The sequence below is a fragment of the Ceratotherium simum genome, chromosome X (assembly GCF_057802395.1).
Source record: "Ceratotherium simum simum isolate JZ-2026a chromosome X, ASM5780239v1, whole genome shotgun sequence".
NCBI classification, from domain to species: Eukaryota; Metazoa; Chordata; class Mammalia; order Perissodactyla; family Rhinocerotidae; genus Ceratotherium; species Ceratotherium simum.
In genome coordinates, this window is record NC_141940.1 from 70435262 (window position 1) to 70503279 (window position 68018).

At 37.6% G+C, this 68018-nt stretch overlaps 1 protein-coding gene and 1 pseudogene across 4 annotated transcripts; both read left to right on the forward strand.

Annotated features, from left to right (window-relative positions):
- The first annotated feature begins 12979 nt into the window (after positions 1 to 12979).
- On the forward strand, positions 12980 to 14416 carry LOC101396863 (protein disulfide-isomerase A6 pseudogene; annotated as a pseudogene).
- An 11955-nt stretch (positions 14417 to 26371) lies between these two features.
- On the forward strand, positions 26372 to 51197 carry RLIM (ring finger protein, LIM domain interacting). 4 transcript variants are annotated; one of them, XM_087427157.1, is made up of 6 exons: positions 26372 to 26559; positions 28375 to 28438; positions 40763 to 40870; positions 41424 to 41616; positions 42830 to 42913; positions 44214 to 51197. In XM_087427157.1, the coding sequence occupies exons 4-6, from the start codon at positions 41448 to 41450 to the stop codon at positions 45824 to 45826; spliced, it is 1866 nt and encodes a 621-aa protein (XP_087283283.1). In that variant the 5' UTR covers positions 26372 to 26559; positions 28375 to 28438; positions 40763 to 40870; positions 41424 to 41447; the 3' UTR covers positions 45827 to 51197. The 4 variants fall into 4 exon arrangements, with proteins under 4 accessions (XP_087283283.1, XP_014652061.1, XP_087283284.1 ...); XM_014796575.2 differs by lacking the exon at positions 40763 to 40870; XM_087427158.1 differs by lacking the exon at positions 28375 to 28438.
- The last annotated feature ends 16821 nt before the right edge of the window (positions 51198 to 68018 follow it).

Here is a 68018-nt window from a genome sequence, read left to right on the forward strand (position 1 = left end):
CAAAACACTCATAACTGGTGAAAATTATTTTTCAAAAACAACCATTTAAAGTCTCTGGAAATTGTCCTAAGGGTATAGAACAAATGAAGAGATATTTGTTCAAGAAAATCTACTAAGTCTTTGTACAATCAGTGAGAATATCAAGCTCAGTGACAGAAACTCCAGGCAGGTACATCCAAGAAGTTGTGGTTTCTCCGCAGGAGGGGAAGGTAAACAGCATTTCTCATTGTCCCCAGACCCATGTTGCAGCTCTATTCCAAGCAAGCATGGCTGACAGGACTGGGGGTCCCTTCCCCTAGCCAGCCTTAACTCACAGTATGGAAGCTCTAACCTAGGCATGGCAGGCCAAAAACACCTGTCCCCAGTCACCCTCACCCTAGCTGACTTTAGGATAATTTTCACACCAAGAGAGGCAAGACATACTGCTTGTAATGTATGTGTGTCACTCTGATACAGGCCACTGATCCCAACCCCAGGTCTACAGCAGTAACACAGAGGTTTTGCCTAGGGACAGAGGTAAGCCACAAGAACAGAAAACTCTGAAGATCTCCCCAAGGGAACTGATTTTATTTGGAACACATTGTGGGGAAGTTCAAGCCAAAGGGTGCTCTTGAAACACTGGAGATTTTGGTGGTAAGCAATTAAGAAGAGGCTAATAGCTTCATGAGAACAAGCTAAACTAAGTAAAGGCCAATTTACTAGAGAGAATGAGGAAAAGAGACAGCTAAGAAAAGCTATCCTAGAGTCAGAATAAAACTCAAAGGCTGGCCTCAAAAACTGTCTCTGTAAAGGGACCCAAGTTTAATTGGATCAGACTGAGGAGCCATTTATGCCACAGGGCATTATTGAAAACAGTAGAACAATTAGTGGGCAATTAGTGGTGCCTAACAGCTCTGTGTGTTACCAACAGAGGCAGACAGCTTAACAGAAAGATCAGGGAAAGAGACAAAAAGAACGCTGGTAAAACCACTGTTGTCTCAGGGTGACTGCATGCACCCCAAAGATGTGCCTTCTGAAGAATGACATTAGGGTCTGCACATTGCAGAGGAAATAGACTTAACTAAAATAGTCCATCCATATCACTAAACAAACAAACAAGCAAACAAAAACAACAACAATACACCCTGAGTGAGGGAGTGTTAGTACCCAGAGTTGCTACAATATATTGTCTAAAATATCCAGCTGAAATATACATAAATTAACATAGATTTATATATCAATAAATGATAATAATTAATAAATAACAATTAATAAATAATAAATTAATCTATAATGATAAATTAATTAATAATTGATAAATAATAATAAATTAAATATATATTTATGTATTATATGTATTAGACATGCAAAAAACAGGAAAATATGACCCATACACATGGAAAAAAGCAGAAACTGAAACTGCCAGTGAGAGGGCCTAGATGTCAGATTTAAGATACAAAGATTTCAGAGTTGCTAGTATAATAAATACGTTCAAAAACTAGAGGAAACCTTACTTAATGAATTAAAGGAAGGTATGAGGATATCTCAACAAGAAGAAAATATCAATAAAAAGATATAATTTTTTTTTTAAAAAATCAAAATTGTTTAAAAGTATGATAATGTAAATGAAAAATTCACTAGAGGGGCTCTAGTAGATTTGAAAGAGTGGATTTGAACTGGTATAAGAAAGAATTAGTGAATTTGAAGATAGATCAATAGAGATTATGCAATCTTAAGCAAAGAGAGAAAAAAGAATGAAGAAATATGAACAGAGCCTCAGAGATGTGTACAACGACATTATGTGCACCAACATATGCATAAAGGGAGTACCAGAAGGAGAGGAGAGAGAAAAGGAGCAGAAAAAATTCAAATAATGGCTGATAATTTCTGAGATTTGATAAAAAATATTAATCTACACATCTAAGAAGCTCAAAGAACTGCAAGTAGGATAAATGCAGAGATCCACACCAAGACATATCATAGTAAAAATATTAAAAGACAAAGAAAAAACCTTGAGAGCAGCAAGAAAAAAAATGACTCATTGCATGCAGGGAACTCCAGTAAGACTAACAGCTGATTTCTAATCAGAAACTGTGGAGAGAAGAAAGATGATATATTCAAAGTGCTGAAAGAAAAAAACCCATCAATCAATAATCATATATCCAGCAAAGCTATCTTATAAGAATGAAGGCAAAATAAAGACATTCCAAAATAAGCAAAAACTGAGAGAATTCATTTCTAGCAGACCTGCTTTACAAGAAATATTAAAGGGAGTTCTTCAGGCTGGAAGCAAGTGACCCCAGACAAAATTAACTGGTCCAAATATCTCTTGTGAATATAGATACAAAAATTCTCAAAAAAAAAAACTAGCAACCTGAATCCAGCAATATAAAGAATTATATACCACAACCAAGTGGGACTTAGCCCAAGAATGCAAGCTTGTTTTAAATATGAAAATCAATCAATGTAACACACCATACTAATAGAATAAAGGACAAAAACTACATGATCCTTTCAAGAGATGTGGAAAAGCATTTGACAAAATCCAATACGTTTTCATGATAAAAGCCCTCAACTAATTAGAAATGGAAGAGAAATTCCTCAATCTGATGGAGAATATTTACAAAAACCCCATATGTACCATCATATGTAACAATGAAAGACTGAATGATATTCCCCTAAGGTCAGGAACAAGCAAGGATGTCCCTCTCATCACTCTTTGCAACATTTTATTGGAAGTTCTAGCCAGGGCAATTAGGCAAGAAAATGAAATAAAAAACATAAAAATTGAAAAGGAAGAAGTAAAACTAACTCTATTTGCAGATGACACAATCTTGTATATAGAAAATACTAAAGACTCTAAAAAAAAAATCTACTGGAGCTAATAAATGAGTTTACCAATGTTGCAGGATACAAGAGCAATATACAAAAATCATTGAATTTTTCTACACTAGCAATGAACAATCTGAAAATGAAATTAAAAGAAAACAATTCCTGTTACAATAGCATCAAAATTAATAAAATACTTAGGAGTAAATTTAAAGAAAAAAGTGCAAGACCTGTACAATAAAAACTATAAAATGTTTTTGAAAGAAATTAAAGATCTAAATATAGAAAGACATTCAATGTTCCTGGATCAAAAGACTTAAATATTAAGATGGCAATGCTCCCTAAATTGAACTACATATTCAAAACAATCCCCATCAAAATCCCAACTTTCTTCTTTGTAGAAATTGACCAAGTTGGTCCTAAAATGCATATGACTATTGAAATGATTCAGAATAGCCAAAATAAACTTGAAAAACAAGAACAAAGTTGGAAGACTCATACTTCCTAATTTCAAAACTTACTACAAAGCTACAGTAGAGTAATCAAGACAGTGTGGTACTAGCATAAGGGTAAACATACAGATCAATGGAATAAAATTGAATGCTCAGAAATAAACTCTCAAATTTATGGTCAGTTGATTTTTGACAAGAGGGCCAAGACAATTCATTGGGGGAAAACATGTCTTTTCAACAAATAAACTGGGATTACTAGATATCCACATGCAAAAGAATGAAGTTGGACCTTTTCCTCACATCATACACAAAAATTAACTCAAAATGGATGAAAGACCTTGATGTAAGAACTAAAACTATGAAGCCCTTAGAAGAAAACATAGGAGTAAATCTTTGTCACCTTGAGTTTGACAATGGTTTCTTAGATATGACACCAAGAGCACAGGCAACAAAAGAAAAAATAGGTAAGTTGCACTTCATCAAAATTAAAAACTTTTGTGCTTTAAAGGATACCATTTAGGGCTGGCCCGGTGGCTTAGCGGTTAAGTGCACGCGCTCCGCTACTGGCGGCCCAGGTTCGGATCCCAGGCAGCAACGACGCACCGCTTCTCTGGCCATGGTGAGGCCGCGTCCCACATACAGCAACTAGCAGGATGTGAAACTATGACATACAACTATCTACTGGGACTTTGGGGGGAAAAAAAGAAGGGAGGAGGATTGGCAATAGATGTTAGCTCAGAGCCGGTCTTCCTCAGCAAAAACAGGAGGATTAGCACGGATGTTAGCTCCGGGCTGATCTTCCTCACAAAAAATAAAATAAAATAAAAAATAAAGGACACCATTTAGAAAATGAAAAAAACAACCGAGATAATTATATAAAATATTTGCAAATCATGTATCTGATAAGGAACTGTATCCAGAATATATAAAGGAATTCTTATAACTCAACAATAAAAAGACAAATAACCCAGTTAAAAAACAGGCAAATAATCTGAATAGATATTTCTCCAAAGAAGATATACAAATGGCCAATAAGTACATGAAAAGATGCTCAACATTTTTAGTTTTCAGGGAAATGCTGATCAAAACCACAATGAGATACCACTTCTCACCCACTAGGATGGCTATAATAAAAAAGATAGACAATTACAAGTGTTGGTGAGCATGTGTAGAAATATGAACCTTCATATATTGCTATTGGGAAATGTAAAATGACATGGCCACTTGGGAAAACAATTTGGCACTTCCTCAAAAAGTACAACATAGAAGTACCATATGACCCAGCAATTCCATGAGAAATTAAATTCCAAGAGAAGGTAAAACATATGCCCACACAAAATTTTGTACATAATGTTCATAGCAGCACTATTCATTTTAGCAAAAAAAGTGAAAATAACTAAATTGTCCATTGACTGACAAATGGATACACAACATGCATATATCTATAGAATAGAATGTTGTTCAGCCATAAAAATGAATGAAATGCTGATACATGCTACAAAATGGATGGACCTTGAAAACATTACGCTGAGTGAAAGACTCTAGTTACAAAAGACCACATATTGTATGATTCCATTTATATTAAATGAGTAAGCAAATCCATGAAGACAGAAAATAGATTAATGGTTGCCTAGGGTTGGAGAAAGGAAGGGCGGAATAAATATGAGAGAACATGATAATTAGTATGAAGTTTCTTATTGGGGTGATGAAAATGTTCTGGAATTAGTGGTGATGGTTGCATAACTTTGTGAATATACTAAAAACTACTGAATATTTTAAAAAGGTGAATTTCATAGTATGTGAATTATATCTCAAGCTGTTAAAAACACGCACACAGTGAGTTACCAATTGTGGTAGGCTAAATAATGCTCCCCCTCCCCTAAGATGCCCAAGTCCTAACCCTTGAAACCTGTATACATGTTACCTTACATTGTAAAAGGGGATTTCCAGAAGTGATCAAGTTAAGGATCTTGAGCTGGGGAGATTATTTTGGATTATCTGTACGGGCCCAATATAATCACTAGGGTCATTTTAAGAGAGAGAAGCTAGAGTATCAGAGTTGAAAGAAAGAGATGTGACAACAGAAGCAAAGGTTGGAGTGATGTACTTTGAAGATGGAGGAAGAGACCATGCATGACTCAAGGAATGTAAGTGACCTCTAGAAGATGGAAAACGCAAGGGAATGGAGTTTCCCCCACAGCCTCCAGGAGTACAGTCCTGCTGACACCTTGATTTTAGTCCCATAAGATTCATTTCAAACTTCTGACTTCCAGAACTGTGAGATAATAAATTTGTGTTGTTTTAAGCCATTAAGTTCATGGTAATTTATACAGCAGCAATAGGAAACTAATACACCGTTTCACATCCAATAGATAAATAAATGGCTAAAAGAAAAAATGTTAACCATACTAAATGTTGGTGAGGATGTGGAACAACTAGAACTCTCATATGCTGCTGATGGAAATGTAAACTGGTATAATCACTTTGGAAAACAGTTTGGTAATTTCTTACAAAGCTAAACCATGTGTACAGCCATTTCACTCCTAGATATTTACCTAAGAGAACTGAAAGCATAAGTCCACACAAAGACATATACACAAATGTTCATAGCAGCATTATTAATAACAGCCAAAAAGTAAAGACAACCCAAATGTCCATTAACAGATGCTTGGATAAACAAAACGTGCTGTATCTATACAATGGAACACTACTTAGGAATAAAAAGGAACAAACTTGTGTGGTGGAGTGGTTAAGTTCATGCGCTCCACTTCGGCAGCCCAGAGTTCACTGGTTCAGATCCTGGGCGCAGACCTACATACCGCTCATCAAGCCAAGTTGTGGCAGGTGTCCCACATAGAAGAACTAGAAGGACCTACAACTAGAATATACAACTATGTACTGGGGCTTTGGGGCGAAAAAAGAAAAAGAGGAAGATTGGCAACAGTTGTTAGCTCAGGGACAATCTTCCTCAAAAAAACAAACAAACAAACAAAAAAGGAACAAACTACTTATACACACCACAACATGGATGAATCTCAAAATAATTCTGCTCAGGGAAACAAGCCAGGAAAAAAGTACTTGCTTTGATTCCATTTATATAAAACTCTCAAAAACGTAAAATAATCTAAAATTGTGACAGTGATTGTCTACAGACAGGGGATGGGAGTGGGGGGTGGGAAGTGCTGAGGGTTGAGAGAGAGGGATTAAAATATGGAATGAGGAAACTTTGGGGGGATGTATATATTCATTACCTTCATTTTCGGGCTTCATGGTGATATACCTATGTCAAAACTTATCAAAATTTATATATATGTACTAATCATTGTGTCAATAATTTCTCAACAAACTATTTTTTAAAAAAATAAAATGAATTACAATGACAAATATAACATAGCTTTGCCTCTGGACAATTCTCAGGATTGTGAGAATGACCTGATTGCTTTTTATCTTGCACCCAATGAACAGTAGACTTATCAGGGTAACTGCCTCTGCGTGTGTTACCGCTTTCTCCTACTCTTAGTATCTAGTTCTCTTTTAAGTTCAGCCTTAAGTTTCTTATGATGGACTCTGGATTCCCTAAGAAGAATTCTTTGTTTCTCTGAATTTAGAATGGAAATAAGTCTTGTGAAAAGCTACTCAGTAACACTCTGTTGACTTACAAGTCATTCTTTTAATGGCCTATTTTTCCTTCTTTCTTTCTTTTTTTTTTTTTTTTTTGCTTAGGAAGATTCGCCCTGAGCTAACATCTGCTGCCAATCTTCCTCTTTTTGTATATGAGCCACCGCCACAGCATGGCTACTGACAGACAAATGGTGTAGGTCTGTGCCCAGGAACCAAACCTAGGCCGCCACAGTAGAGTGCGCTGAACTTAACCACTGGGCCACCAGGGCTGGCCCTGGCCTTTTTTTTCCTTTTTTCCTTTTTTGTTTTAAATATTAAATTTTGGTAAAAACACACAACAAAATTTACCATTTTAACCATTTTTTAAGTGTACAGTTCAGTGACATTAAGTACATTTACAATGTTGTTCAACCACCACCACCGTATCCAGAGCTTTTTCATCTTGTCAAACTGAAACTCTATACCCATTGAACAGCAACTCCTCATTCCCCCCTCCTAGCCCCTGTAAACCACCATTCTATTTTGTTTCTGTGAGTTTGACTACTCCAGATATTTCATATAAGTGGAATCATACAGTATTTGCTTTTTGTGACTGGCTTATTTCACTTAGCATAATGTCATAAAAGTTATTCTATGTTGTAGCGTGTGTCAGAATTTCTTTCCTTTTTAAAGCTGAATAACATTCCACTGTATGTATATAACACATTTTGTAGTGGCACTTTTAAAATTCCAATCATTGCAAATAATGGAGCTATGAATCTTCAGATCTTTTGACCCTGGACACCAACACGATGTCAAAAAAATAAAGTAATTCTATCTCACTTAGAGATGGTTGAAATTGAGCCCCAGGTTAGGAAAGATGACCAAAATATTGTCCTAAACTTCAGATTAGAGAAGGAAAAGATGAGGTTTCCAAATTGATCTAGAAATCTCCCATTTTTCCTAAAAATTAAGGGAGAATAGTATTTGATGAGACTAACTTGCTACTTGAACAGAAAGTACATAGTTAGTCAGGCTTCTTCTTGGTTAAAAATGATACCAATAGCTGACTGGGAAGTGTGTCCTCCTTGACAGTGCACACAGCTCAGGAAAGGATGCCCAAGGATGAAATACCTGCTAAGTCAGCTAGATCAGCCAACTCAATCCTGATGAGGAATGGAGTGACTGACCATACAGCAAGATCATCCTCACAGTCTTTTTGGTTCCAATCATAGTTGCACCTGTAGCATGGACCATGCCCTCCCAAAGCTCATGCCCATTGCTACTGGCATCTCTAACTTGGCAGTTGCAGCCAGGAAACCATGGCAGGAGTGGTAGGAGCCATAATGGCAGAGATTAGAGGATATAGAGGACATGGGTGCCAGAGTTGAATGCAAGAGAAGCTGAGATCTCTTTAGTTCATGCAGAGTCCTACCTCTTCTACTTCTGCTCGGAAAAATTGTACTTTTAGGAGAAGCCTAAAATTCTGAATGCCATTAGTACCTGGGTTGAAGGCCTAGTCCTATCATGACTTAAGATTCACTGAACAAATACTTTTCCTTTTTCCTCATAGTTGCCCTTGTCCCCAGGACCTGCCTTTGATGGATATACAGCAGCCTAATGAATGCTTACAAAATCATTTTGCACCATATGAAGAAAAATAAATGAAATCCCTAAATAACATTATATAAAAAGGTAGACGACAGGAGGCTGGCCTGGTGGCTCAAGTGGTTAAGTGCAGGCACTCTGCTTCGGCTGCCCGGGGTTCACGGTTGCAGGTTCGGATCCCGGCGCGCACCGACGCACCGCTTGTCACACCATGCTGTGGCGGCATCCCATATAAAGTAGAGGAAGATGGGCACAGATGTTAGCTCAGGGCCAATCTTCCTCAGCAAAAAAAGAGGAGGATTGGCATCGGATGTTAGCTCAGGGCTGATCTTCCTCACACAAAAACATAAATAAATAAAAATAAAATAAAAATAAGTGGACGACAGATGGATTAGGGAACTTAAAATGAAAGGTAACACTGTAACTTTAATAGAAGAAAATGTAAAAAAAATAGATTTGTGACCTGGAGGTAGAGGATGGATTGGGGGAAGAACTTGTAAACAAAACCCTAAAAGTCAAACCATAAGGCAAATCTTTGATAAATTTGAATGTGTTAAGATTAAGTATTGCTATACACCATGGATAAAACTAATAAAAAGATGATAAAATTAGAGAAAATATTTTCAATGTCTGAAACCAACAAAGAATACCTAAAGTATACAAGAACTCTGGCAAGTCCACAACAAAAAATCAGCAACTCCAGTAGAAAAATAGGCAAATGATATTTACAGGCAATTTATGTAAGAGCAAGCCCAAAAGACTAATAAGCATGTGTAGAGATGTTCATACTCATTCATAATCAGAGAAATATAAATTTTAAAGAAACAATGAAATATTATTTTGTACCTATTAAACTGATAAAAATTAGAAAGCAGGGTCATGCCAAGTGCTGGTGGATACTGGGGCTGTAGGAACTCTCAAGCAGGTAGGAATGTAGATTTGTACCATCATTCTGAAGAACTAACTGGAAACAGTTAAATTTAATGCACGTCCCATGCTCCAGCAATTCTCTTCCTGAGTCAGTATCCCAAAGAAATTCTTACATGGGTTCAGGCAGGGCTATGTTCATTGCAGCACGATTTGTAGTGGGGGGGAGTTGGAGATGCTGGGAGAGTGGATGCAGCAGAAAGAAGCAGTGGGCTAGATGTGCACATAGCAACAAGCACAGAGCTTTTAAATACAGTGCTGAGGGGAAAATGAGAGATATAACATAATTTAATTTACATACAATTGAAAAAATATGCACATAAGATAATACACATTTTGCAAGAGTACCTATAAATTAAAAGACACACACTAAACGTGTTAGAATAATGGCATATGGAAAGTGGGGAAGCGTAATGGGAGTCCTATATGGGGATGAAAAGGAATAAATAAACAAGGAACAGGTATTGCCCAGACCAAAGATAATATGAAAATAAAATACCAGAATATAAAATCATTCAGCCAGGAGGCAATAAAAGCAGCTAGTGTGCAGATTTCAAGAACTACAAAGGCCAGATTTCTGACTCTTCAAAAATCTGTGGGATAAGAAACAAAAAGAGGTGAAGTGAGTGGCTCAGCCTAGAAGCTGAGCTGCTAAAGAAAAATATCTAGAACTACCATATGATCCAGCTATTCCACTGCTGGGTATTTATCCAAAGAACTTGAAAACACCAATGCGTAAAGATACATGCATCCCTGTGTTCATTGCAGCGTTATTCACAATAGCCAAGACTTGGAAGTAACCTAAATGCCCATCAAGGGACGAATGGATAAAGAAGATGTGGTATATATACACAATGGAATACTACTCAGCCATAAGAAACGATGAAATCCAGCCATTTGTGACAACATGGATGGACATTGAGGGTACAATGCAAAGTGAAATAAGTCAGAGGGAGAAGGTCAAATACCGCATGATTTCGTTCATTAAGTAGTAGATAATAACAACAATAAACAAACACATAGGGACAGAGATTGGATTGGTGGTTACCAGAGGGGAAGGGGGGAGGGAGGAGGGTGAAAGGGATAATTCGGCACATGTGTGTGGTGATGGGTTGTAATTAGTATTTGGGTGGTGAACATGATGTAATCTATGCAGAAATAGTAGTATAATGATGTACACCTGAAATCTATACAATGTTATAAACCAATGTTACTGCAATAAACAAAAAATTTTTAAAAAAAAGAAAAATATCTAGAACTGATGCTCAGATGCTCAGTGATCACTTTTAGACAACCTATTTTTTCCAAAAGTCCACTCTCTACAGTTGGCCACACATTTTAAGATAGACTATATCTTGAAAGCTCACTTACACTCAATTTAAGACTAGCACACACTGAAAAGTACCATCTCCCTGGATTCATTTATTCATTCATCTAACAAATATTTATTTAGTGCCTAGGATGCAAGGGTGAGACTGAAGGTGTAGTCACTAGATTAGAGGCTATGAGTATATTCTATAAGGGTACAGACTTTGCCAGTGGTATAGAAAGTTCACAGCACAAGTGAGTCAGTGGGGCCACAGGCTTCTGAACTAGGAAACTTAGTTTTTAGTAAATGTATTGCTTAGAAATCCTAAAATTCTCACTGACTCCTGCGCCAGTTCCCATGTTTTCTTCATCACAAGGGTACCCTCTGCGTCTTCCCACAAAATGCAAAGTATAGGATTTTTAGCAGATATCACTCCCAATGTAAGATCTAATGTGGTTGAGGGGCCTCCAAGTGGGTTAGAGTTTTAATTATTTACAAATAGCACTCTCTGGTTAATTGGAAAAAGGAGTAAAGCTAAGTCACATGAGACCTCACCAGTGCTGTCTGCTATTAAATCTTTGCTAAAAGTAGGGGTCCTGCTGCCAGGATTTTGGTGTGGGAGACTTATAGGGCTTGCTATATGAGCAGAGGGAATATTAAGCCAAGGTCTGCTGCACGGCACTTTGGATTTTAATAGTGACGTTTTATACCTTGACAACCCAATAAATATGTAAGAAGACAGTGGCATTAGTGTGTCACCGACATAACCTCTGATGGGTTAACATAATGAGGCAGTATAAATTCACAGTTGGTCAGTCTGCTCAGATTTCTAAACTCTCACCTCTTCAGGTCCCACTTTACTGTATAAAAACATCCTATAGGAAATTTCAGGATCAATAATTCTCTATCAGAGGCTTTGAGGAAGCAGAAGAAGCCCTACCCAGTTACCTGCTGTGTCTGTGAGGGAAGGCCCTAGTCATGATTAGGCCCCAACCCATGTCCTCAGCTCAGCTGCAGCTATAATTAAGGATAAGCCATGATCTGCCTTGAAAATGTCCTCCACTTTCCATGTCTTCCTTGCAGAGCCACAACTATTTAAAAAAAAATCAAATCATCAAGGGCTCAAAATGGGTCTTTATCCTGTCTTCCTATTTCTGATATCAAATGTATAAATCCTTGAGCTCTGCTGTTGGATTCTGAAGAGCTTGTTAGAAGCCTTTTTAATAATTTAGTGGTTTGAAGGGTTTTAACACTCATTCCCTCTTGGGCACCTGCTGATATCTTGAAGTAAAACTTTGTACTCTTAGCTCAGTTTTGATGTGGAGTATGGAGTTCTGGAGACAAATGAAATGCGACTAAAGACTTGCAAACCCGACCTGGTTGCCAGCCTCCCAACAGGACAAGGCCCTTGTCACTTCAACTGATTTAACACCGGCTTGTAACTAGGAGCCCAGAATTGGTACAGACAGCCTATTTACCAGTTGCAGTAGTACGTGGCTTTTTATTTAAATATTTCAAGTCAAGTGCCCAGACAAACTAATTTGTAGAACTATAGAAGATTTGGACTAGACCCAAAATCACCCAAACAGAGAAAATATAAGAATACAACTGCTTAGGCTAAAATTGACAAACTTGACTATTATGACCCTCAAATCTTCAATGGTCACTTTGTACTCCTAGCCTTGGCAAGCACTTTCCTTTCCCAACATATGGCAAAAGGCCTGTAGACCTATAGCTCTTTTCAAAAACCTCCCTTTCACTTTTTTTCTCATTACTGATGAGGCAGAGGTTGGCATATTTAAATATGCATGCCCACATAGATACATAGGCTTATATGTATGCACATGCACGAATGTAGTTAGTCAACATTTATTGAATGCAGAACACTATGTGGCAGGAAGTACCAGGGGAAATTAAAAAAAAAAAACACCTAATCTCTGCCCACATGATAGTTACAGTCTAATGGACAATTTGTGATGCACAGGAAGATGAGTAAAAATTGATTACTCTAGAGATAATAACCTTTTTCTTCTCTGTAACATTTACTTCTTTTTTCTTCTGAGTACAAAAGTAACATGTTTCTTGCAAAAACTTTGGGAATTAATCACCTGTAATGCCAGTACCCAGAAATATATATATATTAATATTTAAATATACATCTTTGCAGACTTGTTTTTCCTATGCTTATAAAATATGCCTTTAAAACAAAATTAGAATCATACTATGCAGGGACTGGGGCGGCGGGGGCGCGGCGCGGCGGAGCTGAGCGGCGGCGGAGTGCGCGGCGGGGCGGGAGCTCAGCATGGCTGGCCTGGTGCCGGGTCTGATGAGCTGTACCTTCTTTCTAGCAGCGAATGGTCTATATTCCTCTAGTGATGATGTAATTGAATTAACTCCATCAAATTTCAACCGAGAAGTTATTCAAAGTGATAGTTTGTGGCTTTTAGAATTCTATGCTCCGTGGTGTGGCCACTGCCAAAGGTTAGCACCAGAATGGAAGAAAGTAGCCACTGCATTAAAAGATGTTGTAAAAGTTGGTGCATTTGATGCAGATAAACATCAGTCCCTTGGAGGTCAATATGGTGTTCAGGGTTTCCCTACCATTAAGATTTTTGGATCCAACAAAAATAGACCAGAAGATTATCAGGGTGGCAGAACTGGTGAAGCCATCGTAGACGCTGCTCTCAGTGCCGTGCGCCAGCTCGTAAAGGATCGCCTTGGGGGAAGGAGTGGTGGATATAGTTCTGGGAAACAAGGTAGAAGCGAAAGCTCAAGTAAGAAAGATGTGATTGAGCTGACGGACGACAGCTTTGATAAGAACGTCCTTGACAGTGAAGACGTTTGGATGGTTGAGTTTTATGCTCCTTGGTGTGGACACTGCAAAAACCTGGAGCCAGAATGGGCAGCTGCAGCTACAGAGGTCAAAGAGCAAACGAAAGGAAAAGTGAAACTCGCAGCTGTAGATGCTACCGTTAACCAGGAGCTGGCCAGCCGGTACGGGATTAGGGGATTTCCTACAATCAAGATTTTTTTTTTTTTTTTCAGAAAGGCGAGTCTCCTGTGGATTATGACGGAGGGCGGACAAGATCTGACATCGTTTCACGGGCCCTCGATTTGTTTTCTGATAATGCCCCACCTCCTGAGCTGCTTGAGATCATCAGCGAGGACATCGCCAAGAGGACGTGTGAGGAGCATCAGCTCTGCGTCGTGGCTGTGCTGCCCCATATCCTGGATACTGGAGCTGCAGGCAGAAATTCTTATTTGGAAGTTCTTCTGAAGTTGGCAGACAAATAGAAAAAGAAAATGTGGGGGTGGCTGTGGACAGAAGCTGGAGCCCAGTCTGAACTTGAGACAGCGTTGGGGATCGGAGGGTTTGGATACCCCGCCATGGCAGCCATTAATGCACGCAAGATGAAGTTTGCTCTTCTGAAAGGATCTTTCAGTGAGCAAGGCATTAATGAGTTTTTCAGGGAGCTCTCCTTCCGGCGCGGATCCACAGCACCTGTAGGAGGCGGAGCTTTCCCTGCCATCAGCACCAGAGATCCTTGGGAGGGCAAGGATGGCGAGCTTCCGGTGGAAGACGACATCGACCTCAGTGATGTGGAGCTGGATGACTTGGAGAAGGATGAGTTGTGAGGGGCTCAGCACTGACTTCAGTTGTCTTTTCTTGGGAGCGGATTTTTCCAGCAGTGAAGGAACGTTCTTTACAATCAGATGGATCTACCAGTGGCCTTTGTAACCAAGAAGTAGCACTTGATTGGTTATTTGAAACACTGCAACAGTGAACTTGTGCATCTCAAGAAAACAATGAAAAATTCTATGAATTGTTGTAGCCAGAGAATTCGGTTGTATTCTGTTACGTAATATTTTGAAGAAAACTGATGGGCTGTTGAAAGGTTTTTCCCTCCCTCTGACTGCTGCTTGAATGTTCTTGAAGGCTGTTTCTTATTGTAAGTTTTTTAATGTGATTCTTTCATTTGAATATTAATGGATTTTTCCATTAAAGAATAAAATAATATTTTGGACAATACCAATCAATGTATGTAGTGTCCACATCACAAATTCAGAGTCGGATGTTTAGCCAGGAAATTAATATTACGAAGGGATGACCCTGATGTCTTTCCTCTCTATAAACTTGTGATTTAGATGACACCCTCTGGACACCTGTCACCACACTGATTTTACATGGGACCCACAAGGCCAGGTTCCATCTGTAAATGCGAACTGTAAATCTAGTTTATACAGAAGGATGAAAAACGATGGGTTGCCAATTGAGAACTGCATTTTGTGCCCAATATTTTGTCTTTGGGCCATCACCAGTGACTAAGAGAATATAGCTGGTCATGCAGTTAGCTCAAGGTTTTTAATGTTATTACTAAGCCCTCATAAAATGTCCATTGAGATCTGAAATAAAGCAGCAGGTTACCAATTTATAGGCAGCCTCCATTTATGTAAAACAATCAAAAAATTGAAGTTTTGAATTATGTTAGAATATGAGTGAAGAGACAAAAAGACTGAGCATTTCTTTATTGTAGCTTAAAAAATAAATACAACTCTAACTAAAAAAAAAAGAATCATACTATGCATATCATGTTATAAACTGATTTTTCTCACTTGACAATATGTCACAAAAATTTTCCATGTCATTAAACTAAAATAAACCATTTAATGGTGCTATAATATTCCATCATAAAGTATTCCATAATTTATTTAACAAATACCCTAATTCACAACAATGTGAGTATTCTTAACGCTACTGAACTGTATACTTAAAAATGGGTAAGATGGTTTTTAAAACTTGAAAAAGCAAACTAAAAAATACCCTAATTATTGAAGAGAGGGTGTTTTAATTTTTTGCTATTATATATAATTCCATAATGAACAGCCTTTGAGTGTTATTTTTGTGCATGTGCGTATCTCTGATTCTTTAGGAAAATTTCTTAGAATTGGAACTGCTAAGTTAAAGAGTATGAGCAAAAATAGAAATATCTTTATTGTTTTTCCTTATTTTAAAAACAATTCATGCTTGTAAATCTTTTCAGAAAATGTCAAAAAATATAAAAAAGAAAATAAAAGTTACCTTTAACTCCAACCAGAGATAAACACTATTAATATTTTGCTGACTGTCTATCCACATTTTTTTTCTTTGTATATATTATTATACACATTTTAAAAGGAGCATACTATATTTGGTAACCTGCATTTTAATATTATAACATATCATAAATATCTTCCCATACCAATAAACATAGGCAGACATAGTCATATTTCATTTCTGAAATACATTTCACTGTACAAGTGTACCATAAGTTATGCAACCAATACTGTATTTCTGAATATTTTGATTGGTTCTAGTTTGGCATTATTATTAACAACAATGTTTTGATGAGCAATCTTATATATATAGCTTTGTGCACTTATGCGATTATTTCCTCAAAATAAATTCCTAATTCAGAATTGCTAAGTAAAAGGGCATGCACATTTTTAAGCCTTTTGGGATATAATGCCAAATTTTCCTACAAAAACGTACAATTTTCCTGACCAACGTACACTTCCACCAATTGCATGAGTTTCTTTTTTTAATATATAAAATGGTTTTATCCATATGGATGTTATTTTTGTACTTTTTTGTTCAAAGTTAACTAATTGTCTCAACATCACTGATTAAAAAGTAATCTATCATTCAATTGATTTGAAATACCACCTTTATCAAATATTTATTTGGAATATTTGCATATGATTTGGGCTTTCTATTGCCCCACACAGAATCTATCCATTCGTGTATCTGGCACTACTTCTTTGAAATTCTCTTAAAATAATAGTAGTATACCTCATTTGTTCCCACTTAACTTCTTTAGGTACTCAAGTTTACAGAATTAACCTTGCATCTAGTAACTGCCTACAATGTGATTTGACAAATGCCATCAAGCACTTACACCTAAAAATATCTTTCCCACCAATCTACTATGGCTCCCCCAAAAGACCTCTCTTTTGGTTATACCAAAGTTCCCAAACAGGTTGCACATTCAAATTACTTGGGGATGTTTGTTTGTTTGTTTGTTTGTTTTTAAATACAGATATCTTGACCCCACCTCAGTCTGACTGAATCAGACTTGCCAGGGTAGGCTCTCGCACCAGTAATTTTGAGGTTTGGAGATCATTGGTTTCAGGAAAAAAAGGCAGCAATTATCTTAAGAAGGCAAGAGTTAAAACCCATATGTATTATCTGGAGAGAATCTCTTCCAATCCTTTATCCTAAGCTGGAAATTGGTTTATTCAATTTGAGCTAATTATCACTTTGGTATAGGCCATCAAGGAGGCTTGAGCCCTAAGAGGGAAAAACTGTAGAACTGGCTTAATTTGGAAGGGAATGAAAGAACATAATGCAGTAACCTCTGAACACCATTGGTTTCCAGGCCAGGAAGACCAATTCATAAACAAGGTTTCCCTTGCTTATGTTAGTCAGCATGGTAAGTGTAGTCAACATGATCTTAGGTGATATTCAGATGAACATTCTGTATTTTACTAATTATGTATTGATTTTTCTGATTACCCTCCATTTATGGCAAAGTGATACTGGCTTTCAATTTATAATAGTGATGCAAAATATCCTTTTAAATGAATATATTTACGTTTTAAAAGGTGAATCAATTTAAAGGAAAAATTACTGACAGCAAGGGGATATAACAAAACTTTTGAATATGGTTAAGAATAACTAAAGTTGGCTAAACACTCACAATGAGATTCCCGGAGAAGATGCTTGGAAGTCTAGCTGGGGGAGGAATGCTGAAGAGACAACCAAAATAAGCTTTGTCTATATGGAAGCTTTGCTCAGAGTCAGAGCTAATTCCAACTACTACTTTGGTGTCTCTTAGGTTCTTCACCTCATCTTGTGTTGGCCTTTACGGCATTTATTCAACTGGCAGCATGAGTCAGTCAAACTATACAATTTCAACTTGACACTAATGGAAAGTGACCAGTCCAGCTACACTGCTGCCTAAGTCTGATGTTCTATTTATGACTTTAGGATTCTTGTTGAACCAAGTTCTGATCCAAAGAAAAGGGTAGGAAATCTAGTTATGTGTCTCAGTATGACAATATTTGTGTTACCGTGTATCTCTTTGTAGAAGATTTTCTTTAAAAAATGAAACAGTAACCCAAGACTCCAGCATCCAGAATCAGAGAAATAAAGATTCCTTACTCTTTGCTCTTCAATAAATAGGCTCACCTCTGTCAAGAAGGAGGGTTTGTAGGCATTCATAATCAGGCAGGTTCAAGCAATAATCCTTCCTTCAAAAGTGTAAGTATGCCTTCCAGTATGGGAGTAACTGAGAGACCATGATGGAGAAGATAGTGCACTGAGTGAAAAGGAGCACGAGGTATTTACTCTTCTCTACTCAGTGCTCAAACTAGTGCAGGTCAGCTACTACTCAACATGAAATGGCTATAAGAGGGGTGGACACTTCACATTTGAGAAATGGATGCATCTGCTGGCAGTGCTCCATGGAGAAAACAAAAGCATCCAAAATAAAAATACTCTCTTCCACTCCCTATATCTGAATCACGTGGGTATATCTCTTTAATAAACCATCTGCAGTTTGTCTTCTGTCTAAAGGATGCTGTTTTTCTGAAAGGTTGGTTTGTGGAGTTTTGATAGAGGGATTAAGCATCTGACCTGAACTCCAAAGTCACACAGACTTGGTTGTATCCCTGGCTCCTCCACTTACTAGCTGTATTGCTTGATAGAGTTACTTTAAACTTTAACTTTCCCAGCTTCAATAAGGTATAATAATACCTATGTCACAGGTTTATTGTGAGCCTTAAATAAGAGGACTGCTTAGAGTTAGTACAGAGCCTGGCACATTTTAAGTGCACAATATATATTACTTTTATTATCTACTTACATATGTAGGTAGTAAGGCATATTTTTAAACAGCATTCTATTTCTTCTTGAAATATAGAGCTATGGAAGATTGATAGCCATTTTGTCACAACTGGATTATCCCGAGTGCTTAGAAACAGGTGAGCACTGTCCAGGTTTTCCTGAAGTCAGAGACTCATCTTTTTTCTAGGTATTTCTAAGTGCTTTTGTTTTGCCAAAAAGAAAAAAAAAAGAATTAACCTAGCCAAGGAAATGTGACTTTAGCTGATTTCTGCAATAAAGAGAGAGGAAGGAGGGGTAGAAAAGAAGAGGGAGAGAGATCTTATATTTGAAAAGACCATGCCCATTCAAGATCTTTAGTATTGTAAAATGCATAGAACTTCTGAGAAATAAAATTGCCTGCAGAGCCAGGTTTTCTATCTTTTCAATCATTTTTAAGACAATATTTTTTAAAATGTATTATTCACTTAATCCCTGGTTTAGGAGCCAGAAGATCTGGGTTGTTAGAAGCAGCATGCACTTAGAGTGCAAACTGATCTCCATTATTTTTTGTGTGTGTGAGGAAGATCAGCCCTGAGCTAACATCTGCCATTCTTCTTCTTTTTGCTGAGGAAGACTGCCCCTGAGCTAACATCCGGGCCGATCTTCCTCCACTTTATGCGGGCCCCCTCCACAGCATGGCCTGACAAGCGGTGCCTCGGTGCGTGCCCGGGAACTGAACCCGGGCGGGCAGCAGCAGAACGCGCGCACTTAACCGCTACGCCATGGGGCTGGCCCCTGATCTCCATTATTTACTAGTTGTGTGATCTCGTGCAAATTTGGTTTTGCTGCTTTGAGCTTCATTTTCTCAACTATAAAATGCTCTTAACATCTTTCAAGGTTTCTTTTGGCGAGCGTTAAATGAGATAACGTGCTTAATATTCTTGGCACATAGTAGGGACAAAATGGAGGGTAAAGGTTGTTTTACCTAAAGTCAATCTTCCAAACACTTCTCTGCTGATAATCTGCATCTGAATCTTCTGAAGAGTCTATTTAACATGAAGATTCCTGAGTTCTACCCTAAAATGGCTGAATCAGAATCCTAGGGTGACGGGGCCGGCGCCATGGCTTAGCGGTTAACTGCGTGCGCTCTGCTGCTGGCTCCCGGGGTTTGGATCCTGGGCGCGCACCGACACGCTGCTTCTCCGGCCATGCTGAGGCCGCGACCCACATACAGCAAGGATGTGCAGCTGTGACACACAACTATCTGCTGGGGCTTTGGGGGGGAAATAAATAAATAAAATCTTAAAAAAAAAAAAAAAGAATCCTAGGGTGAAGCCTAGGAATCTGTATTTTAATTAAGTGCCCTTCCCATCTCTCCTGCTGGGTTTGAGATATGAAGGCTTTCAAGGAAATCAAGTCCGCACTTGGTTTTTTTCTCAGTGAGTCTTGGGGGAGGGGAGGTCTTTTGGAAGCTGGCACTTTTCAGCCAAAGTCCTAAGGAGAGAACTTTCCACAAACAGACTAAGAAAGCAGGGGAGGAAGTTAGTATGGAATGCATGGTCCCAGAGGGCTCAATGCAAAGTGTTGAGAGGGTGAAAAACAGTGCTGGTGGAGATGGAAGTGGATTTATAGCTGACCGCTATGATGATGAGAGTTTAGGTGGGTGCGGGACCAGATGGGCTTTAGGCTTTTATGGTGACTGAGGAAGATGGAGATAAGAAGCAGGGAAAAAGTCATCCCATCTCCAAAGAGAAACTTGATATAAAGTTGTTTGGTGCCAGAGACAGTGCATAGTCAACCTAGTCTACTTTTTCTTTTAATTTTTATTTTATTGTGGACACATTGGTTTATAACATTATATAAATTTCAGGTTTACATCATTATACTTCTATTTCTGCATAGATTACATCATGTTCACCACCCAAATACCAATTACAATCCATCACCACACACACGTGCCTAATCATCCCTTTCACCCTCCTCCCTCCCCCCTTCCCCTCTGGTAACCACCAATCCAATCTCTGTCTCTATGTGTTTGTTTGTTGTTGTTTTTATCTTCTACTTATGAGTGAGATCATACGGTATTTGATCTTCTCCCTCTCACTTATTTTGCTTAGCATAATACTCTCAATGTCCATCCATGTTGTCACAAATGGCTGGATTTCATCGTTTCTTATGGCGGAATCCTGTATATATACCACATCTTCTTTATTCATTTGTCCCTTGATAGGCACTTACAACCTAGTCTACTTTAAACATTTTATTCTTTACAGTTTAAATAACTAAATGACAAAGAACCTATTTATTAAAATAGATTACTAATTAGAGATAAGATGGGTATTTCTTCTCTAAATCAAGCCTTTTATCTTCTCCCTGCTATATTGCACTTAATTTGTTATAGGAAGATCACTTTCTGATTGTTTTGGCATGAGTTGGAAAACTGCCCTATGCTTTCTAAACCAGAGCATCAGAAACTTTCATGTTTGGATACATAAGGTGCTTGATATTGCTTCATCAGGCAGGTTATTTTTATATTCCCAGAAAGCATAGAATGTAAAGAAAGACCTTTCATTGCTGCTGTAATAGCTGGAAAAAAGGCATGACAGTAAATCTACTGAATTCCCCTACTATTAATGTAATTAAACAGGCATCAGTACATATTTTATTTCTACTATGTTTGAATATTTGCGATAATGCTTCCTAGTTCTAGAGTATATTTTACTAAAAAGCAACCTCAGTTAATTAACTTACAGGGCATTTGTGGGAGGAACAATTGCATCACTACGTACCTTTTCCAAAGAGATAAACTGAGTTCTAGAGCAACTAGGTTTTCAATGACAATGCTAGTATAAGCATGGCATTGTGCTGCTAGGAATGAAAGCAATTGCAATCTTCTCTACTAGTCTAAGGCAAATAGGATGCAATTCTTAAGGCTTTTGGGTTAAAAATACCTTCTACAGATGGTAAGGAATAAAAGGGCTTTACTTTTACTTTTTGTGTGCTTCACCCCTTAATCTTTCATTTATTTTTAAGACCTCTGAAATTCTATAAATACATACTCGTGGGTAACCTCCTAAAAAGTGTTGCCTGGGCCCCAGCAATGGAACAAACACATCATCTTTAGCTTCTGCATATCTTTACAAAATGACTGTAGATGAAACTACATCCTCCCAGGATGCCTCTCTTCTGGATTGTGAACTTCCTCCGGACAGAGACCATATCTTTTACATCTATAGCCCCAAGGCCTAGCACAGTGCCATGGCACACAATAAATATTGTTGAATGAATGACTTAACTGAATGAATAAATGAATGAATTGCTGATTACCTTTCACTTGTCTCTTCCCATCCTGCTATCCCCTTCCTCAGGGCAAACTGGAGAAAACATTTAGAATTCATTCATATCCTGAATATCATTGTGAACTCCTAAAGGAGCAAACTGAGGCAAAATGGAAGTGCTAAGAGGCAGACGTTGGTTTTCTGGTTAAACTGACTTTGGCCAGTGATTCTTATTCAAAAAATTTAAAAACCTCCTTAGACATTAGAGGCAGTATCTAAACTGAATAAATAGAAATTTTCTGGTTGTCGTTTTGTGAAGCAAAACCAGTCGAGTTTCTTAAAGAAGTTTGGAATCTTAAAATAGTAAGTATATCTACTATAAAGAAAATGCAGTCTCCAGCACATAGCAGCCATAAAGATTTTAAAAGGAAAAAACCCTTCATCAGATTTTTTTTTTTTTTATGCTGGGAAAGGTTCGCCCCGAGCTAACATCTGTTGCCAATCTTCCTCTCTCTCTTTTTTTTTTCCTCCTTAAAGCCCCAGTACATAGTTGTATATTCTAGTTGTAAGTCCTTCTAGTTCTTCTATGTGAGCTACCACCACAGCATGGCTACTGACAGACAAGTGGTGTGGTTCCATGTCTGGAAAGTGAACCTCGGCCACCGAAGCAGAGCGCGTGGAACTTTAACCACTAGGCCATCAAGGCTGGCTCCAGATCATTTTTAAATGATCTCTTTTTAAAACTCTTCAACAACTTCCCATTGTTCTTAGGATAAGATCCAAAATCTCTATGAACTACAGGCTAGTTCGTTGATTCATTCAAGAAATATAGATTGAGTATCTATTAGGTATTTTAGGCTTGGAAAATACAGGGGCAAAGCCTCAGTTCTCATGGACCTTAACATGGGGGGGGGGTACAGGCCAGTGGGAAGACTGACAGACTGTAACATAGAAATACAATGAATAAACATCATAAACCATAAGACAAGATAAATTCTGATGTGATGAGTGCTATAAAGAAAATAGAATGATTTTCTAGAGAAAATGAGCTATTCTTTCAGTTTCCCAGGCTTCATTTTCTCTCCCCAGGGAATTTGTACAGGTTATTCCCCTTCCCAGGGCTCTTCCCTCATCTTCCTCCCCTCCCTAACCATTATTCTTTCACCTCAGGTCTCAGTTAAAAATAGCAACTTCTCTAGGTTAAATGTTCCTGTTATATACCCCTCCCATTGTACCTACATGTCTCCTTTGTAATGTTTATTACATTTATAAGTATTTGTTCAATGTCTGTCTTGCCACAAAGGCAGAGTCTTCTTGTCTGTGGTCTACTGATCTAGTCCCAGCGACCAGCATATAGTAGATGACCAATACATTTTGTTGAATAAATGAAAAGAAGGAAGATTGGGAAATTCTTTTATGTTTTTCCTGTTAAGGTACATTTCACCAGGAAGGGGCAAAATCATTTGAATGTCACATGTACGTAAAAAGTGCATGGGAAAGAAATGCAATTAGGCTGAATGGAAACTGAATGAGAATTATTCAGTGGTTGCTTCCTTGGGTTCTAGGGTGGCACTGAATGCCATCATGGGATAAACTGTTTTGAGAAGAAGTCCTAGATATTGGAAGTAAGCAGCTCCTTGCTTATACAAGAGCATGGTAGAATACATGGAAGAGAAAATGAAAGAAGGAAGGGAAGGAAGGAAGGAAGAAAGAAAGGGTATACTTGAATGAAGCATGGAAGGAATAAGTGAATGGGGAGATACTCTTTCTTTACATGCACATTGTAAAATATTCCAGACAATACAGAAAGAGTTAAAAAAGAAATTAAAATGACTAATAATCCATTCACATTTTATTTGCATGTATACTCATCAAGACTTTTTTCTATGCATTATTTACACATATAGTTTTAGTATAAAAATAGAATCATATATAAATTATAAAATATATAAATATATTGTAAATTATATATAAAATATTGTAAATTGCTTTTTATCATTAAAAATGAAACCTGAACATATTTCCAGATCTAGCTACTCATTTTTAATGGCTATCTAGGAGTTCATTATGTAGATGTACTGTAAAGTATTTAACTAATTATTGTTGAATAGTTATTTTTTCTGATTTTTCAGTATTTCAATATTATAAACGTCACTATAATTAACATCTTTGTACATTCATTACATACATCTTTGCAAACGTGTCAATTTCTTAAAATAAATTTCTCTATGTGGACTTGGTCAAACAGTATGGATATATTGAGGCTTTTGATATGCATTGCCAAATTGCCTAAAAAATGTTATATCAATTTGTACCAGTAGCATACAAACGTGCCTATTTCATAGGATCTTCATCAACACTTAATATTATCAAATTTTTAGTCTTTGACATTCTGAGAGGCAAAAAAGAGAAATCACTTTTTATTTTCATTTCTGATTACTAGTGAGGTTGAGTATATTATCATATGCTTATCAGCCAAATGTTTCCTCCTTTTTTGAACTGCCTACTCATGTCCTTTGCACATTTTTAAATTGGGGTCTTGATCTTTTTAAGATCAACTTATAACAGCTCTTTATAGACTAGTGATATTAGCTATATATGTTTGTCATATATGTAGCATTTTTGCCGATTTGTCATTTGTCTTTTAATTTTATTATAAACTAGCATTACCCCTTAGCTGTCATATGTCAGGTTGAAATTATTTTTTTTCAGTTTGTCATTTGTCTTTTAATATTGCTAATCTTGTGTTTTGACATTCAGAAGCTTTACTTTTATTTATGAAGTTGTATTTAATAGTAATTCCTTTTACAGTACATGTTTAGAAAGTCCTTCCAAATCCCCAGAGCTATAAATATATTCACTTACATTTTCTTCTAACTTCTTTTATGATTTTATATTTTATGTTAAGCTACGTTTGCCTCAAGAATATGTCCATGAGTGGCTAATACTGCCATAAGCTCAATATCAGGCTTGATAGCAGTTGCAGGCCACTGAAGAATTCATTTTACACATTCTAGGTAAAAGTTCTAGTACATGATTATGTAATATAAGAAAAATTGAGTAGAGACACAGCACCTAAATCATATACACATACTGTCAAAAACGACAATATCAAACCTGTTGGGAAGTTGACCAGGGAAGTATGAGGGATATCATTGTTACTGCCTGGAGTGAAATACTCATATTCCAGGCTGATGAAACGGCCATAATGCTGAGGGGGACAGTCCATCAAAAAATATTTGAGGGCCTACTGTGAGCTTGCTGGGGATATAACAGTGAACAAAGCAAAGAGGTTTACTGCTCTTAAGGAGTAGGGTAAACAAATAAATAATATACTTTCTGATTAAGCGCTTTAAAGAAAAGTAAGCAAGTAAGGGGATGGGGAAGATATTGTAGATAGGGTGGTTAGGGAAGTCTTCTCTGGGGAGATGACAATTGAGAAGAGGCTTGGATGATGAGAGCAAAGTTATGGAGTGAAAATATTCCAGTCTATGTAAAGTTGTAGAGGTGGGAACAAGTTTGGTTTGTTGGAAGAATAGTAAGAAATCCAGTGTAGCTGGAGTGTTACCTGAAAACACGGAAAACAGAAAAATGGAAAAAGAAACACGGAAACACCCTAAAAACTTGTGTAAGCTTGTTTTTCTTTAACCGTGAAAATGGGAGTTGGATGCTGTGTGGCTCATTACCTAGCTTCCTTCAGGCATTATTATCCAAAAAAGGCCTTCCTTAACCGCCCTTTTACAAATTCCAACGTTATCAGATTTTCCCACAGTCACCGCCCCTTTGCAAGTATTTCAGAGTTACCATCTCAGAGAGGCCATCTCTGACCACTCTTTAAAATTGCAATTTCCATTTGCCCCTACTGGGCACTCTCCCACCGCCCCTTTCCCCGCTTTTCTCCCTAGTATTTATTGCGAATTATATATATATACACACATATATATATACATGTATATGTCTATATATAGTAATTACATGTATAGTAAATATTGTCCCTCCACCAAGTAGAATACAAAAATCCATGAGAACTGGGATTTTGGTCTGTTTTAATTTCCTCTGTGTCCCTAACATCTACAAGAGTGCTTGACATACAGTTGGCGCTCAATAAATATATGTTGAATAAAAGGTAGGATGCCGTACGAACTGGTCTGGATTAATTGTATGAATAGACGTCAGTTTAGACTAATATCGCATTTCTGACTCTCTGAAAAAACCTTCAAGCAGCCAGATGATGACGTCCTTCAGTTTCAACACGGGAAAGCAAAGGTTCCCATAATTCTCAGAACGCGAATTTCTCGCCACAATTCAAAATGGCGAAGGAGGGTGGGGCCTGTCACATGGTGGGCGTCCCAGCAGCTTTCCTTTTCCAGACAGCGGGCCGCCTTGCCGCGTCGTCGGCTGTCCCCCTCCTCCTCCCGCAGAGCCTTTTCGAGGAATCGCCTGGGATTGGCTAATAGGCTGGGAGTGGGGCTGTGGGGCCGGGAGGCGGCATCATCACTTCCTGTTGTGGGCAGTCGTTTCCTGTCGCTGCTTGGTAACAATGGGGAAGATAATGGCTGCCTGAGCAACGTCTCCGAGCAGGCGCTGGGCTAGAGGCGGGTCTCAACCAGCGACTCATCGGAGGCGGGCTTGAGAGCGGCGGCAGGGGAGGCGCGCAGGAGCCTTGGCGGCGGCGGCCGAACCGACCGAGTCGGATCCCGACATTAAAACCGAGTAAGTGAAGCCTTGGGAATCCTCTGAGAAATGGATGGAGAGCGAGAGGAAGACAGCGGAGCCACGGCTACCGCCTTCTCTCAAAATGGCCTGAGTGGCGCGTCGTGGCGGAGGCTCAGCGCCGCCTCCGGACCCCAGGCGCCGGTTGCTGCGGGGGACTCCGTGGCGTAGTCGCCGCTGCCATTTTAGTTGGGTGTATAGTCGACAGGCTCTTTGAAGAAGGGGAGAGAGGTGGGTAGTACTTCCTCTCCGTGGCCGCGCGAGCCGCAGCTGGGGCCCTCCAGAGCCTTAAGAATTTGGGGGAGGCGATTTTTGAGTGTTGGCCTCAGGCGTGAGAATCTTTGATTGTCTCAGGTTTTTCTCCCGGTTCTCTGGAGGCTTCCCTCGCCCCCTCTCCCTTTTACATGGCGGGATTGGGTTTGGGAAAGAGGGAAAAAAATCAGTCTGCTCTAAGTTAGATGCTAGGAACTCTTGGGCCTTTAGATTTCCCAGAATTTGCAAAATCCCATTTTGAGCTCTGCAGGGCACTATCAATTAGGCGCCCCCTGGGGCCACGATGACATCTTCCCTGAGGATCTGAGGCAAATGTGGTTTACTCCCTTACTTGAATAACCCTGGCGTATCCTTTGCCAGATATCACTGCAAGGATCCCCTCCAAAAGGGAGGGAAAAGCCGTTGCGTGTTTGTTGTTTTTCCCTGGGTAAGGGTGGGAATTGGGCCAAATGATTTTCAAGTTAATTTCCGTTCAATCCGCCAACAACCCAACCCCCCCCCCCCCTCAGAGAAAAAGCCTAAGGGTCTCGGCTTCTGCGGGCGGTACCTGCCACGTACGCCATAGCTTTAGTAACTAGTATTAACCGGTTGGGCTTCTGCTTCCTGGATACTCAGTCCCTTTTTCCCTTATGCTGATTAATTTCAAGATGGAGGAGACAGCCACGTTCCTTCCCTAGACAGTTTCACCATACTTATTCCACAGGTTAGTCCAGGAATCTGAAGCCTAGTAGCCTTGTTATTTAGGTCATTCTTTGGTTTTGGGGCAAGAGGAAGCATTTATATAAGATTGTCATCCACCATTTACAAGTCCCCACGGTAATTTTTTGCTGGAAATAAGGAGCCCGCATTTCCTGAATCAGAAGTAACTGCAGTGGCTTTGGATGATTGAAGGGAGGAAGAAATAAACGTACTACTACTAATCATTTCTTTGACTGTTCGTGATTAAAGGCAATATAACTACTCATACCACCCCATCAGGTACATTATGTCCCTCCTGGATGACTTGAGAGCAGGCAGGCACAATTATAGCCCCCCCAAAATCAGTTTTATAAATTGTAAAAATAAAGTACCCAGGAAGACCAATCTAAACACTTTCTAAAATATGATTTTAGGACACTTCTCTTACTGGAAAATGTTTCATTCTTTAGTCTACGATGTCCTGATGATCTTTCATACTTTAAGCTCCTTCCTTAGGCCAGTGTAATGTGCCAAATAAGTCCTTTAACTATCAGAATCTGAAAATAATTACTGGTCTGATAAGGAAAGGCCTATTTTAAGCAAGCTTATATTAAAAGGTAGGTTAGTTCTCAGCCTTTAAAGGAAATTTTACATCTAAGATTCCTGGTTCCCTCTGACATTCTCAGTCTCTCCAAATATCCTAATACTAATATTGAATTAGGTTGGGTTATGGGGTGTGTGTGTGTGTGTGTGTGTGTGTGTAACTAAAATATATAGGATGTGTATTTTTTTAGGATGTGTCTATTTCAAAGAAAATGTCTATCTTATAAAAGAGAAAGAATAATGGATTCTTTTTTTTTCTAGAGCAGAGAGTGAAGAAAACTAAAATCCAGTTTATTGTATTACAATACTATGTCATAACAGTCAGGTAATTTATTTTTTGTTGAGTCTCCTGATGATTTATGTGTAGAATGCATGTTTAAAAATATTTATTCTGTTTTGCAGGCCCTGTAATTGGATGAGCTTATTTGGTATATGTTAGTTGATGTTGGGCATTCTTCATGATGAGAATGGATATTTTTTACTGGGGGTTCAAAGGGTAGTGTTTCTCAGTAGCTGGAACTCACTAGTGCTTTATCTGTGAATTTTTCTCTTTTAAAATAATGTCTGAAGTTTACCAGTACCTGTATAGAACAGAAAGAACAAAATAGAAAATTGCAGCCTTAAATCACTGTTGGAATGGGATGGGTGTACATAAACAGCATTTAAATGTTCATTGAATAACTAAATGAAATATCAGTAGAATATCTTACAGAAATATAATCTTACATTATTTTGTGTGGTGTTCGATTTTTTCCTTCGAGATCCAAAAATCATAATTGATATATAATACTCTGGTATTAACTCCTGTCATCATCATCATCATCATTAAGGTAACCACATAATTTATTGCCCTAGCCAGGATGCTTTTAAGAGCAAAAGGGACCTTATTAATAATTATGCCTGGACAATAGGTGCAAACCTGGATTGTCCCAGGCAAACTGGGATGAGTAGTTAGCCTAAATTGATAACTAACTTGTATTGAATGCTTTTGTGCTACATCCTGTGCTTCACATGCATGATTTTGTAATCCTCACAGCAAAGCTTCATGAGGATGTTAACTGTTTTACAGAGGTAACTGAGACTCACAGAATGGGTTAAGTAGTTTGTCCTCAGTTAAATAGCTAATAAGTGGTAGAACCCCCATTTTAGCCCAGGTCTGTCTGATGCTGAAGTCACTAAACTTTTATGCCTCTAGACTTAATTGCTGTACAATTAGATCGGAAATGCAAAGAAAATGACAGAAAAATTGTAATTAAAAAATCTGTAGTTTATGTTGCATCAGAAACTTTTGTTAAAGGAAATCTGCTTTATGAAGCAGGTGAGACTTATTTAGCAATTACCCCCTCCCCTTTTTTTGTCTGTCATGGTTCCTGTTTCAGCTATTACTAGTTGTGATATAATTTGATAAACTTAATTTAAAATCAGAAATGGTTTTAAGAAATAACTTAATGAAATGATATCTAGAAATGTTAGGCTGGTTGGATATATTCTTTCAGGTTAATAAATGTGTAGTGAGGCCTTAAATAATACAGTAGGTCAATTGGAACATCTGCATATATGGAATTATAAGGTATATATTACTTTTTCCATAGCCCTAGTGGATTGGGAAATAGAGCAAATCACTCACCAGCCTCCTGTTCCCTTGAGTTACCATAGAGTGGATAACAAATTAGGAAGTGAAAAGCCCTCTGTCAAACCCAGGCCAATGAGGTGCTAGAATTTTGGGCCACTGCCTAGAACTGCGACAGGGTTTTCTTTTGTAAGTCCAATTCCTTAACATTTCTGTATAACACAAAGCTTTCCAAAACCTTATGGCCCATTGATTACAAAAAGTATCCAGTTTACATAATCCCTTGACATTTTGGTAACCAGTGTAAGAAAGCGGTAATACTTGTGTCTGTTTTTTTCCTTCATTATTTTTTTCTCAACCTTGAATATGGAAGTTTCCCAGATAATCAAGCAGTTCGTTTTTTCTTTCATCAATTGAGATATTTTTTAGACATAAAAATCTTGGCAATTTTGAACAATTTAGGAATATATTTATGAACTTGTGATTTTGCTCCTGAAATACATAGTTTATATTTTTTGTTGTAGATTTTCTCGTATTTTAGTGCTCCAACCCAAGATTTTAATTTCACTAGTCATAATAGCATCTACATATGTGTGAGACAAATATCTGTAGACAGTGCATGGTATGTATATAGATTCATGGACCTCTTGAAATAATTTCACGACTACAGGTTGTGTTTAATTTTTTAATTTGTGTTTAATGATATTTGTGTTTAAGGTTTTTAATTTTTTCTGGAATGGAAAACAATCTCTTTCCTCTTGCTCTCCACTTGACTGTAGGAAGAAAAGAGTTAACTCTTAATTACAATTTTCATTTTTTTATTGACCAAAGTTCCCGTTAGTGTCAGTTACATCTAAGGTGACCATATAATTTATCCAAACTTGGACACTTTTGAGAGTGAAAAAGGGCCATGTTAATAATTACTACAGGACAACAGGTGTAGACTGCTACTCTTCTGGACAAACCGGGGATATATGGTCACCTTTGTTGTTATTTCTATGTAGGAACACTAGTTCAGGAAGCACAGTTGTCAGCATGTTTGGTTCTGTAACACAACATTGTTTTCCTCAAATAAAATAACAGTCATTAGTGTAGATAATAATATTTTCTTTTTTGGTCAAGTGATTTTAATTTTAGAAATTGGCTTCACTCTTTTATAAAAAGTTAATTTTTGATGGAAAACTTACGTCCTTAAAATAGTACTTTATTTAGTGATTAACACCAGAATTGCCAGTGATTTTACATTAATAACTTTTTTTTAATAAACACATGAACCTTTTGAGTTTCTGATCATTTTTTGACTTGGGAAAAATGAGAAGCAAGTCAGAATTGAGTTTGTGTGGATAAGACCAAATACTAATTTAGTGATGTAATTTGATAATAAAAGAACGTGAAATGGGTAATCGAAGATTAAATTCACTGTCTGAAGTTCTTGAGTGAATTGAAATGTCATCATAATGCTTTCCTTTTTTCACTAACTTGATCCTTTGAATTGGCAGCGTTTGGCTTGGTCTCTGTCCTTTGATTTGTTGGCATTCTTAATACTCTTTCGATTTAACTGTTTTAGAGGGTTGTAGTCAGAAGTGTTTGCGAGCTGCAAGTCAGTAGACTTCCTGCCAAGTGCTTAGACGCATGAGGGACATTTCTGAATCCTTTTGGTTTTTTTCTGCTGTCTATTTCAAGTGGTAAAGATAGAAGAATATAAGCAAGGCTAAGCTAACATTGCCATGCAGATAATATCTTGTATTGCTATAGTAGTATCAGCAGTGGTGGAGGCCTTGGTAGCATCCTCTGACAGGCCAGTATTGGAAATAATCGACAAATTGTGTGGGTGGTGAGAGGTATCATGCAATAAATAAAGGCAGTGAAGCATCAGCCTTGACCTATTTTTTAAAGAGGAATGCTTTACATTTCTTTTCAAAAAGATAAGATAGTCACAAAAAGGGAGATAGAAGTGCTTGGGTGAAATGGCAGTGAGAAAAGCACAGCTTCTAAATTTATATCCTAGTTATTCGTGTTGTTTCTTAAGTTTTATTTTTCTGACTTAATACTGTAATGTGACCTGGGTTATATGTTATTCATAGTCACAGATTCATAGAACTGGAAGGTACTTTGTAGATAGTTTAATCCAATACTCTAATATTGATGGAGATCCTGAGGCACATTAGGTTAAATGAATTGGCCAAATTTACATAGCTAGTTAATGTTACAGCCAAGACTAGAACCCACCATCTCCTGTTTTCTCCTTTTCACAGAGCTGAATTCCACCCTGCTACTTATAAAATAAAAAAGCTATCTGATTGTTATCAGCCTTTTATTACAGATGTCATAAAACTTTAATTAAACATTTTATATATGAGGAATTCCCAACACTTTTGGTAACTACATATACGATGGTACTTTATATCCTGACCTCAAATTCAGCAATTCTTTGTGATTTGACTTTTTTTAAAACTGCATTTAGTATTTTTCATGTTGGTGATGATGTTATTGAGCTAACATTTTCTTTATTGACAAGAATTGCATGTCATTAATTCTCATCTACTCTATGAGATTATTAATAAAGCTCTGTTGCAAACAGTGCTGCTTGCCCTTCTCTTTTCAGTATGACACATTTTTCCGTTGATAACTATGATTTTTTTTTAATTGGCATTTTCTGGTTTAGAACACTATTGAGTTTGGAGCTTGTATGAACACATGCAAAAGGTGAAAATGCTCAAGATACTTTAGTAGTTGGTTGATATTAGGTTACCTTGATTCCTCTTTCCCACCATACCTTTTTGTTTTTAAAAAGGTTATTTCTTCCAAACTTAATAGACATGGCTTATTTATAAATTGATATTCATACAAGCATTTGAATTTCAGAATTCTGTTTTGTAAAGTCTGTTGTTCTGTTAACAATATATTTTGGTGCCTTAATTGGGTACTATGATGCACTGTGTCTGTTGAATATATGTGTGTGCTTATACTTAGCACCAGGTCTCCTGACCCATTAGGACCAAACAGTATGTTTTAAGTGACTTTTTGCCCTAACATCATAACAAAATTACATTTTTTAAAGATTGGTGTACATGGATTAGGAGAATTAAATGAAATTCTTTTAGCAGTGGTCAGAAACATAGTAATCTGCATGATTTATATTAATATATGATAATGACTATAGGAGAAATGGAGATCACTAACAGTGCTTTAAAATTCTCAAGGTGAATAAAATCTATTTTAAGTTTCCTGATTACAGAAATCTCAGGTTTGGTTTTCTTGCTGTCTTTTCCTCCCCAGAACTAAATTTACCTGACACAGTCATACGTTCATTGACCAAATGAGTAGTTTTTGAAACGACTGGGCAAAATTTCTAATTTGGCTGCTGGTTTCCAGAAATGGATTTGAATATATTGGCACACGAAACTCTGAAAGAAATAAGGTTAATAAAATATCTACTTATCCAAGGGGCCAACTGTATTTAAGACAAAAATACTAAAAGTTGATTTATTTAAAAATAAGTCCTTCTGGGTTCATACTGCTTATAAACGGTGTTTTGTCATTTTGGAAGTCTTTATACTGGGAGTGAACATGGTATAAAAAGCTCATAGTTATGAGGTTGAATCCTTTTGACATGCCTATTGGGATTGAAGGAATGTATTTTATTTTATTTATTTATTTTTTTGTGAGGAATATTGGCCCTGAGCTAACATCTGCCAATTCTCTTTTTGCTGAGGAAGACCAGCCCTGGGCTAACATCCATGCCCATCTTCCTCTACTTTATATGGGATGCCGCCACAGCATGGCTTGACAAGCGGTGCGTCAGTGTGCGCCCGGGATCCAAACCGGTGAACCCTGGGCCGTCGCAGTGGAGTGCGCGCACTTAACCGCTTGTGCCACCGGGCCGGCCACAAGGAATGTATTTTAAAGTATATAGTCTTGAGATATATTGAGAGGCAGTTGTCCATTTAGTGGAAAGTTGACTGGATTTGGAATCAGGTGACCTGGATTTAGTTACTGGCTCTTTCCACTTACTAGCCACATGGCCTTTGGTAAATCACTTCGTTTCTCTGTGCTTCTGTTTCTTATCTGTAAATTAGAGGTGGTGATTCCAACTTCAAAGGATTGTTGTGAGGATTAAATGAAATATAGGTAAAAGGGCTGTGTAAATATAGGGTAGTACGTATTGCTTGTAACTAGGGAGAGGCCTAAGTGATTTAAGAACAATTATATATTTGTTCTCTTAAATTGTTTTTTTTGTGTGTGTGAGGAAGATCAGCCCTGTGCTAACATCTGCCAATCCTCCTCTATTTTTTGCTGAAGAAGACTGGCCCTGGGCTAATATCCGTGCCCATCTTCCTCCATTTTATAGGGTACGCCGCCACAGCATGGCTTGCCAAGCGGTGCATCAGTGCACGCCCGGGATCCGAACTGGCGAACCCTGGGGGGCCGCAGCGGAGCGCACACACTTAAGCACTTGTGCCACCGGGCTGGCCCCTTAAATTGTGTTCTTGGTAAACATTTCATAGAAATACTTAAGTTTAACAATAGCTAATGAGGGGCTGGCACGGTGGCCAAGCGGTTGTCTCTAATCTCCATGTAGGAAATGATAACATTTCTAGGGGCTGGCCCCGTGGCTTAGCGGTTAAGTGCGCGCGCTCCATTGCTGGCGGCCCGGGTTCGGATCCCGGGTGCGCACCGACGCACCACTTCTCCGGCCATGCTGAGGCCGCGTCCCACATACAGCAACTAGAAGGATGTGCAACTATGACATACAACTATCTACTGGGGCTTTGGGGGGAAAATAAATAAATAAATCTTAAAAAAAAAAAATTTCTAAAAGGTCAAGAGTGAATCTTGAAGATTGGTGAGCATAGGAAAGAATCTTCTATTGCATGTGTCTTGGTAGAGTATGAAAACTTTTTATTTTATTTTTGAAAAACATAAAGGTAGATGGATAAATAGTGTGTTTAGACAGCATGAACAATATATTGGGAACACTTTGAAACTCTTTCCATATGTGGAATTTCTCTACCTTACAAACAAATTGTTTAAAGCTGCCCATATGGTAGCCACTAAGCCGGTGTGGCTACTGGACACTTGAAATGTCACTAGCGTAGCTGTGGAATTGAACTTTTAATTTTCTTTACTTTTAATTAAGTTAAATAAAAAACTGAAGCAGTGTGAAATATTTTTCCATTAAACACAACTTTATTGTTTCTAGTAGGACTACGTTTCACTTTAACCATTGAAAATTTAGCATCCAACTTGAGATGTACTATTAGGGTAAAATACACACCAGGTTTCAGAGACTTAGTATTAAAAAAAAGTAAAACATCTCACTAATTATTTATATTGTTAACATGTTGAAATGATATTTTGGTTATGTTGGGTAAATAAGATATATCAATAAAATTAATATTTCAAAAATATAAAAGACCATGTAAGGCAGAAAGTGCCACTCGTGTCACAGACAAATGCTGTGAGCAGAGATGGATGAAAAAATTGCCAGCTGAGATAGTCAGTAAAGCTTCTTAGGAGGTAAGATTTCATTGAATCTTGAAGGGTGAGTGAAATGGGGAGAAACTAAGAAGGGGCTGAGGAGGGAACAGCATTAGAAGTGTGAAGGTAGTAAAGCACCTCCAAGGTATGTTGGAGGGTGGGGATGAGGCAACATAAGTGGGTTGGTCTTGAAGGAGTTATAACAAAATTATGTCGCTGGAATATGTAGGTTAATATGACCCTAGGCCCAGAATAGAAAACCAAGAGACTTATCCATCCTTACTGACATTTTAGTCCAAAAGGTGTTTTGAAATCAGTCTGTTCAAACTCCCATCTAATAAGGAATTCCCTTTTAATATCCAGCCTCTGCTTGAATATTTCCCGAGATGGGTAGTTTGCTTGCTTCAAGAGGCTGGTTGCATCTCCACTTTTGGACAATTTTATTTGTTAGACTATTGTATTAAAAGAAAGAATTATCTGCTTCCATATTTCTTCAACTATTGGCCCTAGTTTGACCCTATAGTTCTGTTCTCTTTCATCTTATTACTCTAAATATTTGAGGATGGTAATCATGCCCATTTTTAGTCTTGTCTTCAGACTAGAGAGCTCCAGGTAATTCAACCATTTCTTTTTCTTTCTTTCTTTCTTTTTTTTTTTTTGGTGAGGAAGATTAGCCCTGAGCTAAGGTCAGTTGCCAAGAAGACTGGCCCTGGGCTAACATCTGTGCCCATCTTCCTCTACTTTATATGGGACGCTGCCACAGCATGGCTTGATAAGCCATGGTGCGTAGGTCTGCGCCAGGGAGCCAAACCCGCAAACCCTGGGCCACCGAAGCAGAAGGCATGAACTTAACTGCTGTGCCACCAGGCCGGCCCCTCAGCCATTTCTTTTCTGATGTTCCCAGGCTTCTCACTATCTTGGTCACTGTGTTTGTCTGTGTCCTTTTGGAGGTATTTAAAATGTTTCAAATACTCCACATATAGTCTGAATGGCAGGTTGCAGTGGGACTGTTACCTACTTTTATTTGAACACTGGTCTATGAAAGCAACATGTGATTCTGTTAGGTTTCTTAGCAGGCAGGTCAAACAGACTTTTTATTGAGCTTCTGTTAACTAAAAACTTCAGGTCTTCTTCATGTGAAACTTCCAAGACCAGTTTTTCCCCTACTCTGTACTCTTACTATGGGTTATTTTAGCTCAGTAACCCTTAATAAACTGTTCAGGTTAGCACATTTACCATCATTTTTGTTGATTTCAGCTCATCCTCACAGTCCACTGAGAATTCAGAATATTATTTATCATATATGTCTTCATTACTAACTCCCAGCTTTGAGTTGTCTATAGATTTGGTTAGCATGTCTTTGACATAGTTCTTTTTAAAATGCTAAAGACAGGGCTGTTTGTGAGTTAACATTGCTCCATAATCTTTGAAGGTGGTATTCAACAACTGTGAATCTCTTCAACTGTATTGTCATCGAGCTCCTTGCTACTCTTAACTGTGATTCTAGGATCAGCAGCATCAGCATCACTTGGAGGCTTATTTAAAATGCAGGCACTCAGGCCCCACCCCCAACCTACTGAATCTGAATCAGTATTTTAACAAGATTTCCAGGTGATTCATTTGTACGCTGAAGTTTGAGAAGCACTGATCTGGTCCACATTTCTTTGTAACGATAGGATGAGAAACCTTCTCAGACTCTGTACAGAAACCAAGCCAGGCATACAAGCAGTATTATCCTGATGTCCTTATCAAAGAAGTTCTTAACCTTGACTGCATTATAGATTTACCTGTGGAATTTTTAAAATATCACTGTCTGGCCAATCCCAGAGAAAGCTCCCCAGGTGATTCTAATGTGCAAACCAGGGCTGAGAACCATCCCTGTATAAAGCAAATCAGGCTAATTTGGCAGTGAACCCCACTTCTGGTGAACATATCTTCTACATTAATGCAGTATATCTGATATTTTTCCCTAGGTTTATTGTCAGATTTTGTAGTTGCTGTAGTTTATAGACTTCACTTTTTTTGAAATTAGATCATTTTTAAATCTAGTATTCTAGCATCTCTCCTGTTCTCTATGATTTCTCAAAGATTATCATTAGAAGGTTTGCAGTTTTGGCTCTTGGTTCTTTGAGAAGTTTGTTTTTTCCACTATTTCCAGTTGGAAGGTGGTTCTCCTTGTTGAATAAAATAGAAACAAAATAGAAGTTGAGTGCCTCTACCTTCCGTCTTCTGTTAATATACCAACTCCCCCACACGCTCAGTACAAGACCCCTTTCTTGTTTCAAATTCTGTTTTTCAAAGACTTTAAAAATCTTTCCCATATTTTTGAAAGTTTCTGTTTCTTATGGGCTTTAACCTCCCTGGTGCTATTCTTAAGACTGTGCCATTCTTGTAACAGTCCTTGGTATGTGAGTTTTCTGTTATCTTTGGTTCATGTCCTTCAAATGTCAGAACTTATCAGATGTTTTTGCCTTCTTTGAAAGATATATATTTTTAAAGCCTGTCAACCCTACAGAGGTATACTTTTTTATAAATTATTTTCAGAACTATTTATTGATCCTTCACAAGTGGACTTCATCCTAACTTTGTTATTAGCATTCAAAATATTAACTGTTTAAGAACATTAGCCAAATGTTACTTGTGGTTTTCTTTGGTTTGAGGAATTGTGGCTGAAGTTTCTTTTTCCTTTTTGTTTTTCTTTATTTTTTTAAATTAGCTGCTTACTGTTACAAATACCAAATTTTATTACTTGGCTACATATGGAAAAATTTGGCTTCCTTTTGTTTGCTTTTTTCATTACCTGGCCCATGTAACTTTTATGAGCATTTTATTTAAGCCGTTGATTTCCAGTCTTAAAGTTTCAAATTATTATAAAAACAACATCTTTCAGAAATTTCTATAGTTTGGTTTTACCAAGATAAGGAATCTTAGTTATGAGATTAGGAAACTCTTTCCAAAAATATTAAGGTCTCTCTCCCCTTCCCCTACCTTGATGTGCTTATCTTATTTGTTTAAACAATGATAGGATAGTTTAGAATAATGATCTAAAGAAAACAAAGGATATCTAGATGTGCTCATGTCTAGACTAAAATTTGTTTAGGTTCAGCAGGCAGGTAGAGAGGCTTCTTTCTTTTTGATGTCTGAAAGAGTGTATGTTTTTATTTTTCTCTTTAGTATTGACTTGTGAACATCCAAATACTTCATATGTTGTGTGTGGGATTAAATGTTAGTACCAATATAGTTTATACCTCTTTCTACAAATCAGATTTTCATATGTTCATGGAATTAACTTTTATTTTGTCAATGTGAACTTAAATAAGGTCAATCTGAGGTTGGAAGGAAAAGAATTAGAGAATGAAATTTTTTGTTTGGAGTCTTCTCTTATTTTAGGTTGTTTACTACCATTGTTTTTCTTTAGAATGGTTATTTTGAGAGTATTAGGAAATCTGCCAATATAGTAATTTCCTAAGTCCGTACAAGTAATGAATGATAGTTAAGAGTTTTTGGCTAGTTTTATGTACTGTCTAGAGCAGGGGTTGGCAAACCTTTTCTGTAAAAGGCCAGATGGTAAATATTTTTTTTGCTTTGCTGATCAAAAAGCAAAATTGAGCATAGTATATAGTTATTTATATAAAAAGAGAGAAGCCAAATTTCCACAAAGTTTTTCTTGAAAAACTCAAAATGTAATAATAATAATTGAATACAATGTTTTGTAATATAGGTCTGCTAATGAGAAGAATGGCATTCTTTTTTGGGGGGTAACATTTTGCTTAATTGGGGCTAAACATACTCCTTATCATAAAAGTCATTTGCAGATGTTCATCTAGTGTTAGTGATTTGAAAAGAGATTTTCCATATTTCATCTTTGAGAATGTCTTTTCACACATATAGATATTGCTGTCTAATCAGTCCACAAGCACATAATTTTAATGAAGCATATTCATCCATTAAAAGACATTTGTGGAATTCTTTTAGATTCGAATCTAAACTTGTTAGCATATCATTACACTGCAGAGTTATCACTTCCAATTGAAGGTTAGGTGGAAGCTCCTCAGTTGCATGGCTAAATGGATTTTGAAATAAGGAAATTTCCTTTGTACTTGCATTGAGGTCCCAAAAATACTTCTGGAATTGTAGTTTATGCTCAGAAAATATGTCGGCTACAAATTTGTATGGGAATGGAGCTCTCATTTTTTGATAGCACAAGAGGTACATAAAGCAGCTTGACATTGTGATTCTAATGTTAGTTATTGTTGAAATGACTTTGCTGCGGTATAAGTTTTGCATATAAGCAGTGTTTTGCCTTGTGATTTTAGGTTGAATTCATTAAGAGACATGAAGTCTGCACCAAAAACTAATTTCCCAGTCCATTCATTGTTTGGTAATAGTAATTGAGTGTGGTTTTTCTCATTTAGAAAAAATTTCAATTTTGGATCTGGGTACAACAATCATAATAAAACTTTACCAATGCTAAGCCATCAAAATGAGCAAGTGATAGAGCAAGTCAGGATATTTAGCTTCTATTTCTGACAAAAATTCACAGGACTGATGATGGTTAAGTCCACAGTGAAGTTCACCATGGATACTACAGGTTCAATAATATGATAGATCAAATATTTTCTACATTCTACTTGCTGATGAATAATATTATGAATAACAATAGACCCTAAACCTTACATTTTCAGAAGCTGTAAATTTGCCCAACTAGGTCTTTTTCTACTCTGCACATACTTTTTACCACCATTTCAGTTATAACACATCTTAGCAGATTCCACTTCAGGTTGTGCTGAATTAGTGTTTTCTCAATGTCTTTGAAAATATTATCACCTATAGTTCTTCCATGCAGACTATTCATAGAGGCTACTTCTGTAGTTACTTCAAACTCCTTGAATAATCAGTACATGACTCCTTGAATAAACAACAACTGAATAGTCTCAGTCACATTTGTCGACTCATCAAGAGCCAAGGAAAAGCACTCAAAATCATTTACTGCCTTGCTCTTCAATTGATTTTTGATATATCCCAGTATCCTCAACTTTTTGAGCAACTGTACTCACCAAAAGGCTAATAATCTTAAACAAGTTTATTTTCTCTGGACACGTTTCTTTAGCTTCTGCAATCAAACACAGTTTAACTAACTCACCATCTGTAAATGGCTTTCCTTTCTTAGCCAACAAATGAGCTGCTTGGAAACTTATTTTGATTGAAGCCTCGTTTTTTATTTTTGTGAAGAAATATTTTGTGATGAGATATTTTGTTTTAAATTTTCTAATTGTTTGGACTGTAGCTTTCCTATGAATTGGGATTATTGTGATGAGTGCTTAGTCTGATAATATCAACATATATTTTATTACTTGAGCACAGCTAGTATCATTGTATAATAAACACAATCTTTGCCATCTAATCTGACAACAAAATAATCCACACTCCACTGTACCTTTAATGGTGACATTTGAAGTCCATTTTCTCTTCATTTGACATGATGAGTGTGCAATTTATTTATTTATTTATTTATTTATTTATTTATTGTGAGGAAGATCAGCCCTGAGCTAACATCCATGCCAATCCTCTTCCACTTTATGTGGGATGCCGCCACAGGATGGCCTGACAAGCGGTGCGTTGGTGCGAATCCGGGATCCGAACCCAGGCTGCCAGCAGCGGAGCACGTGCACTTAACTGCTACACCACGGGGCCGGCCCTGCACCGGTAATTTAAAAAAATATCACAGTATGCATGGCGCTTGAAATGCTGTCATGTTATAATTGCATCACTGCAACTTAGAGTGCACACATCACCAGTGCAAAGCAGTGAGAGTGCCACATCTGATCTCTGTTACAACTACTCAGCTCTGCCGTTAAAGCACGAAAGCAACTATAGACAATATGTAAATGAATGTATATGACTGTATTCCAGTAAAACTTGATGAACACTGAAGTTTGAATTTCATATAATTTTCACACATCACAAAATATTCTTTTTTAAAAACCTTTAAAAGTATAAAACCATTCTTAGATCTTAAGGGTGAAAAAAATAGGCACCAGGGCTGAATTTGGCCCATGGGCCATAGTTTGCCAACCTCTGACCTAGTCTTTTCCTAGTATAACAGTGCTTTTTAGGAGCTTTTCTGTTAGGAAATTTTATTTTTATGAGGTCTTAAAATCCATGTCTCAACCTGCACTCTGGATTTTCACATAATTAAAACTTCTATAGAATACATACTGACTTCTGTTTTCAAGATTAATCTCCTTTCTCCTTTTAGATAATTTTCCACTTGTTCATCAAGATGGAAAGCTCAGATTCTAACGATAAAGGAAGTGGTGATCAGTCTGCAGCACAGCGCAGAAGTCAGATGGACCGATTGGATCGGGAAGAAGCTTTCTATCAATTTGTAAATAACCTGAGTGAAGAAGATTATAGGCTTATGAGGGATAACAATTTGCTAGGCACCCCAGGTATGCATCGTGTAGCTTAAGGATTTATATATGTGAATTGCTGATTTGTGTGTGTGTGTGTGTGTGTGTGTGTGTGAGGAAGATTGGCCCTGAGCTAACATCTGTTGCCAGTCCTCTTCTTTTTGCTGAGGATGATTGGCCCTGGGCTAACATCCATGCCTATCTTTCCTCTACTTTATACGTGGGACGCCACTAAAGCATGGCTTGATAAGCAGTGCATAGGTCCGCGCCCAGGATCCGGACCTGTGAACCCCGGGCCACCGAAGCAGCGTGTGCGAACTTAACCACTATGCCACCAGGCCGGCCCCTAAATTGCTGATCTTTTTAAAAAAATAACCTGTTTTTAAAAATCTGTTTCTTTACCCATTATGAAGTATGATTTTAATACAAGGGATATAGAATGACATTTACTGCTGTACTTATTACCTGATTCTGTTCACTCATATTTGGAATTATCCTATATCAGATATTTTTAGTTATGAATTATATTGTGAGTTTATAGTAAGCTGAATTGAAAAGAGTGGAACTAAATCTTTTTGTTAGCTTTATTTAACTTACTAGACATGAGTCTAAGTGTGGAAGAGCTAATGGGAACAGTAGTTCCTAGGATAGACTTATTCTGTTTTGTCATCTCTGATTCCCTGAATATGCCCCAATCATAATTCTCCAGAGCTAGCCTTGGGTAAAATTGTCAATTATTTAGAACTTTGTGCTTGGTTATTCTCTTTTACCTGATTAGGTCCTATTTGATCCTAGTTAAAAATCATTCTCTCCCTTCCTCCTCATTTCTATTTAATTCTACTAGCCTGTGAGTGATTGCTTAAATTTTAAAAGGTAAGGTGTTAGTTAGCAAGACTGTTATGAAAGGGAGTGCATTTTGAGCCAACACTGCCAGACTTGAATCAGAATGCGTAAGTTGGCCTTCTGGCCCTACCATTTATTAGCACGTGAGTCTCATTAAGTCTGTTTCCTTGTTTTAAAATGCAGATAATAATATCTACCTCTCAGAGTTGCAGTTTTAAAGAATGAGATATTGTATGCAAAACCATTTAGTAAAGTGGAAAGAAACTTGTATAAATATATGTTGTAATGCCATGCTCCCAAAGAAGTGAATTTTACCCAGGTTTCTGCTCACTCCTTGGTTTCATCTCAGACGGGTAAGAGTCATTGGTTTTTATTTGTGATTTGGCAAACATTTTTAAACTACTTTCAGGTGAAAGTACTGAGGAAGAGTTGCTGAGAAGACTACAACAAATTAAAGAGGGCCCGCCACCACAAAACTCAGATGAAAATAGAGGTATATTTTGCTTTGGGGGGTGGGTAGAGGATGAAATGGATAAGGAACTTCATAACAGTAAATGTCAGCCAAAGATTATCCAGAAATGGCACAAATTAATTTAGTGCTAAGTAATTGCTCATAGAAAGAGAACTGGCATTTTCTTGATATTTGGTGAGAATGTCAACATGGTTTTTTCTGCTTCACCTTTGGTTTGTTTGTGTTAATTGGGACATAGTGAGAAGTGGCCTATTTAGATGTGATTTTTTTTCTTGATTTTCCACCTCCATTGAAATTTCTTCCTACTTAGTGAATTATTCCTTCCTTATAAACATGTGAGTTCCTCACCACCAGAAAGAAATGCTGTATTCTCTAACCTGGTGGTTCTCAACAGGGTATAGTTTTGCCCCCTATGTGACATTGGCAATGTCTGGAGACATTTTTGGTTGTCACAACTGGGGGTTTGCTACTGGCATCTAGTGAGTGGAGGTTAGGGATGCCGTTAAACATCCTAACATCCTAAAATGCACAGCCCCCACAACAAAGAAGTATCTGGCTCAAAATGTAAATAGTGCTGCTGTTGAGAAATCCTGCTCTTACCTCGAGTCTGGTGTTTCTCTCCCAATGTGAAGTAGGGAATTTGACACTCTAACCTAAGAGGCTACGATAATGGTTTGGTTCTTGAATGTGCCATTATATGTACTGTGCTAGGTTCAGACTATTCATTTGGTCTGATCTCCAATTTCATGTTAATTTAAAAATCTTGGTAACATGAAGAAGTATTCAGATACTTTAAACCTGTAAACCTTGTATGTATTTTTGCAAGAGCTTCAGCAGTCTTGTATTTAAAAACATCTTGTATAATCAAAGGCACTTAAGAGCCTAGAAGAAATGTTGTAGACTAATGAAAATTTGACAAAAATGTAATTTGAGCTAAAATACTTGCACCTTCACTGCTGTTGATATTGTTTGATTACATTAGTGTTTTGACAGTGGACTGAAAAAATGTCTTCTGACAGTCCACAGTGGTATGCCAGTCTCTGTATATGATGAAGTACTGAAAATAGATTTCCTCCAGATTCCCTTTAAAAAAATTCTCTAAATTTCTTTACAATTAGCTTGCTCTTTCAAAATGGAATTGAAACTTTCCTGCCTTCAGTTGCAAATTTATGCAGTGTAGTTTACAAAAATCTGCAAATGTGAAATCTGTTCAGAATCTTTGTTCTTCTTTTCTAATACAAAGTTTCAGAGCACTATTGTATGATTGTCCTAATTTTAGTAGTTCCTTTTTCTCCCTCTCCCCTCACTTTTTTTAAAACAGGTGGAGACTCTTCAGATGATGTGTCTAATGGTGACTCTATAATAGACTGGCTTAACTCTGTCAGACAAACTGGGAATACGACAAGAAGTGGGCAAAGAGGAAACCAGTCTTGGAGAGCAGTGAGCCGGACTAATCCAAACAGTGGTGATTTCAGATTCAGTTTAGAGATCAATGTTAACCGTAATAATGGGAGCCAAAATCCAGAGAATGAAAATGAGCCATCTGCAAGACGTTCTAGTGGAGAAAATATGGACAACAATAGCCAAAGGCAAGTGGAAAATCCACAATCTGAATCAACATCTGCAAGGCCATCTAGATCAGAACGAAATTCAACTGAAGCATTGACAGGAGAAGTCCCACCTACCCGAGGTCAGAGAAGGGCGAGAAGCAGGAGCCCAGACCATCGGAGAACCCGAGCGAGAGCTGAAAGAAGTAGGTCACCTCTGCATCCAATGAGTGAAATTCCGCGAAGATCTCATCATAGTATCTCATCTCAGACTTTTGAGCATCCTTTGGTAAATGAGACAGAGGGAAGTTCTAGAACCCGGCACCATGTGACATTGAGACAGCAAATAAGTGGACCTGACTTGCTAAGTAGAGGTCTTTTTGCAGCTTCTGGAACAAGAAATGCCTCACAAGGAGCAGGTTCTTCAGACACAGCTGGCAATGGTGAATCTACAGGATCAGGACAGAGACCTCCAACCATAGTCCTCGATCTTCAAGTAAGAAGAGTTCGTCCTGGAGAATATCGGCAGAGAGATAGCATAGCTAGCAGAACTCGGTCAAGGTCTCAGACGCCAAACAACACCGTCACTTATGAAAGTGAACGAGGAGGCTTTAGGCGTACGTTTTCACGTTCTGAGCGGGCAGGTGTGAGAACCTATGTCAGTACCATCAGAATTCCGATTCGTAGAATCTTAAATACTGGTTTAAGTGAGACCACATCTGTTGCAATTCAGACCATGTTAAGGCAGATAATGACAGGTTTTGGTGAGTTAAGCTACTTTATGTACAGTGATAGTGATTCAGAGCCTAGTGGCTCAGTCTCGAGTCGAAATACGGAAAGGGCAGAGTCACGGAATGGAAGAGGGGGTTCTGGTGGTAATAGCAGTTCTGGTTCCAGTTCGAGTTCCAGTTCAAGTTCCAATTCTAGTTCCAATTCCAGTCCTAGTTCCAGTTCCAGTGGTGAAAGTTCAGAGACTAGCTCAGAGGTATTTGAAGGCAGTAATGAAGGAAGCTCATCATCAGGCTCAATAGGTGCCAGGCGAGAGGGTCGACACAGGGCCCCAGTAACATTTGATGAAAGTGGCTCTTTGCCCTTCCTTAGTCTGGCTCAGTTTTTCCTCTTAAATGAGGATGATGATGACCAACCTAGAGGACTCACCAAAGAACAGATTGACAACTTGGCAATGAGAAGTTTTGGTGAAAACGATGCATTAAAAACCTGTAGTGTTTGCATTACAGAATACACAGAAGGAAACAAACTTCGTAAACTACCTTGTTCCCATGAGTACCATGTCCACTGCATCGATCGCTGGTTATCTGAGAATTCTACTTGTCCTATTTGTCGCAGAGCAGTCTTAGCTTCTGGTAATAGAGAAAGCGTTGTGTAATTAAGGTCTGAACTCGCAGCTATGTAGCTGATATAGTGATGGGCAAACAGGAATCACTTGCTTTATGTCCACTTTTTGAGTGGTGCTTAAATGTAAAGTAGCAACCTGAATTGAGTCATTGCTTTCTTAATGAGTCATTGTCCTTCCTCCAATTTCTGTTCCAGAATAAAAGGAAATATTTAAAAAGCAACGTTTTAGGACATAAAAATCTGATTTTAGTACCAGTAATTGATATTACTGATAAGTTATCATATACACTTGTCAGTTTCGTCTTTGTTATCTTAAAAGATCTGCCTTAGCAATGGCTCTTATCTGTTTCATGTTGATCTTTAAAGTTTCCCACACCATAGGAGAGACGGGCAAAGGAAATTCCCGGTTTAGACTAAGTTATAGTACATATTTCTTAAGTGATTGCTTAAAGCTCTACCATTCCCAGTTATTAGTTGGCACAAATTCAGCCACATGCTGAATATCATTTGTTCACCTTTCAGACGAGGTGATATTGGACATGTCAGTGTAAATAACACTAAGGTTAGGGTCTTTTAAGTGTATAACTGTCTCCTAAGCCCATCACTGTGGCACACTGTAGAGTGAGCTTATAGTTTAATTGAGATATTTATCTTGTGGAAATATTAAAAAAAAGCCTATGCTTGTGTAAGTGAAAAAATCACATTCATTTGTTTAAAAATGTAAAGCTATTTTGTAGAGGCTCAGTACTTTTCCAATGCACTGTTGTATTAATGCATTAAAAATTGTAAAGTACCATGCTTAGAAATGAAAAACTGCTTTTTGTGAGCCAACATAGTAAAAAACACACCAAACAAAGTACAAAGCTGCTTTTGTAAGTGTGTAGATGTCAAGAGCAGAACATATCTATAATATTTAATGTATGTGAACAGCTACTGTGACATGTAAAGGAAAGGACAGAGTGCAGAATTGAACTGCATTGAAGACCAATGGGAATTGTGTATTTTAACTTGGATTTAGGCAGGAAATGAAAGATGGGAGGAGTAAAGAAAACTGCTCTGAAGAATTTAAACTTTCCATGAAGACAGTTAATCATACAGACATGAACTGGTTTCATATGATGAGATCCTTGACACAGTATTCTACGAGCAGATGAAGTACATCAGCAAATCGGGCAGAGCTTTGGTTTAAGAAAAACCACTACCACCTAGTACAAGTTACATCATTGATGTTTTTACAAGTCTGCTCCTCAAAAAAAGAAAAAAAGAAGGTAGAGGAAAGAGACTATAAACCACTTTTAGCATAAGAATTGAAGTTGGTACAGATGTGTGTACTAATAGGAAAGTCTCGAATTTGCATTGTTTTCGAGATTAGTCATTTAAGGTACCAGTGCACACTTGTTAATATTTCATTACTTTCTCTCTAACACAAACCTAACATCTCACATTTAAAGATCAGTTGAAGAATTAAGGCATTTTTATCCTTTGTTGAACGTGAGTTGTGTTGGTTTATTTGAAATTCACATTTTAATTGTGCTGCCCATATTGGAAGATGAGACTGCTGGCTCACAATCTATGGGACATGCACTTTATGTTGTTTCCTTAGTAGTAATAATAAGTTTGTGAAGAACTCAAGTACCCTTGCTGAATTTCTCTTTTGAGGCCAGTTGGGATTAGGATTAGTCTGACTGTAGAGGACTGTGTTTATTTTTCTGGGAAAAGCTAGTGGGCCTAAAGAGGAATTGAACACATCCTTGGCCTTTAACAAAGTGAGCTAACTACCCAGGCATAGTCAGATACTCTACAAAATGAACAAGTCTGCTTTAGGAATTATCTGGCTACCTTAACTGTTATCAACTTAGCTGTAAAGATTATTTCAAAGCTCATTCTTTCATGTTTTCCTCTGGCTTTCAATCCTACCTAAGTATCAAGGAAATTAACTTGTAAATATGGTAGTTGTTTACTAAGGATATGTACTGCTCTTGCAAGGAAATAATGTCCAAACAAAGCTTCACGTATTTTTTTTAATATAAGCAGATTTTACTGTTTATGGCGCTTATGTAATACATTTTATCTTTTTAAAAAATTGTCCATGTAAAAGTCAGGGTTCCTTTATATTTGTGAGCCTCCTTGTCTCCTTTCCTGAGGGTGTAATCTACAGTTTTCAGATCTGCAGGGTAGTTCTGATTGGCTAAAAACAAACTCATTTTCCTTTTGGTATAAAATGTCCCATTACTTTAAATAGTTTAAAAACAACTGCAGCACATTCTAAGCATAAAAGCAAGTTATTGACAACAGGTACCTTCCTAACCTCCCAAGATGTATTACTCATTTATCAAGTATTAAAGTTAGAGGTAACTCATGCAGAATGCTGATTATGAATGTAGATATTGAAGCTATTCATAAACACTGGAAATAGAATTTTAAGTTTTTAGCCTTCAGTAGAATGCACATATTGGACACGTGCATGTGAGACACCTTTTTCAATTGCACTCATTAATTTCCATTGGATTGTGTAGAATGGATTCAAATATTTTAGTGGAATTTGCTACTTAATTTTTTTTTTATTTTGCAAGGTCCATAACTAATATATACTTACTAGTGTTGTGGACATTGAAGACAAGGTCATTTGTAGGTGTCAGATGTACAATGGAGAACAAAAATCTTTTTTCCCACCAGCATCCAAACATCTGTTCCCTTGAGGGAGCATTTTCTTGCAAAAGACTTTACATTTCATTTTTTATCTTTGCACTTTTTTTTTTATTACAGAAAGTTTCTGTCTTGAAGACCTAGTTTGAACTTCATGCAGTAATAGGAACAAGAAAAAACAATGTCAGGAGATTACATTGTTCAAAGCATAGGGAAAAGTACTAAAAACTGAATTTCCTTGAATATTTCAGATATTTTTTAAAGTTTACTTACTAGTCTGAAACGTTTGAGGTGTTATGTTGTTTAACTCCAAGCAGCTGACTAGATTGAGATTTATTAGTACTAAAAACCAAATTGAACAAGTTAGGTTCAGAGTTTGTAGACTTTATCTCTAGCAACACTAGAAGATGAGCCATGTTGTTAATTTGGAATATTTGCTCTAAAAACAACACATTAGTTATACCTCAGTGGTGTTAATGGTTAATGGAGGTGTGAATTGAGAAAAGTGTTCACATTAGTGTTGGAGTGTAGGTAATAATTGTACAGTTAACAATAACAACAACAACAAAAGTTTAGTGCCAGGATTATATATATATAATCTCTAAAAACTTGATCATTGGAGTTCATCCAAACTTTAAGATTAGGAAACTGGTTAGATGTAATAGTTACCTCAAGTAATTTTTTTTCCCTGGGAAAACATGTCCTTTCTGTGCCAAGTATTCTCTCCTAGTGTCAGTGTCTCAAATTGTATTTATGAAGGGTTAATCACTTAACATGCTTTGTATTTAACCATCTGCTTCCCAAATGTCCACAACATGAAATGGGTCAAGCATCAGCTATGACTTTCAGTCAGTTCCCAAAATACCCATGTGATAGGAAGGTGAATATTGCAAAATGCCTCTTGAAAGGCCATTTTTACAGCTTGCTAGAATACGGTGGCACCTTGTGGTTGTTGTTGATACTTTTCTTTTAAAAATGGAGGATATTTTTATCCCCCCTGCCCCCCGAGTTCTTTTGTGAACAAAAAATGTTCGTAATCTGCCTTATTTGAGTTTTTAAGTTTTACTTTACTGGCTTCCCTGTTAAATGTATTACCAATATTAAGTACATAGAAGCCACGTTCGCAGGGCACTTTTATTCTTTTCTTGTCTTGTAAGACTATGCTGATTGCTACTTTCTAAAGTATTCTGTACCTTAGTAATGCAAGAAATTGATAAGGCACATGTTAAAGTGTCAGGCGGTTTTTTCCTCAAGCATAGTATAATTCTTCAGTATGTTTAATATTCAATAACAGTGTTGTAATTCATTGAGTTAACTAGTAAATTGTGTGCTTTTGAAAAAACATTTGAAAATGTAAATCAATATAACATGCTTTGTTTGGAAAGTTCAAGTGCAAGGTCTGAGGAACTAGTATTTCGCTTATTTTTAAATCAGATTTTTAATAAGCAACTAAGAAACAGCTATGAGTTCAGTACCTGCCTTTTAAAAACTTGAGCATTCTGAAATTGAGTTCTTAACTGGAACATTTCTAAAATATTATCTAATATTCCCAACAAGTGGGTGAGCTCACTTGATTTAAGTAACTCCATTTCGTATCTAAAATACAGCATAGAAGAGAGGTGTTAGAACTCTCAAGGGATAAGCAGAACAGTTTGTATCAGTTTTGTGATTATTTTCATGTCTATATAGGTATTTTAATTCAAATTTGAAGGAAATAGGCACACCCTCCAACACTCTCAAATAAAGTTACAGTGAGATATTTTTTTTTTGATTAGGATTTGTTTACTAAAGACCCACAAGCTGCTTTATAGTCACTTGGATTGAGTGATAGGTATCTTAAAGACATGCAGTGAAAGTGAACCCCATCATACCACTGTGCCTAGTTATTTCAGGGTTCCTCTATCAGTAACTCATCTTGCAGATTTATTCCAATACCAAGGTATGGTTGAACCAGCTGTCCAGCCTTATCTCTAATTAGTGCCCCTCTGCTAACATTCTTTTAACTGATTGATTTGTATTGTTTTAACTGTCCAGTGTTTGGATTTTACCTCTTGATAGCTCCATTTGTCCCTGGTGCTGCTTTGAAAGATGTAGGGCCATGTGATCAGGCATCAAGTTGAGTAGGTACGCAATTGGCCTGGTTATATATCTGTGCCTCTTTCATCTTCTCCAAGGAAGAGAGCTACTTTGGTAAAGATGTTTACTTGGATTCATATAAAGAACTGGGCAGCAATCTTGGAAAGCTTTCTGAAGCCTTTAAGAACCTGAAGGGATTTGGAGGGGGAACAATAACAAAGGCTGCCTTTATGTCTTTGAACATGAAGCACATAAATGTTTGTTCTGTAAAGGCTAATGTGATTGTTATACCAGGGCTTCCTGACCTCTGGGAGAGACTTGCAAAAAAGCAGAAAGGAGCACAAAGTGAAGTGAATTTGGTTGGCTTGCTTTATCTGGTTTCTCATTTGCTTTCTATTTAAACCTGAACATAACACCCATCTCCAATATCTATCCAGCAGACTCCTGGTTGGGAAGCCCTGTATTAAATTTTGAGAATGTACCCAGTTTCCTTTTTTTTTGTACAGTGCTTTACACCTGCTAAAAATTAACTTGTTTAATGCAAAACAAGACCTTGAAAGGTCAGTCATATTAAAGCTGGTTTGATTAATAGTTATCTTTTAGGAAGAAGCTTTTTCCCTATGTAAGATGTCATACTGCAGATTTAAAATATAGACTATCAATAAAATGCATGAAGTGATCATTTGTGCTTGATCATCTCTCCTTGGGTTTTTCTTTAAAAAGGGGAATCTGATAAAGGTTCCGTTGCTTCAAACCGATGTCAAATAATTTGACTTGATTTTTAGAGTCAAGTGGAATTACAGTGCAACCTTGATTTTGATTCTTCTCACTGCTGTGAGTGGGCAGGTACTGGTTTATGAGATATAACTTTCGTTCTGTGTTGTGTAGTTTAATGGCTCAATCTTCAAGTGGTAAAAGATTAAAGTATATTCTGATACAAGAATCCTGGAAAGATTTATGTAAATGACATTTTAAGTAGGTGCATCTTTGCTATTTCTTGTATTCTCACCATTGCCCTGACCACACCCTTGCTTGACCTCTATAAATACAAAAGCTTGTCTAGGTGTGCGTGTATGCTTATGCAGCTTTTGTCTTCCATCTCTACCTCCAACCTCTTAGACATGTTGCCTAAGCCACTAAGATGTCCTTTTTTCTAAGTATCATCACATTCTGATACCTGGCTGAGACTTCCCCTTGGTATTGGTATTCATTTAGCCAATCATGAATTTTATTATAGTTTCATTTCTTCTGGTGCCTGTGGATTCCTATCACTGGCATGGGAACTCAGTTCCTCGGGATAATTTTGGTGTGGTCAACTCTTCGCCTCATGACCTTCCCAGAGTTTTACTTTTAAGTGTCATTCATGATTCTATTCTTTGAAACTCAAGAATGCCACTGAAAAATGTACATTCTAGACAGCAAAGTAAGCCAATGCATAGGCATCTTGTTGAGGAAATACAGTGAAAAGGACTATTAGCTAGAACAGAGGATCTACTAAATCAGGGCAGATTATAAGCTATACTCAATGGTCATTTTAAAAAACAGGAAATGAAAGCTAGAGTCCAGTTTCTTTGAACTCTGAATTCAGGCAAGATTTAAATCTAAGACCCTGCAAATGGATTACTAATAGCTATATTTAATATAACTAAATGTTTCTGATTGCTGTCAGGCATTATATTAAGCATTCTATAAATTATTTAATCCTCACAGTGACAGGTGTATTGTTACCACCCTGTTTTATAGGTGATGCAGCTGAGATACAGGCATTTGGTAATTTGCCCAAGGTCACATAGTAAGTGGGAAAGTCAGATCTCTGGTTCCAGAGCTTATTTTTATTGTGCTGTTAGTCCTCTGCTAAATGGCCCCTAATTTGTTTTTCTAATATTTATCCCAAGCCCTAAACTAGATTACTTATGAGGTATGATTTCTTAGAATAAACATCGGTTTTGGCTAGTTGGCCAAGGAAAACTTAAAACTTAAACAAATCTGAGGAGGATTAAAGGTCATATTTTGTAAATTCAGTAAATACTTTGGGCATTACTAAATACACCTTAGCACTATGCATATCAAGGTGTTTCATTTCCAAAAGTTTGGAAAGAGGCTGGAATAAGTTTTGGGAAACTCTAATGTTAATGGTCCTCTCAGCCCATTATTACATGTGCTTTTGGCCCCAAATATGACTTGATTTGAAATAGGAAATGACTAGAAAAAAGTGCAGCTTTTTTTTTTTAGTATGCCAGCCAGCTTATTGGCATCCAAGTAAATGCCTTTTAAAGTTGCCTTGGGCAGCCATAGGCATCCCAACAATGTCATTCCTTAGAAGGTATTTGGAACTTGCTTACAATTGCTTTCAGAAACAATTTTATGAGCAACTGAGAGAAGCAGCCCTGTTCAATTTGTTCATGTTATTAGCTACTCTTGAAATGAATCTTGGCTGTTCCAAGAATTATCTTGTTATCAATGGATGGAGATTTGCCACCCTTAAGCATATTTAGAGGAATGGACTATGTGCTTAAAAGGCAATGGCAAACAAGGCATTTCAAATAATAGGTACAGTAGTATTTAGAATAAGTGAATGGCTGCTGAGGTGAGTATTTTCAAAAGATAATCAGGCTTCATTCAGGATTTGAAGCACAGGGAGAAAGATATAATCCCTATTCACAAGGAACAGGCATTTCAGTGGGAAGACATGTAAATAGTAAAGTGTTACAAAAACCTTAAAAGATATCATACCATAATTGTCCATTCCCATTCAAATGATATTTGAGGGAAGCAGTGAGGAGTAATGGGGTGAACAAGGGCTCATCTGAATTTAGAGTTTGTTTCCTCAGCTAATAGGAGATAAATGTGTATTGTGCTCCCACAACATTCGAGGCATTGGGCTGGCCCGATGTTTCTCTTCCCCTTGTTTTTGGCAAGATGGGGACCTGAAGCCTCTGAAATATTGCTGAGTTTCTCAATGGACAGTGTTGGTGACTGATGTAACTACTTTTTAAAAAAATTCACACTTGGTCCCCTATCTACAGTAAATGTTCTAGAATAGCACTGTCCAGTAGGAATGTAATGTAAGTAACATATGTAATTTAAAATTTTCTAGCAGCCACATTACAAAAGGTAAAAAGATACAGGTGAAATTAATTTTAATAATTTTTTTTATAATTTTATTTTTGTACCCCCAAAGCCCCAGTAGATAGTTGTATGTCATAGCTGCACATCCTAGTTGCTGTGCGTGGGACGCGACCTCAGCATGGCTGGAGAAGCGGTGCAGCGGTGCATGCCCGGGATCCGAACCTGGGCCGCCAGCAGCGGAGCGCACGCACTTAACTGCTAAGCCACGGGGCCGGCCCAATTTTAATAATTTAACATGTAATATTTTAATGTATTCAATATAAAAATTACTGATGAAGTATTTACATCTTTTTTTTAAGATTTTATTTATTTATTTCCCCCCCCCAAAGCCCCAGTAGATAGTTGTATGTCATAGCTGCACATCCTTCTAGTTGCTGTATGTGGGACGCGGCCTCAGCATGGCCGGAGAAGCGGTGCGTCAGTGCGCGTCGGGATCCGAACCCGGGCCGCCAGCAGCGGAGCGCGCGCACTTAACCGCTAAGCCACGGGGCCGGCCCTTCACATCTTTATTGAGTCTTCAAAATCTGGTATTTTACACTTACATCTCATTTTGGACAAGGCGTATTCCAAATACTCAATAGCAGCAAGTGGCTTGCAGCTACCATATTGGACAGTGCAGTTCTAGAACAATATGGGAGAGAGTGATTAAAGTGGGTAGGATGCAAATGGTGATGTGCTTTAAAAGTTCACCCGTAGATATGCACACCTTATCTGTTCGCTTACTACCCTAGAACTAAATAGGCATCATTCTTTTAATTGTGTGTCAAAGCTGTGGCTTAGAGTGTCTACCCAAGCTTACAAAAATACCATCTTTCTCATCTCCATTTGAAGTTAAAAGAATACAGTCCCTACCAAAGCTTGAAATCTAGCCATTAAGAATTAGCAAAAGACCTTAGCTAGTTGAAGGTCCCATGGTTAAAAGTTAGGGAAGCCATTCACAACTGCAGCATTATGTAGTAGCCAATCAATAGAGATTGTTACATTTATTTATTGCAGAAACAAGCACCCAAAATTTTATGTGGATTCTTAGTTCAGTTATGTTGAAATAATACAAATAACTACAAGCAGTTGCTCTGTTATCTGAAATCACTGCATTTGAATATTCCTGGCATTTATTAGAAACAGCTAACCTGGATTTACAATCTGTTTCTACTTTGTATTTAGATAGTAAGTGATAATATGTTTAAATGAGTTTTTTGGGGTGGAAGGAGAGAAGTTGACAACATGAGAATAGAGGCTAGCAGATTAGACTTTAGCCCCAGTGAAAGCAAGTTATTTCCCAACACCAAGTCTCTGATGCCATTGCTGAAAGTTTTTTTTGTTTTGTTTGGCAACATGGAGTGAAATATTAACTTCTGTGAAGAAAGAGCCTTTGGAGTTGAGGTTTTGGAAAAAGCTGATTCATTTCGCTTGGCTTTACTTGTATTTTCTGTGTGAATATAACGTAACATTTTCTGTGGCCTTTTTATTTAAGAATCTGAAAACCCATTTAGTAGTAGAGGGTGGATGTTGGTTTCTAGCATGAGTGACTCAAACCTATCTCCAGCACGTGAATCTGACTGCTTATTTGGAAGTGGCCAGAGGAGCACATCACCCAGCTTTTTGCAGAATCTTGGGTATAGCACCTCTAGATTAAAGGTGGAAAATTCGGGAAGAGTCATTCTGTTTTGTCTTGGCCCTGCCCTTTCCTGGAGAAGGAAAAGAATGGAACTGTGTCTGAGGCTCTGTTAGCATGAAGGTACAGAATTGTTCCTAAGAAGGAGAGACCAACTCGGCAACTGAGCCCAAATTCTGCCCTATTGTTCTAATGAAAAAGAAAATTTCCCCTAATAATTAATGCTGTCTTCTCCAGCATCTGATTTAATCCCTTTTCTCTACATTTGGGGGCCAGTATGATCTACATTTTTAAACAGAAAAATCATTCAGCCAGATCTGCTAAATAGAAATACATTCCAAGTTTCATTTTACTATAGCTATTATCTAACAGCCCTTGTACAGACATGGGTGCTGCCTAGGGCCTTTATCTGTTATTTTTTTAAGTCTCAGGTCAAAATCACCTGAAAAAAGGAAAAAGCTGGAGAAGCCCTTCTTGTTCCTTCTCTCCATCCTACCCCAACGTATTCCCTTCAGTTCATACTACTGGTACATTTGATTTTGAATACCTTATAAGTTAACTGTCCAGCATATATTAACTAGGCCTGGCTTAGGCTTTATTTCCTGTTTAAAATGTCAGTTTAGGGGCCTGCCCCATGGCTTAGTGGTTGAGTGTGCGTGCCCCGCTACTGGCGGCGTGGGTTCAGATTCCATGCGCGCACCGACGCACCGCTTGTCCGGCCATGCTGAGGTGGCGTCCCACATACAGCAACTAGAAGGATGTGCAACTATGACATACAACTATCTACTGGGGCTTTGGGGAGAAAAATGGGGAAAAAATAAAGGAGGAGGATTGGCAATAGATGTTAGCTCAGGGCCAGTCTTCCTCAGCAAAAAGAGGATTGGCATGGATGTTAGCTCAGGGCTGATCTTCCTCACAAAAATAAAAAATAAATAAATAATAAAATGTTAGTTTATAAATCTGAGTCTAGAAACTCGAGTAGGCTAGATTCCTGACTGACATCTTTGTGGATGACCGAAATATCTACCCACAACTGTTCCAAAGAGGTACTGTGGGACCTACTAGTTAGCATACTATGATTTACAATACCCACCCTCCAGTCACCAGCACTGTATACACACTTTGATTTCACTGAAAGGTTAATGTGAACTGCCAGCATGGTCCTGAAAGGGAAGGGGAGGTGAAGAGATGGTTATGGATTGATGAATAGATGGATAGATGTATTGAATACCAACTTATCGGCCACTGGGCTAGGCCTTTTCACATTTGTCCTCTTATTTGATACTCATAACAATGCTGGGGCATTTGGATATTTGCATTTTATAACTGAAATAGAATCAGAAGTTAAGTGACATGCTCCAGGTCCTACTGCTAGTATTTTTTTTGTGTGTGAGGAAGATCAGCCTTGAGCTAACATCCATGCCAATCCTCCTCTTTTTGCTGAGGAAGACTGGCCCTGAGCGAACATCTGTGCCGACCTTCCTCCACTTTATGTGGGATGCTGCCACAGCGTGGCCTGACTAGCGGTGCACACTCACTTAACCGCTACACCACAGGGCCGGCCCCCTACTGCTAGTATTGATCATCTAAAAAATTTTTATTGGAATCTACATCCCGTGCACCATTCATTCCAGGTGTAGGGGATACTGTGGTGAATAAGACAAAGGCCTTGACTTCATGGAGTTTACATTCTAGTAGGGAGAGGCAGATAATACATTTGTAGATAAAAATTAAGACAGTGATTAAATGCTGGGAAGAAAATGGTATGATGTGTTTGTGACTGAGATGGAGTAGGGTGGTTGGAGACCTTTCTGAGGAGGTGACACAAGCTGAGACTTGAATGAATAGGAAGCAGAACATTCTAGCCCCAGGAAATGAGCTTGGCTCATTATTTGGAGGGAGGAAGCAGTAAGAGACGAGTCCGGCCAGTTCGCGAGGGTTTTATAGCCCAGGGAAAGGAGATAGGATTTTATTCTGATATGAGAAGCTGTTGGAGTCTTGATCATGGGAGTGAATTGTTCTAACTTAATGACTACTAAGTGACAGAATTAAGGCTAGAAGACAGATCTGACTCGAGGGCTGCTGCATGTTCCATGATATCACATGACATTTTCCCTTCCCTGCATCTTTCCTTCCCCAAGTGGAAGTTCAGGGAAGCTGGATCCACAGTACCCTGGAGTGGCTCTGCAGTGCTCTAAGGTTTTGACTTCTCTTTCTAGGTTTCCTTGTTTTCCTAAGAAACTCGGTTTGTGGAATTCATGTAAACAGCAATGAGGTTCTTGATGTTATTTTACTCTAATCTGACTTGAATGACCCTTTTCTGCCATCACTGAGAAATCCTTGGGTAATGGAACTCAATGCCACAAATAAAATGGAACAAGCTTCTCACTGATAACTGGGCCAGCATTGCTCTGTTTTTCTTTGCTAATACCTGTAGGGGGCAGGGTTGTCCATATAATGAACCAAAGGGACAGCTGAGTTTTTAATTTTTTAAAGAACTGATTATTCAAATCTTCTTCATTGGATGACTCTTGGTGACTTCTTTACTTGTCAGTGATTCTACTAATGGGTAGAATAAATTCAACAAACTCAGATGAATCTAGTCATTTAACATACATTTATGGATTAGCTAATTTGCCCTGGCATTTTACGATTGACAGTCACCTAGTTCAGCTGCCTGCACATCTGCATTCAAACCATCCTGAGAGAGAATTGGTAGCTGAAAAATTGGAGATTCCAGATTAAATGCTTCAAGTTATTGACAGGATATGGGGCCCTAACCTAACCATGTGGATAGGGGCCCCAACCTCCATGTTCAAGTTCCTAGTTCATCTGGGTTTCAGATAATAGGAGCAAAGGGCCAAAGGAAATAGGGCTAAAAGAAAGGCAGTTCCAGGCTACAGCATAGGAATCAGACCAAGCTACATGGAAATTGGCCCCTTTCCTGCTTGTTATGGTGGCATACATTGTTTCCCTAGTCTAATAGGTAGGTCCATGTTGCAGTCGTTCCTCATCTCTCTGCCATGCCACCACTAACTGTTGGAATGGATCTGATGGTGACTTCATAGTCACATTCCCTCTAGACCCCAGCAAAGTCCAGGGATTTTCAGGGCTGCAGGTGAGTGCACATGGAGCCTGACTCATTTGCAGAGGTGTCTTCTCAGGCTAAGCTTCAAGTTTTGGGAAGAGGCCCTACTTCAATGGGTGTGGAAAGAACTACTGATTCTAACCTTGCCCTAAGTTACTATGACAAAGGGCTCTACAAAGAGCATGTTTAATATGGATCTAGTCCTGTGTAAGATACTTGCCTAGAAAAGTTAACTCCTGGTGGCTTTTTCCCTCTGGAACTTCCCTCTGTCTTTGCTCCTTCAAAAGAATCTATTCACCTGGAGATCCAATTGAATTATTAGAATTGTTTCTGAGGCAATATAAGGGTCCAAGGTCTTAACAGTTATGAGCAACAATGATCCTTTTGAGCAAATGGCCCATGGGAGAGGTGATTTGGGGACCTAAAGGTACAGTGAAGAGAACATGGGTTTAAGAGCCAGTCAGACTTATATTCATATGCCTCGTGCAAGATGTGTGTTTTTAGATGACACATCTTCTGAGTTTCAGTTTTCCTTTCTGCAACGTGAGGATAATGATGCCTACTTTGTTGAGAAGCTTAGAGATTACATAGGTAAATTCCCTGGCACTTTAATGGCAGAGACATTCTATTGAGATACTAATAAGATAAGAAAGTAGTATTGCCCAGTGTTGGAGAGGAGGCTGAGCCAAACTCCAATGGCTTTGAAGTCTGTACATCTGCTTTTGAGACTTTTAAAAAACACTGAGCATGTGGTCTGGGAAACCAGTTTCAATTAAGATGAATGCATCTGCCTAATGTTCTTTGGATGCCCAAGGAAGCCTACTAGATGTGTGAAGGAGACAGGCAGGGAGACAGAAATAGTTGTTCTAGAATAAGATGGGACCTGTCCATTGTGAGACAGTAGGAAAAAACCAAAAAGCCCAGGTGACAGGTCCCTGCTTTACCAGGTAAACTAGGATTGCCTGTGAAGCAACAAATCAATGGCTGAAGATTTTGTTGTATGGCACCCTTTTATTTTTTTGTTCAGCCTCTAGCCACTAGAGGCTACAAAAGGAGCTGGATAGGCAAATAATTAGATATACCAGGTGCAAAGAAAAAATAACTAAAAAAAATCTGTTGGTAAAATAGGATAAGTAACAAAAGAAGCGTCTTACGATGGTTCTTTTAAAATTTGCATGTGGCTCAACAAAGATTCCACACATGCTTAGTGATGCTAAGAAAGAAATCTTTGATATAGTTGGAAAAGATTGAGAAGGAAAAGAAATGTGAAAAGTGGGGATCTTAGGTCCAGGGAAAGCTTTTGTCAGAAACCAGTGACTCCCAGAATCTTACCTAGAATTTCTCCTGTTTCCCCTCCTCCTATAATTTGGGGCTTCTCTTCACTAGGAACAGCAGCCCTCAGATATCCTTTAGAAACATTTTAGACACTGTATCTAGCAGCCTTCTGTTGGTTATCAGCATCTCCATATCTGAGTTGAACTGAGATTTTCCTTTGTTCTTCTATAATTTTATTTATTTATTTATTTTCCCCCCAAAGCCCCAGTAGATAGTTGTATGTCATAGCTGCACATCCTTCTAGTTGCTGTACGTGGGACGCGGCCTCAGCATGGCCGGAGAAGTGGTGTGTCGGTGCGCGCCCGGGATCCAAACCCGGGCTGCCAGCAGCAGAGCGCGCGCACTTAACCACTAAGCCACGGGGCCGGCCCTCTTTGGTTCTTCTAAAAGGAGTGAAGATGCTCTTAGGTCAGAGATAGCCTGCAAAAAAACCACTGAGACAATTCATCTAGAGGGAACCCCTCCTTGCATATCCCATCCATCACACAAAGCCCTGCTACTTTCTTCAACATGCTTGGGACAGTTCAAGGCTTCAACCATCAGAGATCATAGCTCTGAGAAAAAAGCGCTGTTCAACCCTTCTTTCTTCTCTAGTTAATACTGTTTGACTCTCTTATTACAGAAGAAATTTTCCCATGGTTTTAACTATTTTCCATACCCCAGTGACTCATAAATCTATATCTCTGGGCCTAAACTCTCCCTGGAACTTTAGACACCCCCCCCAGTTGTTTGCTGGACATCTCAACCTGGATATTTTACAGGCACTTTAGATTCGTGGAATATCCTCCTCCTCTTTCAGTGGGTGGCACCATGTAGTGATTGGTTGTGGACTTGAACTCCTAGGCCTAGCTAATGAGTGGCCCATTTCCCAACAGAGGAAATCATTAAATAGGCAAGAAGCTTCTAAGAAATCTTGAACATGACTGAGCCAGTTCTTAAGGCTTAGTATAAAGAATTAGGAATAAAGATTAGAAAATCCACCTTAGCAATATGTATTTAAGTGTATGGCTGCTAAAAAAGGTTAAGCCATCTATAGGGGGAAAAGCCAGTAGGAGAAAAGACTCTTAAGGGAAATCTGACCAGCAAGAAGAACTATAAGAACTTTGGTATAAGAGAATGATGGAAGTGTGGGCAAGTAGATGCTGGAAAGTACAGTGGTGAAAGTTAATGAGTTTTGAGAGCCCCAAAGAAGGAGGTCAGATCTCAGGACAGTAATAAAAGTTGCAAGGTCTCAGTGCTGCACCAACAGTTGTGAAACATTGGGCCAGTCACCTGCCCTTCTGGCATCTCAGTTTCCCTATTTGTAAAATAAAAGATTTGGACTATTTTTTTTTCCAGCTAATTCAATTTTTTAACTTTTTATTTTGAAATAGTTATAAATTCACAGGAAAATGGAAAAATAGTAGGGAGAGGTACTATATACCCTTCACCCAGTGTCCCCTATTGACTACACCTTAGGTAACTATAGTACAATATCAAAACTAGGAAATTAATATTGATACAATGTATGTATAGTTCTATGCCATTTTATCACATATGTAGATTCATATAGGCACCACAACTATCAAGATATAGAACTATTCCATCACCCCAAATATCTCCCTCATGAATTTATATTCACACTCACACCTGCTTCCCCACCACCAATACCTCTAACCCCTGGCAATCACTAATCTCTTCTCCACCTCTATAATTTTGTCATTCTGGGAATGTTATATAAGTGGAATCATATAGTATGTGACCTTTTAAGATTGACTTTTGGTCATTCAGCATAATACCCTTGAGATCCATTGAAGTTGTTGCATATGTCAGTGGTTTGTTCCTTTTTATTGCTGAGTAGTATTTCATTGTATGGATGTACTACAGTTTGTTTACTTATCTATTGTAGGACATTTTGGTTGCTTCCAGAGTTTGGCTATTACAAATAATTCTAGGAATAATCATGTAGAGGTTTTGTGTGGACATAAGTTTTCATTTCTCAGGGATAAATGCCCAGGAATGCAATTGCTGAGTCTCATAGTAAATGTATAATTAGCTCTTTAAGAAACTGCCAACCTGTTTTCTAGAGTGTCTGTAATGTTTGCATTCCCATAGCAATGTATGAGGGATCCAGTTTCTCCACATCCTTGACAGTATTTGGTATTGTCACTGTTTATTATTTTAGCTATTCTAGTAAATATATAACAATATCTCATCATGATCTTAGTCTGCACTTCCCTAATGCAAGTAATGTTGAACATCTTTTCGTGTGATTATTTGCCATACATGTATCCTCCTTGGTGAAATGTCTCTTCATAACTTTTGCCTATTTTCCAATTGGATTGCTTTTTTCTGTTGATTTTTATTTGTGTATTCTGGATATGAGTCCTTTGTTAGATATGTGGTTTGTAAATATTTTCTCCCAGTGTGTAGCTTGTCTTTTCATCCTCTTGACAGAGTCTTTTGCAGACCAAAAGTTTTTACTTTTGATGAAGTCCAATTTATCAGTTTTTTCCCTATGGATTGTGCTTTTGGTGTCATGTCTAAGATACGCTTCTCCAAGCCCTAGGCCCTGATGATTTTCTCCTATGTTTTCTTCTAAAAGTGTTATAGTTTTACATTTACATATATGATCCACTTTGACTTTATTTTTGTATAAGGCATGAGATTTAGGTTGAGGTGGGTTTTTTTGTTATTTTGTTTGGTTGGTTGTTTTTTTGCCTATGGATATCCAATTGTTCCAGCACCTTTTGTTTAAAAGATTATCATTTCTCCATTAAACTGTTTTTGCACCTTTGTCAAAAATCAGTTGATCTTATTTGCATGGGACTATGTCAAGGTTCTCTATTCTGTTCCATTGTTCTGTATATGTATCCTTCTACCAATATGACATAGTCTTGATTACTATAGTTATATAATAAGTCTTAAAGTCAGATGGAGTGTTTCCTTTCACTTTATTCTTCTTTTCCAAAATTTTTTCAGCTATTCTAATTCCTTTACCTTTCCATATAAATTTTAGAATAATCTTGTCCATATTTACAAAAAAATTTTTGTTAGGACTTTGATAGGAATTGAGTTAAAACTCTTCATCAGTTTGGGGAAAATAGACATCTTTATTATGTTGAGTCTTCCAATCCGTGAACACAGTATGTCTTTCCATTTATTTAGATCTTCCTTAATTTCTTTTATCAGCATTTTGAAATTTTCAGCATACAGATCCAGTACATGTTTTGTTAAGTGTATACCTAAGTATTTCATTTTCTTTGTAATGATTGTAAATGTTACTGTGTTTTCAACTTCAGTTTCTGCATGTTCATTGATACTTTATAGAAATGTGATTGATTTTTGTGTATTGATCTTGTATACTGTGATGTTGCTGAACTCATTAGTTCTCTAAGGTTTTTGTAGATTCCTTGGGATTTTCTATGTAGACAATCCTGTCGTATACAAATAGAGATAGTTTTATTTCTTCCTTTCCAATCTGTATACATTTTATTTCTTTTCCGTGCTTTATTGCAATGGCTAGAATTTCCAGTACTATGTTAAATAAGAGTGGCGAGAATGGGCATCTTTGCCATGTTACTGATCTTAACAGGAAAATAAAGAGTAATTTCCCATAAAGTATGACATTAGCTGTAGATGCTCTTTATCAAGTTGAAGTAGTTCTCCATTCCTAACTTGCTGAGAGTTTTTAATCATAAATGAGTGTTGAATTTTGTCAAAGGCTTTTTCTGCACCAATTGATAGTATCATATGATTTTTCATCTTTAACTTGTTGACATGGTACATTACATTGATTGAACTTCAAATATGGAACAACCTTACATACGTGGGATAAATCCCATTTGGGCATGGTGTATAATTCTTTTTACACATTATTGGATTTGGTTTGGTAATATTTTGTTGAGGAATTTTACATCTATAATTCATAAGGAATATTGGTCTATAGTTTTCTTTTTTTTGTATTGTCTTTAGTTGTAATATCAGAGTAATGCTGGCCTCATAAAATCAGTTAGGAAGTGTTTCTTTATCTTAAGTTTTCTGGAAGAGATTGTGTAAAATTGCTGTTAATTCTTCTTTGGATGTTTGGTCAAATTTTCCAAGAAATCTGTATAGGCTTTTCTTTTGGGGAGCTTTTAAATTACAAGTTCAATTTCTTTAGTGCTTATAGGACTATTTAGATAATCTATTTCCTCTTACCTGAGTTCTTGTAGTTTGTGAGTTTTGAGGAATTTGTCCAATTCTTTTAGTTATTTAAGTTATGAATGTAAAGTTGTTCATAGTGTTTCTTATTATCTTTTTAATGGTTGCAGAATCTGTAATAATATCCCTTGTTTCATTCCAGATATTGGTGATTTGGATTTTCTCTTTTTATTCAGTCTTACTAGAGGTTTATAAATGTTATTGATTTTTTTCAAAGAACAAACTGTTTCATTGATTTTCTTTATTGTTTTCCTATTTTCAATTTCATTGATTTCTGCCTTTTATTTCCTTCCTTCTGTTTGCTTTGAGTCTATTTTGCTCATCTTTTTCTACTTTCTTGAGGTAGGAACGTAGATATTGATTTAAGACCATTCCTAATTTATAATGTAAGCATTTAGTGTTATAAACTTCCCTCTCAGTACTCCTTCAGCTCTGCGTTACATATTTTGATAAATTTTAATTTTCATTCAGTTGTCTATATTTTTTTAATTTCCTTTGAGACTTCCTCTTTGTTCTATGCATTGTTAAGAAGTGTGTTGTAGGGGGCCAGCCCCATGGCCTAGTGGTTAAGTTCGGCATGCTCTGCTTCAGTGGCCTGGGTTCAGTTCCTGGGCGCGGGCCTACACCACTTGTCAGTGGCCATGCTGTGGCGGCAACCCACATACAAAATAGATGAAGACTGGCACAGATGTTAGCTTAGGACGAATATTGCTTGAGCAAAAAATGAGGAAGATTGGCAAAAGCTGTTAGCTCAAGGCTAATCTTTCTCAGCAAAAAAAAAAAAGTGTAAAATTTCCACTTGTTTAGATATTTTTTTGTCTTCCTGGTTTTGATTTCTAATTTGATTCCTTTATACTGAGAAAACATTATGTATGGTTTCAATTATTTTAAACTTGTTGAAGTTGGTTTTATGGCTCAGTATATGGTCTATCTTGGTATATGTTCCATGAGTGCTTGAAAAGAATGTGTATTCTGCTGTTAGGAGGTAGAGTGCTCCTTAAATGTTGGTTAGATCTTCCTGGTTGATGGTGTTTTTAGTTCTTCTGTGTCCTTACTGATTTTTCTGTGTAGTTTTTCTATCAGTTTTTGAGATATAGTATGGAAGTCTCTAACTATGTTATGGAATTGTCTATTTCTCCTTTGTTTTCTCAGTTTTTGCTTCAGCTGTTTTGCAGCACTGTTTAGGATTGCTGGTAGGCTAACCCTTTTATCATTATGTTTTGTCCTTTTCTCTTTCTGGTAATTTTCTTTGCTCTGAAGTCCCCTATATAAAAAATTAATACAGCCACTCTCACTTTCTTTTTATTAATATATATATGGCATATCTTTTCCCATCTGTTTACTTTCAACCTACCTATCGTTATATATCTGAGGTGAATTTCCTGTAGACAACATATAATTGTGTGATTTTTTTTTAATCCATTCTGCTAATCTCTGTAATTGATGTATTTACACCATTTGCATTTAATGTAATTATTAATATGTTAGGGCTCAAGTCTGACATTTTATTGTTTGTTTTCTGTTGGTTCTCTCTTCTTCATTTCTGGCTTTTATTCCTGCCTTCCTGTGGGTTATTTTTAACTTTTTTAGAATTCTATTTGATTTATATATACTGTTTTTGGGGGTATCTCTTTGCATAGCTTCTTTAGTGGTTTATCTAAGTATTACCTTATATGTACATAATGTATCACAGTCTATTGGTATTGCTATTTTACCAGTTTCAGTGAAGTGTAGAAACTTTACCTCCTTTTTTGTCCCTTCACTCTCCTCCATTATAATACTGTCTTAAATAATTCCTCTATGTACATTTAAAGCCACATCAAACATTGTTATAATTTTTGCTTCAACTGTTGAACATAATTTAGAAAGCTCAAGAGGTTAAAGAAAACCTGTTGTATTTACTCATATTTTTACTCTTTTCATTGTACTTTCTTCCTTCCTGATGTTCCAAGATTCCTTCTTTTGTCACATCTTTTCTGTTGGGAGAACTTCCTGTAGCCATTCTTTTAGAGTAGGTCTGCTGGCAACCTATTAGTTTTCCGTCATCTGAGAACATCTTGATTTCCTCGCTATTCCTCAAGGATATTTTCACTGGATATACAATTCTGGGTTGACAGTTCTTTTCTTTCAGTATTTGAAAAATTTATGACTTCTTCCTTCTCTCCTTCATGGTTTCTGATGAGGAATCCATTGTCATTCTAATTGTTTTTCCCCTGTAATTAAGGTGTCATTTCTCTCTCACTGCTTCCAAGATCTTTTTTTGTTTGTTTTGTGTTTAGTTTTTACATTTGATATGATGTGTCTTAGCAGAGATTTCTTTGAGTTCATCCTGTTTGGGGTTTGCTCAGTTTCTTGAACCTGTAGGAATATGTCTTTATGTCTTTTGCCAAATTTGGGGAGTTAGCCATTATTTCTTTGAATACTTTTTCAGCCCCACCTTCTTTTTCCTCTCCTTCTGGGATTCTGATGACATGAATATTAGATCTTTTGTTGTAGTTCCACAGTTCCCTGAGGCTATGTTAATTTTTTTTCAGTCTATTTTCTTTCTTTTGTTCAGACTAGATAATTTATATTGGTCTTTCTTCAAGTTCACTGATTTTTTCCTCTGTCGTCTTTGTTCTGCTGTGGAGTCTATCTATTGAGTTTTTTTTTAATTTCAGTTATTGTATTTTTCAGTTCTAAAACTTCCATTTTGTCTCCCTTTATATCTTCTATTTATTTGCTGAGATTTTCCAGTTTTTTAATTATTTCAAACATGTTCATAAATACTCATTGAAGCATTTTTATGATGACTGCTTTAAGTTCTTTGTCAAATAATGCTAACACCTGTGACATCTCGTTATTGGCATCATTTTTTTTTAAATTCAAGTTGATATTTTCTTGGTTCTGGTATGATGTGCTGGTGTGACAAATGATTTTTGATTGAAACCTGGACATTTTTGGTAGTATGTAATGGAACTGTGGGTCTTTTTAAAATCTTCTGTTTTAGCAGTCCTCCTTTGACAGCATGCCAGTGGAAGAAAGGGTGCACTACCTCCTTACTGTCAAGTCAAGGTGGAAGTCCAGGTTCCCCACTGGTCCTCTCTTGACACCCAGGTGGTGAGCGGCTCCTCATTACTGCTTTGTAGAGGTGGGAGTTCAGGTACCCCACTAGGCTTCCTCTGATACCACCAGGGATGCAAGGGACAAGGATGCCTCATCACTATTCCCCATGTGTTTCTGCCTGGCTGGGATGAAAGTCTGGGCTCCATACTTGGCTTTCTATGACACCACCATGGTGATGGGGGAGAGGAGGTGCCTTGTTACAGCATGATGAAGGTGAAAATCTAGGCTCTCCAGTTTGCCTTTGCCTGCTGGGGTCGGGGTGGGGCCACAGTTTTTTCCATGGTGTTTGACTAGAGTAGAACAGTCATTGTGTAAAAGTTTTCTATCTTTCTAGGATGTTCCTTTCCTGATTCTTTGGCTAGAGAGAAAGATTTTCTTGGGCTTTTTATGTCAGTGCCCATTGGCATGTCTGGGTTTCTGGCTTCCCTAGTACCAAGTCTGGTATATATAAGGCAAAAAAGGAAACCTAGTGCATTCACCTCAGGTGAGTCACTCCTCAGGTTCTGAAGGAGTGGTCTAGCTGGTCTGCCTTCTTCTCTCCACCTTTCAGAGTCTTCTTAGGTCTGTTTTATATATAATATCCAGCATTTTCAGCTGTTCTTCATGGGAGGAATAAGGAAAAATCAGTCCCAGAAATTTCAGTGGACTTGGAGGTACCTCTGTGAGGCCCTCAAAGAGTCACTGAGTGCAGTGTGAAAATTACTGGATTTGAAGCTCTCTACCATTTTGACTCTGACCTTCTTTGGGTCTTTGATTTCCTCCTAGTAGGACAACCCTTAACTGTGTTGACTAAGGATTGTGAAGAAAGAACTCGGTTGGCTAGAAAAGGGGAATTAAGATAAGTTTGTTTGTAGCCCCTGTGCCCTGTCAATATAATGTTTAAAGTGCTCCTGGAGTTCATTAGTTGTAACTATTTACAGAGCTACTGAACTGTAGCTAGCTTTGGATAGAGCTTGATTTTCCCTAAAACTTGCTTCCCTGCTTTCCAGGCCCAGCCATTGTGGCTGACAGGTGAGTCCTAATTTTGCAGGGACCTGGCTTGGATGC

Coding starts and splice junctions, on each gene's coding strand:
- RLIM (XM_087427157.1), top strand. CDS start 41,448: ATGGAAAGCTCAGATTCTAACGATAAAGGAAGTGGTGATCAGTCTGCA. Junction 41,617..42,829: donor CAATTTGCTAGGCACCCCAG/GTATGCATCGTG, acceptor AACTACTTTCAG/GTGAAAGTACTGAGGAAGAG. Junction 42,914..44,213: donor AAACTCAGATGAAAATAGAG/GTATATTTTGCT, acceptor TTTTTAAAACAG/GTGGAGACTCTTCAGATGAT.